Genomic DNA, 60,327 nt, shown 5'->3' with positions numbered 1-60,327 from the left:
ATCAGTGATTTATGTATTCAATGATCATGTCAGGCTCAGGTCACGTCTCTCTAGAAATGTGTCTTGTTTTGACTTTCCTGCTGTGTTCATCTGCAACTCAGAGATACTTCTGTAGCATGATGCTGTCTTTTAATTCAATGAGAAAGGGTGTTATTAAAAAGGAATGACTCTGGATACTTTTTCAATCCACTGCAAATGTAGTTGTGCAGCAACAAAGGCAGAAAAGTGTGATCAGTCAATAACATGATCAATATAAGGTTAAAATTCTTAAAACTGTCAGTTATGCAAATGTCTGAGAAAGGAAATGCACTTACTGAGTCTTCAAAGAGAGACTTTGCAACCCATTGCATGCACAATATATTTCAAGTTGTGGTCAAAGTTGTGCATAAAAAATGTATTTTACTGTGGAACCCACTGAATGCCTGTTGGTAAAATACCACTTAAATTCAGGTAAAGCTATCCATTTAAAATACAGGTGCTGGTCATAAAATTAGAATATCATCAAAAAGTTAATTTATTTCACCAATTCCATTCAAAAAGTGAAAGTTGTATAATGTATACGTTCAGTCCACACAGACTGACACATTTCAAGTGTTTATTTCTTTCAACTTTGATGATTATAACTGACAACTAATGAAAACCACAAATTCAGTATCTCAGAAAATTAGAATATTTAAGACCAATACATCCTGGACAACTGTCAAGTATGAACATGAAAAGTATGAGCATGTACAGCACTCAGTACTTAGTTGGGCTCCTTAATTACTGCAGCAATGCAGCGTGGCATGGATCTGATCAGTCTGTGGCACTGCTCAGTTGTCATGAGAGCCCAGGTTGCTCTGATAGTGGCCTTAAGCTCTTCTGCATTGTTGGGTCTTGCATATCGCATCCTCCTCTTTACAATAACCCCACAGATTTTCTGTGGGGTTAAGGTCAGGCGAGTGTGCTGGCTAATTAAGAACAGGGATACCATGGTCCCTAAATCAGATACTGGTAGCTGCACTGTGTGCAGGTGCCAAGTCCTGTTGGAAAATAAAATCTGCATCTCCATGAAGTTGATCAGCAGCAGGAAGCATGATGTGCTCTAACACTTCCTGGTATATGTCTGTGTTGACCTTGGACCTCAGAAAACACAGTGGAGCAACACCAGCAGATGACATGGCACCCCAAACCATCACAGCCTGTGGAAACTATGGAAGCAATGTGGATTCTGTGCCTCTCATCTCTTCCTCCAGAATCTGGGACTCTGATTTTCATCAGAGAACATGACTTTGGACCGCTCAGCAGCAGTCCCGTCCTTTTTGTCTTCAGCCCAGGCGAAACGCTTTGACGCTGTCTGTTGTTCAGGAGTGGCTTGACACGAGGAATGGGACAGTTGAAACCATGTCTTCATACGTCTGTGGGTAGTGGTTCTTGAAGCACTGACCCAGCTGCTGCCCACTCTTTGTGAATCTCCCCCACATTTTTGAATGGGTTTTTTTCACAATCCTCTCCAGGGTGCTGTTATCCCTATTGCTTGTACACTTTTTTCTACCACATCTTTTCTTTCCCTTCACCTCTCTATTAATGTGCTTGGAGCTCTGTGAACAGCCAGCCTCTTTTGCCATCTGTGTGCAAGGTGCCAATTGCCGTCATTTGGACTACAGTCAGGTCAGCAGTCTTCCCCATGATTGTGTAGGCTATAGAACTAGACTGAGAGACAATTTAAAGGCCTTTGCAAGTGTTTTGAGTTAATTAGCTGATTCAACATTAAACCTTTTCACAATATTCTAATTTTATGAGATACTGAATTTGGGGTTTTCATTAGTTGTCAGTTATAATCATCAAAATACAAAGAAATAAACACTTGAAATTAGGGATGCACCGATACCGATACTGGTATCGGGTATCGGGGCCGATACTGTAAAATGTGCGTGTACTCATACTCGTAAAAGTTAACCGATACCATGAACCGACTACTAACTTATTTCATAAATCAGAGGGTGGCTTGTCATTTTTGTTGTAGTTTTTTAGATTGGCCACTAGGGGGACATCCCCTAGAGACAGTGCCAATAGTTCAGTGATATTCTGTTAAATTACAATGTGGAGACTCTGCAATAATTTAACAGAAGTGCTTATTTTTCACTTGAAATTTTTTTGTGGTCATTTTTATTAAGATATTATTTATTATCGGCAGAGAATAAAATAAAACCTGTCTTCCAATTCATTGCATTTGTGTGTGTGTGTGTGTGTGGTAGAAGTATCGGTTTTTGTACTCTGTATCGGCAAGTACTCAGATCCAAGTATCGGTATCGTATCGGTTTGAAAAAATTGGTATTGTTGCATCCCTACTTGAAATATGTCGGCCTGTGTGGACCAAATGTATACATTATACAACTTTCACTTTTTGAATGGAATTGGTGAAATAAATCAACTTTTTGATGATATTCTAATTTTACGACCAGCCCCTGTAGAAAGCTGGTGTTTCAAAATCAGCATTTTTCCTAAAAGACAAACATGCAAAATTTAAATATGAAAATAATACTGACGTCATTGCAGATGACTTGATTTGTAAATGCAACATTTTGGGAAACAGACAATTCCACCATGCAAGACAAAGGAAACATCTTAGCTGCACTGTTTCAACGCCAAATCCTGCATTTTATTTTGTAATAATAAAAAAAAGATTCACAGTATCTCTCCCAAAACAGTTAACTGCAAGTTTTTTAATTTTAAGAAAGCATGTCTGCAATAGAAATCAAACACACTGATTCCAAATGTTTCATGTATTTGAACAAAAAGAAACATGAGTCACAACAAACAGATCACAATACTTTCCAGACTTTAAATACATTTAGAGATCATCGTTTAAATAAATTCTCCAAAAAATATCTCTTGTCCATGTCACATATTTACACTGATCTTAGCTTCTAGTGATTGTATATCCATGTTACTAATTCAGGACTTTAGTATTCTTGCTTCCATGAATTGCTTTTGCACACCTGAAAACTTTTCCCCATTAACATGTGAAAGATTGACCTCATGCTTAAATAAGCAGCCTCACGGCTCTTTAAGTTAGGCAATTTCAATTTTACATATTGGTGTCAATACGTAACAAACACAACTGTCACAGTAACAGATTATGACTTTGTAGGTCTCTTGTGAGTTTTATCACAAAGACAGCATTTGTCTTATAAATCCTGCTTCTAATTGACACCATGAGTGAGACACTGGTCTGTGCATGTTTACTTTTCCTGATGTAGCACAGAGATCATCCTTTCTCAGTGCTCGTGTGCAATGAGTGGGGCAGGATATTTGTATTTGCTGAATAAAATACAGACAACACAAAGACATGACAACAGCAGAGAACTCAAAGGTGGTTACGCTGCCAATTCATCAAATATCTTAATGCAACCTGGTTCTACCAGACACACGATGTCTGGATCTAGCCATGATTAACAGTTATTGTGACTTATGCTGGAATGACAGGATGTTGTCACTAGAACAGATCGATTAAACCAGTAATATGAATATCACATTTGAAACAAGCATCAACACGGACTTTCAACACAGCGCTTCCCACTCCACGCTCAATAACTACATATGGCACAGAAACGGAGAGCCCACTTTTTAAGTGACAGAGTTTCGAGCGTTAACCTCGGTTGCAAAACTCTATATGCTGGGTATATTGTTGTGTCATAATAAAGTCAAAATATGTCTGCATAGTCTATTGTTGTACTAAATGTAATGCCATTTTAAAAAGATATTCTTGCTGCTTTTGTCACAGCATCCAGTAGAAGCTTGAAACCTTTCAATTTATTTTAAAATCAACCTCAATCTGGTTGGACAAGCAAACCAAAAACTAGCTGGTATGAAAGTTTGTTTAATTGTTTGGAATAATTCACAACTTGTTTTCATGTTTGTATAGTAGTATTCTACACTGTGCTGTTAGATATAACACAGAATCCATATTTCCCAGCCACCTAAAGCTCCATATTTTTTCTTACTCCTTTCCTTCCAAAGCAGAAGGACACTCTCAAAGAGCCATCGATGTGAGGAATACAGCTGAGACATGCCTGTTGTAAGTAGTGATTCAGAAATGTAAATGCAGTGCCTTTTGGATTCAGGCTCAGGTGTTGTGCAGTAAAACAAATCAGGGAGCGCACTGGAGAATTTGTTGTTTGCTTTTTTAACAATTATAATTAGCATTCATAACATTTTTGAAATCATTATTCTAATTTTGAAATCATAATCATGATCATTGAAGCACTTTGTTTTAAACAAGGTTTAATGATAAACAAAATGACAATCAATACACTGAGTATACCCATGGAGAATATCATCATGCACATTTACAGAAAGAAAATAAAGAGTAAAAATCCTAAGTGCAGGAAGAATGTTTTCTGCAGTCAAATGAGGTTTCTCTTTTCTACAAAACCACAAAAAACTAAATGAAAAAACAAACTTGAGGTGGATCCATTTCCATTCTTGGGCAACTTTTCTTATTGTAAAAAGGTTGAATAATGTTTTAATGCACTGAGAACTAGGTGAAGAAAATGCCCTGTGAACAAGTTCACAACTGGTTTCTGTACCTTTCCTTTCAGATGAGGATGATTGCATAGTCTCTTAAGAGATTTGTCATCTCTCCTATTCTTGTGTTATTGCTTCACACACTGTCAAACTTGTGTTTTAAATAGTCTTTCATAACCTTTGCAAGTGGTAGATCCTCCAAGAATTTCAAGCTTTGAAGGCCAATACAGTGACGGATTTTTATTCGACACAAATCTTGTAGAGTCCGAGGTTGTCCTGAAAGAAGAAGAGAAACAATGACTACACATGAAGGAGCTCGTTGACGCCTAGTAACAGGACAAAAACAGAGCAAACTCTGAGCAAAATGATTAGCAAGAGTAGATGTCTCGTTATTTAATAATCAATACAGTGACAGTGCTCACATGCCTCCATTAGTGCAACACTTCAAGTTTTAATTCTACTTTATCTCACATCATATCACAGCAGTGTTTGCATCCTACTGCACTCCAAACATAAAATGTGAAACAATGAAATTGAGAGGAACGTTAGATAATCAATCAGGGTGAAGGTGCACATAACATAATATTAATAATATTATCAAATTTTCTTTTTCTGGAAATCACTACCCTCTGCAAAAAAAATACCCATCACACACACGGTCAAAACAGCCGACTGAGATTCAAACAAAGGGTTAGAATAGGGAAGAAAGGTCATTCAAATAACTCTGAATATGGCATGGTTTTTCAGATATGCTGGAATCTGCCACACAACCATCTCTCAGAATGGCCTAAAAAAGAGAAGCTAGCAGTTCTCGGTGTGAAAATAGCTTGTTGGTGTTGGATAGGGCTGTGCGATATGACCAAACTTGAATGCACATAAAAACAGCTGCTTGTTTAAGTGAAAATACATTGATGGGTTTTGTTTTGTTTTTGCACTAATAAAGTTGTGGAGTTGTAAAGTATTTTGTTTCGTGTCAGTTATATCGTTATCGCAAATTTTCAAATGTATAACATGATAGGGCTGTGCGATATGACCAAAATCTCATACCCCGATATAATTCATCTATCGTCCGATAACGATATAAATCACAAAAATGTAACATTTTCTGTAAATTCTGTGAATCTCGGGCAGCTCGACTTGCGTGAAGTGTTTCCAGCTGCGCGTCGTGTAGCTGGAGTCGAGTGTTTTAACCGATGCATGAAACGATACATTTTTAGACGTAAGTTGTAACGGCGCCGTTTTCTTTGAGTATTTATTACACGGCGTGCTGCGGGGAAAAACCTGTTCTAACGTTTGAGTCTAAGGTTTATTTTTTAGCACCTGGCGTCTTTTTTACTTCTCATCTGTAAATAATCTGCTCTTTCACGTGATTCAGTTTATTTTGAAAAGTCTCAACAAGATCTTGAGCTTTATTGTGAAAGGTTTATGTGGAAAATAAACAAGTGGACACGCAATGGTTTTACTGTTGTTGTTGCTAACGACAACGCATAAAAACAGGCGCTTATCCGTCCGTAGTGTGGTTATATTAAATATAAGAGAAAGAGAGAACTTTAAGAAATTAATATAGCCACTACAGTGACCATCAAAACCATGAAAAATATTGCTGTAAACAGTTTATTTTGCGACACCACGAAACAAACGATAGCGTAAAATGAAACGATAGACGTTTTTATATCGTCATCCGATATATATCGTTATATCAAACAGCCCTAGTGTTGAATGTTTTTAAATATTAAATAACCTCAAATTGGTTCTTTCACCACATCCTCTGTAATGTGGTGGAACAGAAGAATTGCATCATGGATTTGCAGATGGCAAGTCTGCAGAAACTGTGTAATGCTATTGTGTCAGTATGGTGAAACAATGACTGAGGAATGTTTTGGGAACCTTGTTGAATCGATGCTACAAAAACAGTTCTGAATAAAAAAACGTGGTCCAGACTTGACAATTACTGATTCCTGATCATGCTTCGGTAAGAAACATAGCTATGTTTGTGGTATGATGTGCATGTAGCGTGCTGTTATGTTGTAAATTGTCTGGATACGCTTGGGAAGAAAAAATATTTTATTGCACAAAATGGCACTGATCACATCAGCTGATGGGGAAACATTGTTGGTTTTCCTGGAAAATTACCATAAAATTATGCCCTACCCACTTAAAATTAATGAAACTGTTCTGAATATCACTTATTTGTTACTTAAAAACTTTTAAGTACAATTTGTGTCTCCTTTCCTGTAACCCCCTTGTACGTATGTAAAAAGGGAAAAGCAGAGACTGTAAAAAGTTGCTGAAATATACGGACCCCAAACACACAATCCCAGAGCCCAAAACGATCAAGACTAGAGCCATAAAAAGGAGATAAATCAGAGATTAAATGCACGTGCCATGAGCCAGTTGATTAATGTATATACAACACTGATGAGACATTTTCACTACAGTACTATAGTCATTTTGGGCCTTCAGAAAAAACAACAGAGTAACAAAATCTGCATATCTAGTCCTGTAAAACATGCTGACATGTTTTGCTGTCGAGTAGGTTTTCAATCTTTTTTTCCTTTAAAAACAAACAAACAAACAAACAAACAAACAACTCAAAACTCTGGCAGTTCACCACTTACTTACTTTTGTACCATTGTAAGCTGTTCATTGGACCTGAATGAGTTAAATTGCAATAACTGGAAAAATTGGGGTGTTCTAAAACTTTTGACTGGTAGTCTAAGTTTGCATAGCTAACTTCAGGATGGTGGTGCATGAGATAACCCATTGTTTGTTTATTAATTCATTTAATGATATAAAGAAATATTTTGGTATCCCAAATATTGATACTGAATGCTATATCTATATTTGTTGCACAAAATAAAACAGAATATTGCAATACTATGTTGTAGCAATTTTCTTTCCTTCACCCCTAATTTTCTTTCATAGTTAAGAATATTTACTTTTTCCTCCTTTATGCAACAAACACAACATTCGCATATTCTTCACAATGCCACAGGACTTATATGACAAAGAGTGTGTTACTCACTTGTGACCTTCTGCAGGAAATCCAGACAAGGCCGGCTAATCCCTGACATGCTAACAGACACGGCCACCGGAGTCTGGCCCTCGTAATTCCTAGTATTGGTATCTGCTCCATAGGTGTAGAGCATCTGGGCACACAACACATCATCCCTTAGAGCTGACAAATGTAAGGGAGTTTGGCCATCTTCAAGGCGTCCAAGATTAGTGTCCGCTCCCCTCTGCAGGAACATGCGGCAGTATGAGTGATTGCCTTTGATGACAGCATAGCGTAGCAGGAAGCCATTTTGAATGTCAATGTTGGCGCTGTGGTCAAGGAGGATCCGTACACAGCTGGAGCGCTCGCGGATTATGGCGAGTTGTAGTGGCGTGGTTCCTTTGTCGCTCAGAGGGTCTACCTCGGCCTTGAACTCGAGCAGGAGCCGCACGAATGAGTCTCGACCATAGTGGGCAGCCACATGCAGCGGCGTCCAGCCATCGTTACTTTTTGCATTTATGATGTCACTTCGAAACTCTGACTCCAGCATCAGTCGGGCAATGCGCGCTCTGCCATGCATAGCTGCATAGTGAAGTGCGGTGAAGCCACCGATAAAGTCCTTCACTGTGGGGTCAGCTGTACAGACGAGTGACAAGAAAAGACGAGTTAAATGCAGCAGACATTTCATATTATATGATTTATGATAAGATAGTATAGTCCAAGAATAATCTGCTAGAAAGAACTTTTCATCAATTCGTATTTACGGTGCATTCCTGCTAGACTATTATACTTTAAGTGGACATGAATAATGTATAAAAGCTTAATTGACACTAAAGCCCTGCTCTCAAAAACTGACAGATTTAACAGTCTGTGAAGTTGGATTTAGAAAATAAGTGTTCAAAGTTTTTAGAACATGTTTAGTACCATCTTGTATCAGTACAGAACGGGACATTACAGTTTAATAGGTTTACATTAGTGTATGTTAGCTAACTAGTAGCTGAACCAAAACCTCACTGCCCAAAAAACTGATTCTGTCATAGCGCGGTGGTGGCAATGGGAAATCTTTCAAAGATAATGGCAGACGGCCAAACAGTCAACTTTTAAAAGTAACAACAGGGTTTTACCTAACTTATTTATGTAGCAACTTAAATGTTTAGTTATGGGCAAATTGAAGCTTCGTAAAACACTGAAACATTTGAAGCATTTGTGCTGGAATTGTACTGGTTTTGAAACAATATCAAACCCATCTCCACAGTGACCCCTGCTGGCCAATTTGGATATTGCCACATCTTAATGAATATTCAGTCAAACAGTCATGCAGCACAATTCCTAACAAAGCTACTTATTATACCAGACTGTCGTTAATGGTGATCAACAGACATTTTGGAGAATCCCAAACAAGCAAGAAAAATATTGAGCCTGTTAAACACGACAAGTTACGACTGTAATGAATGGTGTGCTTCAGCAAAATCCTCCCTCTGTTAACATTTGTGTTGCTCAGAACAAATCAGTTTATAAAATAAAACATACTGATGAGTTTGCATCATCACGTTTGTTCTGCACAATGTCAAGCAAAGCTAGAAGCTGGCATGTTTAAGGTTTTATTTTTAATTAATTTAAAAATATATAATTAAATGGAGAAAATAAATGTTTTCCTTCTTTATAAAAAGGTAAGATTTATTTTCACAGGCTAATTCTGACCAATTATAACAGTCCACTTTCTGCACGAGTTAGGACAGAGTGACCAACTGCTGCAGATCATGTGTGATGTCTTTGAGGGAGAACTGGTGAGATTGAGGTTCTCCACCCCTGATGATGCACCAGGACAAATTCAGCAGTGTAAGAGGAAGAGGAAGAAGAGCTCGCCGGTGCCAGATGAGAGATGGAGAGAACAGGAGAGAATATAAAGGCTGTTCTCTCTTTGTAAAGGACCGCTAGAAAGGTTTAACCCTTTAACCCTAACAGGTTAGGGCTACACCGGTGACAAGTTTTTGCAACGTTTCTTTAAACTACTGCAACTCTTGAATGATTTGGGCAATCTAAAAAAATGGCAACCGCTCATGAAAGCAGCAACTCTGCGCTTTTCAGTGATATTAAGTCATTACATTAATCCAAAGCACTGCATCACAGCAGCCCCAGGAATGCAAAGGTTGAGAGAGTGAGCGTGTGCAATGGAGTTGTGCAGAAAACTGACGTTTTGTTGGACATTTTTCTAATTATTTTATAAATGTGGTTTCTTTTTCAACATTTTCTGCCATGTTTTTTCCAATCGTTTTATTTTTTAAGTTCTATATATGACCCATCACCCATTACAAAATATGCACTGCCCAGCCAACTTCTAACATTTGAAAAAGCATGGTTGCTAGGCAACCCAACCCATTTAACAGCCTTGCACTTCTGGCCTTTAAAGCACCTGGCCTATGCAGACCAGGTAGTTTTTTGAAGGATGCAGGCCCTGAATTGGGGCACACCTTGAGACTCACGGCTGCTATGTTATCTTAAATCAGTCATCTGATTTGGATGCGCTAGCCCGTCATCTCCAGAGTGTATGTCCATGGTTTCTCTGATTCTAACAGAAAATGCACGATAATAATCATATTCTGGGGCGACAAAATGGTATCTGGATAAATCTTAAGCCATATGAATAATATCCCAAAACGTGGATTCTGTTCATCTGGACAAAGCTTTTCAGTGGGAGGTAACGAGCATAATCAGCTAGAGTCAGTAATTATGCAAATGTTCTGTTTGTGTTTAAGGAGCTGGGAAACCTGCAGTCATCTGACACTGAAGAAGTCATGGGGTGAGTGAAAAAACTTCTCCCATTGAGAACGATAAGTCCAGGTGAAAAGAATGAACTTTTGGGATTTCCTTACCTGGAATATTGAGGACACATTAAAACATTTTTTAAGTGTTTAAGGGATATTTATCTGAATGCTATAGAAGTTACTTCTTTTCAAATTTCACCTAACATAGCTGAATAAATGCCCACTTTTTAGTAACACAATGCCCTGTAGCATTAACAGCAAAAACATTTTCAGGTGGTGGGGTTGGGGGTCTGACCTCCATGCTCCAGAAAAACTCGAACACATCTCTCTTTTCCCTTGGCTGCCGAGAAGTGAAGCAGTGTCCAGCCATTGGCATCGCGGATCTTTGGCGAGTATCCTTGCTCCAGCATTCTCCTAACAGTGTATACATCCCCTGCTGCCACTGCAGCCTGGATCTGCAGCTCTTCATGAAGCTCAGGGTTCCTTCTGCAGTGGTGGTTCAACATCCTGTCACATTTCGGAATGGTAATTTTCATCTGTACCTAAGCTCTGTTTAAAATAAATAAATAAAAATCAGTAAATATATTCAGATGGTACATTAAGCATGACTGAAATTAAGTTCAGACTTACGGCCGTGGCTTTTAATCTGAAAAGACAACACTAAAATTGAAAAAGTAGTAACGCATAACTTGATGATAGAAGTGGCCTTAGAGCCTGTGTCAGTTTAAGGGTCGTTTTCAATAAATTGCATGATCAAAATTTATTTTGGTCTCACTCCCATTTCTTCTTGTTGCATGCTGAAGCTCCACTTGGAACCCTGTTAATATCCAACCATGAAAAATATGATTTATTGCCATTTTTCAAGTATGTGAGTGAAGTTGCCCCCCCCCCTTCTTCAAATCCAACAAAAGTGGTGTCAAATGTTTGCGCTACGTTTGTGCTGCAAAAATGTTTGTTTGTGCCGCATCATTTATAAGATAGTAGCGGCACAAACGTAGTGCAATCGTTTGACACCAATTTTTTTTTTTATTTGCGTAATGTGGGGGGGGTGGTTGACATTTTGACCTTTACATTTTTATTAATATCTTTAAAATGGTAGCGGCACAAACAAAAACATTTTGCAGCACAAATGTAGCACAATCGTTTGACACCACTTTTGTTGGATTTGAAGAAGGTGGGGGGGGCAACTTCACTCACATTTTTCAAGTGGTCTTAAACGTTTGGGTCTGTATCTGACCTGTCTGAGGATATTTTAATGGTTAAAATAAATTTGTGCAAAACCCAACTCATTCATACATTACAGTACAGTGTCTGCCTACCGCCTCAGTGCAACAAAGATCTACAATTTAAGCAGTTCATTGTAGATCTGACAGACTTGAATGGACATAAATGGCTGACAAAACACACAAATCAAGCACACACAGGTGGTGAAAAAAAAAAAATCAAAATCAAAACGTTAAGGCATTTTAAGCATAAGAATAGGAATCAAAATAATACTGAAATGGTGTACTAATGATGTTCAGGAGTTTTTAAGGGTTAACATTAATAATGAGTTTCCTCAAATATTGAGGAAACTCATTATTTGATCGAGGGCTGAGCGATGAGGAAAATCTAATATCTATATCTCACGATATGTTTAAATAACCTCCAGAATCAAATGTTTTTCTCAACCACATGAGTGCGGAAGGAAAAACTCCCTTTTAACAGGAAGAAACCTCCGACAGAACCAGGCTCAGGGAGGGGCGGGGCCATCTGCTGTGATTGGTTGGGGAGATAGAAGGAAGACAGGATAAAGACATGCTGTGGAATTAATATTAATAATAATGGATTAATAACAAGTATGACTCAAAGCAGAGAGGTCTGTTAACACATGAAGAAGAAATACTCAAAGCATCATGGGATTTGTTAAGTGTGGATAGTTAAAAGCAATAGCAAGTTGTGCCTTGTTCTCAGAAGGACAGCAAGTGGACAGGGATAGGTGAGATGAGGCAATGGAAGGAGGAGGAAGGCAAAGAGTGATTCAGAGGCAGAGCCGAGTTTATTTCCCACAGCTTTTGTGATCTGTTGCCTTATAGCGCTGTCACCAATCTTTGCATTTCATTATTATCTCACAACACTGGTTTAATCAGCTACCAGACTTTTTAATGTCTACAGTGTCAGATGAACACAGCCCCGCCCTCCAGCACCAGCAGCAGCTCAACAGCAACATTGTATCCATCAGGTAAGAAAGAGGCTACCTTTGCTTTGCCTTGTCCCCACCTGATAACAGTGATATAAAATGATGTGAATCCATATTAGATTTTTGAAGAATGTGGGTTGTTGTTATTCACGCTGGTTCCATGTGCCCCTTTTTAACTTTCAGTACCCCCCCTTCAAAAATCTCTGCACAGCTCTGCCTGAAAGAACAACGCCGTGGTCCCAGAGTCTGCCGAAAGGCGACAGACCGAGCAGGAGGTGTATTCTTGCCTCGACACCCACCTTTGTTCTAGTGTTTGTGTTGCATATTAATTACGTCACAGGACACTTGGACGCGTTGCTATGACAATGAAAACGCACATTAGGTGGTACTCGATTATAATGGAAAACCAGTTAATCCAACTCGAGTCGTGGCGAATCAAACCGAGCAGGTACTAATGGGAAAGGAGCCTATCTGATCTTGAGCTGCTTTTCTGCTTCTCAATACTTTCCCCATCGCTCTGGTTAAAGTTAATCTTTGTTTTAGGAGTCTAAAAATTGTTTTTTCAGAACTACAGCTTCTTTCCAGCTGATTCTGACAAAGTTTAATGTGATCTTCTTGTTCTTGAATGTAACTAGTAGTCTGCAAATTGTTCTGTATTAACACTGATGGTGTGTATTGATACAGTGCACATTGATGGGGTCTCCAAATTATAGATGTCAACACTGATGCACCTGTAGAGTGTTTTTGGTGAAATATTGTGAACAATGTTGTTACAGAAATAACTTTGGCACATTAGTTGTCTGCTGTGGTCTTTCAGTGTTGCAGAGCTGGCTAGTGCACGAATTGTTTTTAGGAATGTACCACATTGTTAATCTGGCCACTGCCAAATGTCTTACCATCTCTCTCTGGTTTATTGTGGGGTTTTTCCAGCCTAGTGATGGTGTACCTTGTATTCACTGCCATCTGTCTGAGACTTCTATTCAAAAATGCAAAACTACAAATACAAAATCAGCTCTATGAGCCAACTTCAGGCATCTGCTTCATTTGCGATGACATAGCAAGGAAACAAGCCTCATCTGGCAATGAAACTGCTTTGGAGTCAACTGTCCAGTTAATTTTGAGCATCTAAAAACAGGGTGTAAGCCGCTTCTTACTGTACTGCAGCTAGGACAGGCTCTAGCCCCTCCATCACCCTAAATTTCTCAGCAGTTAATCCAAACTCTGAAAAAACACTGACTTAAAGCTCAAAGTCTGCACTTGAACACATCTGACTTAAAATCCAGACTGGTGGAGTATAGATGGTGAATGGACGGGTTCTTAAATGGCGCTTTTCTACTCTGAGCACTCAAAATGTGTTACAAAACTTGCCTCATTCACTCATCCACACAAGCATGCTATACTGTTTCTATCTAACATTCACACGCACTCACTGACGGATGCATCTTGCCCAAGGATATCTGGCACGCAGACTGGAGAGACGAGGATTGAACTACCAACCTTCTGATTAGCAGGTGCTCTACCACCTGAGCTACACCAAAACTTCAAAAGACCATCAAATCAATTTTTTATTAAATTATTAACAAGTCATTATTGCTGTTGTGAGTTGTGATAAAAACAATCATTGAATTCAGTTTAAAAATTTGGTTGATCTCAGAATTGCACAAATAATTTATAAAGCAACAAACAAATCTTTACTCCACGACATTCAGAACGTAGGGGTAAAAACTATAATTTATTCATTTTTCTTTAATTCAGTCTTACTGAATAAAAAGAAGTCAGCAAGACTAAGGAGCTGATCGTGGACTTCACCACAAAGCAGGCGAGGAATTACAAACCCCTCATCATCAGTGGCACGCCAGTGGAGAGAGTGGACAGTTTCCGATACCTGGGTGTCCACATCACTCAGGACCTGTCGTGGTCCTGTCACATCAACACCCTGGTTAAGAAAGCCCGTCAGCGTCTCTTCTTCCTCAGAAGACTTAGAGACTTCCATCTGCCACTGAAGGTGCTCAAGAACTTTTACTGCTGCACCATCGAGAGCGTCCTAACGGCAAACATCTGCACCTGGTTTGGGAACAGCACCAAGCAGGACAGACGAGATCTGCAAAGACTGGTGTGCTCAGCCGAACGCATCATTCAATCAGAGCTCCCTGACCTGCTGTCCATCTACACCAAGCGGTGCAAGTCCAAAGCTAGGAAGATTATGATGGACCTCTCCCATCCCAACAATGGACTCTTCTCACTGTTGAGGTCTGGGAAGCGCTTCCGCTCCCTTAAGGCCAAAACAGAGAGAATGAGGAGGAGCTTCTTCCCCCAGGCTATTCAGGCCCTGAACCAGGTGTAGGACTGGACTCTCCCACACGCACCACCACACACTTCCTATAATTCCTATAATTTATAATCTTTATAATCTCTTTCTGCTATTTGCACATTTTTTACTGTAAATTTCTAAGTTAATTTGTAAATTTTTGTAGTAACCTGTAAATTGTAAATACTGTAAAACCTTTTTCTGTCATTTAATGGTCGGGCATTGTACAGCTACAAGCATTTCACCCCCATATCATACTGTGTATGGTTGTGTGTGTGTGACAAATAAAATTTGAATTTGAAAGCAGAAAACTTGGAATTTAAATAATATAGAGGCAAAACTATAAAAGTTGCATATATTCCCCCCAAAAATGTAATTATAAATTAAGTTATCTGAAAATGTACATGTTTGACGTATGTTCAGGCACAACAGTGGAATTTCAGTCACTTTTTTGCTTCAGCTAACAAAGGCTTAACCATTACTTGATAAAGAGGTCTAGCAAGTTTTTTTGGTTTCCTTGTTGGGAGAAATTATGTTGATGTTAAAAAAAGAAACAAAAGCTAATGTTTTAGATATTAAAATGTACCTTTTGACCAGCTGAAGAGAGAGGCTTCTTTTAGTCATATCAGAGCTGCTTTGCAGATGTACTGGTGCACACTGTGAAGAGCTGAGAATCCGTTTCCCTGTGGCACACAAACACAGTCATCAAAAAAAGATTAGAGGCAATAATGAGTATTGTGAACACTAACGGGCATAGTCAATTGATTATGGATACACACCATTTATTGTTGAAAACCACAACAGCCAAACAATAGTAATAACCAGAGAGTTAAATACAAAAAAATAATGATATGCATATACACTACCCAAAGGTAAACTTGCTAATTTCACTATTTTTAGCCAACCTGGGAAAACTTTGCAAATGAATGAAAACGTAACTATCTGTCATTACCTTAAACCTTAAAAGTTTGGCTCGTTAGTTTAACTCGTTTATGATAAACAATAGACAACACTGTGGCTTTATTTGCTAACATGACCAATAATACAAAGCACGCACAAGTATACAGATATAACTTACAAACGCTCGGCGGTGAAGATAGCTCATTTCCACCACCCCAGAAAGTGTAACGAAAGTGGATCCTTTTAGAATAACCCACGGTTTACGGCTGTACGTTTCTTTAGAAGGTTAGCTGAAGCTAGTTAGCCAGAAAGCTAACAAACTCATTCGCTCGTTTCTAATTTTATTTGGCTTCATTTGACTTTTTACACTATTATAATTGGGTAGAAATAAACCCCCAAACACAGCGTGTGTGGATATTAAAAGGAATTCTACGCCTTTATTGACAAAACAGCAGCTCTATAAAACAAAGACTTACTTGTCAGACGCTGAACCGACGTGTAACTGAGCCAATCAGCTTTCAGGTATACGGAACGATTGAAGTTGTCAAAGCTGCATTATTGCGTTACTTTCAGCACAAATACAACACTAAACAAAGAAGCTAGTGTCAAACTTTTATCCATATCTTTGTAGGCAATGACAAGAATAATCTAACTGTTCAACACTAAGACTTAATCAAAGAGTGGCTGCGAAGAGCTTCACCAGCGTGACTCCATCAGCAAAAACAATAACACTTCCGCCTGCAGACTTTCACAATATAAGTATCATTTCCACAGCCCCAAGCACGGCAAGAACTACCATTTGCAAAGCAGACGTATGAAACTGTATTTTAGGATGCGATTAATTTAAAATAAATCAGAAAGGCAAGGAAACGTGCATATATGATGATGCTATTCTGATTAATCAATTTGCAGATTAATGATCATAAAACTAACCTCGCGGCCCATTGTTAGTCAGTGGAGCTGGTCTCCATCATTATTCTGCAGTCAGCTGAGATTAAAGGAGTGGTTTGGATGAAGAAACCTTTCTCCTACAGAAAACGTCCAGTTTGACAGAATGAACTTTCTGAAACTAGACACATTATATAAATCCATGGTCATTGTAGTAAATAAATGACTAGTATTATATTCACTATTATATAGTTCCCACAATGTAAAAACAACAACAACAATATAAAGTTATATTTTCATTTATTAGACTTTTTTGTTTTATTTTGGTAATGCTTTACGTATTTTGTAGGGCTACTTCCGTGTATATCACATGGGAGATCCACGCGGAAGTAGCAGCGCAATGGAGGGCAATATGAGTTGTAAAGACGACCTGTCCACAATGACAGGGCTTTTTAACTGTTTGACGGGAGCGTACAGATGCTTTCTTGCGGGATCGTGTCCCCCCCAAAATGCTGCCGATGTAGCGAGCGTAATATACTCCGGCTTTTGTGGACCTGTCCACGGGAAAGGCAGAGAAGGTTCCCCCTCAGAGTACTGCGGTGAAAACAGTGCGGAGCTGACTTGCATGTGCATGTCTTTCCTCGAGAGGGTTTCTTCCAACCTGACGTCTCAGCGGCTGCATCCAGACGTTAGGTTTTATTATGCGGAGGTCCTAAAAGTATTGCTTGAAGACATGGATCTCATCACGCACCTTGTAAGTGCTACCACTGCTCAGGGGAGTAAAGACGTAAAGTTATCTTAATAATTGATTTAATTACCTTTTCCATAGGTAAACCGGTTCCAAGCCGAGGACCACATTATCTCACATCTGGCTGCAAAGACAGCATCAAACTGTGTTTTTTACCTTATCTGCAAATCTGTAAGTAGTCATCAGCAACGTTTTTTTGTTTCCGTCTCTGAGATGACTGAAGCGCTTTAGCCTACCTACTGTAAATCACATACTATTAAAATATGCAACACTGTTCATTGTGCATAATGTTAAGAATGGTGAAAAAAGCAAAGTTTAAAGTAACGTAAAAGGAGACACCAGAAGGTTCTAGGGTAAGGGTAAAACGTCAGCAACTGGTAGGTTGTAAGACTAAGACCAGACTGGCCAACCTGGACTTACAAGAAAGCCTATGACTCAAAACCTCACACATGGAACCTGGAGTTCATAGAGCTACACAAGATGAGCAGAACCCTAATAGTAAGAAAAGAGAGGAAAGGTAGTTACTGCAATCCTCTAAGGTCTATCAGAAGGCAACACACTGAAAATAGTCAATTGGGAACCATGAAAAGGCTACTGGGAAAGCTTCAACAACCCAGCGAGTAAGGCAGGTCCTGAGAAGTAGGTGAATGGGAAGAACAAGATCAAGGCAATCGCCACCTAGACCCAAAGGAGGAGATCAAATCCACTGACATCAAGACAACGAAGCTTCTTACTTACGCATGTAGGATTTCACCCCAAATCTAGCCTCTGAGACTACGCTGAGCGGAGGGAAGGAGACCAAGTGCTAGTGAGTGTCAGAAACACTATCCAGGGTGAAACAACAGAGAGCCACATCATTTATTGTGGCCATCAGGAAGATGTATAGTACCATATCACCCCAATGGAGCACTTTGCTCTCAGATTGCAGATTTACTTGTGGTTACTGGGATATTTAAAAGCAGAACCTTCAGGTATCAGGCACCTTGTCTGTGGACCCAGCTTCCAGCTTGGATTTGGGAGACAGAGACTCTTTCTGCTTTTAAGATTAGGCTTAAGACTTTCCTTTTTCTGAAAGCTTACAGCCGTGGCTGAATCGTGTGACCTTGAATCCACACTTAGTAGGACTTAGCAGTAGACTTAGGCTGCTGGGGTCCTCTCAAGACGCACTGAGCGTTTCTCCTTCTCTTACCTTTTTTACTCACCATCAACGGCTCTCTTTCACAGCAGCTTTTATCTGGTCCCCGCCCCGACTGGTCATGGCAGATGGCTGCCGCGACCTGGTTCTGACGGGTTGGACAACAGTGGAAAGGAACTCCCTTTTAAAATGAAGGTTGAAAGGGAGTTTTTCCTCCCCACTGTTGCCAAGTCCTTACTCATAGGAGGTTATCTGTTAGGGTTTCTCTGTAAAGTTTCAGTGTCTGTACCTTTCAGTATTGAGCACCTTGAAGCGACTGTTGTTGTGATTTGACAGTTTAAAATTGAATTTAAGTGCTTGTATGCTTAAATTTCCTAGGGATTTATCAGTCCTGCCTGGCAGAGGAAATGTGAACAAGCATTTCAGAACCCGTGGCCTGGTGCTGAATTAGATGCCTGTTTGTGGTCACTGACTGAAGTCTCCAAAAAACTTCTTAAAGGAGCTCATCGAGGTAAACGGTGTTAGTAATTTTAATTTTCAAGGAGTCCAGAATCCACGATATCTAGGCTATAATGGTAACAAAAATACAGAAGATTGTAGAAACTGCAGCCAGAACATTTTAAGATTTTGAACATTTAAATGAGTTTGTTATTGAAATCATTTGTTCTGTAGCTAGGCTAACTCCTTGGGGTAGAAAAGAGCCACCTATGATGCTCACAGGATGATGGTTGATTTTGCCTTTTTTCTTCTTCCATTAGAGCTCACGACACTTCTGGTAGGTTTCGACCTCACTCTAAGTGTTCTATGTTCAAAGCTGCTCCCTGAAGAGACGAAACACATGTCACAGCATTCAGTGGACTTTACCAGAAGCACACACTGGGGAACATCATTATGTCTACTGCTAGACCTGCTTGAGCTGCTGACTTCTTCTAGTTTGGTATGTGGAGCTGGCGTCCGTTTGAAGAGTCAGAGAATAACCCACCTTCACTCGTTGGCCCTCCTAAACATCTGCTGCTCCTCAGAGTATTATGTTAAAAAGAGAGTGCTGCTTCTTCTAAAGAGAGCAATCCTTCAGAAGGCGGGAGAGGACTGGATTTCAGGGGATGTGGCGTCAGGGAGGACATGTGGAAACTGGAGCTCTGATATGAGCATTCTAGCTCGGACTGTGTTAAAAGCAGCTTCTGACAATTGGTTACTGAGCATTCAAATGCAGTCTGGCGCTTTCTTTGGAGGAACCAGGCTCATTCTGGGAGATCAAATTCAGAACTGGGATTGCACGATGCTGAGAGCTGTCAGCCTGATTATTCTCAAGTCCATAGAGCTTTGCATCCAAACAGCTGCAGGATCAGGTGAGAATTAAAAAGAAATACCAGTAAATATACACTTGAGACTGTGTGCAGCATGGTTGGTGATCTATCATTTTTGCATGAGTACAATTAAAGATGTTGCTGAACTTTAAACCAATTAAATTAAAAACATCATTTGAAGCTAGGGATGCACCAATACCGATACTGGTATCGGGTATCGGGGCCGATACTGTAAAATGTGAGTGTACTCATACTCGTAAAAGTTAACCGATACCATGAACCGATACCAACTTATTTCATTAATCAGAGGGTGGCTTGTCATTTCTGTTGTAGTTTTTTAGATTGGCCACTAGGGGGACATCCCACACTAAACAGGCACAGGGTTAGGCGAGTGAGACTGGCAGCTCCAGATAAAAAAGAGAAACTGGAGGCTGCTGTAGCTAGGCTAAACAAAATGTCAGCAGTGTGGAACAGCCAACTTTAACTCAGGTTTTGGAAAAGCGATGAAAAATGTCAAGAGAAAATCCACGGGCAGTTAAAATAACAGAGGCTCTGACTCATTTTATCGCTCTGGATGACCAGCCAATGCCGGTCGTGGAAAACATAGGATAGCACCGTCTTCTCAGCATACTCGAGCTGCGATATGAAATTCCCAACCGCCCACACATCAGGGAGATAATGGTGCCAAAACTTTCTAAAGAGGTAAAGACAAGCAGTGTGTGTGCGATGTCAGTGCTTGGTTTAACGGCACAGTGGACTGATGATCCACGGGCAGATGAGGAGTTAGTTCGTCAATGCCAAATACTTTTGTTATTTTGTTTGTTTGTTTACAATATGGACACTCTGCAATAATTTAAAAGTTTATTTTATTCTCAAACCTAATTTGTATTTATTTTATTCCAAACAGAAGTGTTTATTTATTATTCTGAAAGCTCGAGACAGTGCCAATAGTTCAGTGATATTTTGTTAAATTACAATGTGGAGACTCTGCAATAATTTAACAGAAGTGCTTATTTTTCACTTGAAATTTTTTTGTGGTCATTTTTATTAAGATTTTATTTTTTATCGGCAGAGAAAAAAATAAAACCTGTCTTCCAATTCATTGTATTTGTGTGTGTGTGTGTGTGTGTGTGTGGTAGAAGTATCGGTTTTTGTACTCTGTATCGGCAAGTACTCAGATCCAAGTATCGGTATCGTATCGGTTTGAAAAAATTGGTATCGTTGCATCCCTATTTGAAGCTCTTTGATAACCGTGATAGTACTGGGTTTTTTTCCTCACCCAGAAATCTCAGCAGCACATTCAGTGGAAAAACAATGAAAAAATGTTGAATGTTTTCACTCCCCCTGACCAGTCAAATCAAAGACAAATCTGGATGACAGATGCTTTGAAAATGACATTTATTTTTAAAAGCATTTGATATTTCAAATGTTGTGTAGCCAATGATTGTAAAAAAGATTGTCAAAAGAGAGTTTTCAGGAAACACTGTTAAATGTTCAGTTTCTATGCCAGAACGAGATCCAGAGTGTGATTAACGTGGTGGGTGGGTCCTTTTACATTTGGAGAGACGCTGTTTAATAACAGATTAAATGCAGAGTTGAAGCTGCATCTACATGGATGTTTAAGTCATCCACAATAATTATTTTATCTGAACTGAGTGTGAGAAATTAGAGAGAAGCTGGAAGTGCCAGGTGGACAATAGATACCAATAAATAAAATGTTTTTTGTCCCGTCTCTCTGCCATCACCCCCACCTGGTTATGCGGCAGATGGCTGCTCCTCCCTGACGGAGTTTCTGACGGAGGTTTCGTCCTTTTAAAAAGAGTTTCGTTTTTCCATTCCACCGTCGCCAAATGTTTACTCAAAGCAGGCTGTTTGATTGCTGCAGTTTTCTTTGTATTATTGTAGGGTCTTTACCTTTGATTGCTTTCTCTAAACAGGCCAGGTTTACCCAGAACGTTTACCAATTATCTTAAAAGCCTTTATATCCTTTCTGCTTTGACTTAGGCGTATGATTATCTTCTTAACACAGAAGTGAAGACTGCAACAGAGGTTCATGCACACCTGCAGAGTCTGTGGGGCTTCCTGAGGCAGTACAGTTTCAAACAGAGAGAGCTCACTCATCTCTGCTGCTGGATCAGCATGCTGTTTGGAGAACAGGACGATGACATGATGGAGGCAGCTAAAGCTCTGCTCTGCATATTTCTTCATTACAGGTAAAACAGATTTAGGTATAATATAAAAACTGTAATGGTAAAGAGGTCCTGATGTTATTTTACCATCTTTAAAGATACTTAAAACTTCTACACATGTAAAAGTATTCAGATTTAAAATATATATGTGTGTGTTTCTGTCACTGTTTACTGATACTTCACTGTCTTTAACTTTACCAGTAGAGACAAATTCAAATAAGCTGTTAGTGTTTACGTGATCTGTTCTGATTCGATTTTTCTCTCATTTTTAGACGGATTTCTGGGATGGATGAATTTGCAGTGCTGGAGTCGGCCTGTGCATCTGGCTTTAACCCTCACTGTCACTTTGTGCTTCTGCTTCAGAGCATGTCCTTTGACTACAGCGTCCTCCTAGACTTTCTGATCTCAGCTGAAACCTGCTTTCTGGAGTACTTTGTGCAGTACTTGAAATGCCTCCGAGATGATTGGCAGGGCTTCGCTGCAGCATGTGGACGTATCACTATGTCAGACTGTTGTCTTTCACAGCAGAAGAAGTTAGGCGCCGATAGGTCAACATTGAAATGTAAAGGAGAGTCAGATGAAGCAGAATCTGGTTCCTGTGTTATTCCACCAGCTGGAAGGCTAGGTGTGGCTTCAGAGCGTCGCCTTGTAGAGTATGATACTTCTGATGAGTCTGATTCTGAGAATACAGTGGAATCTGTCTGTGCCTTGAATGGGAAACAATATAAGTCAGCAGCTTTACTGAGTCCAAGACCGGAAGGATTATTACAGCCAGTGTTGCAGCCAGCCGCAAACATGGCATCTCTGTCAGGGCAGCTTCCTGGTGAAATATCAGTCAGAGCAGTCCATTGTTTGTCACAGCTTAGAGAGGTGGTAACGAGGCTGCACACAAAGAAGCTCTTCCCATATAACCCTTCGTCACTCTTAAAGCTCCTAGCGCAAGTAGAGAGCTGTTCAGAGTAAATCATAAGGATCACTAGTTTCAATGATTTTGTTTGTTTGCTGATGTGGTGTGCACTTCCAGTTCCTGCTGTTGCACATATAAAAATATTATTGTCAATATTATAAATATTCATCCCTTTATCTGTATTTACATTTTGTGTTTCACTACCTGTCATAATTTTATGTGAAGCAATTGTTTTATATTTCTAAGTACAAACTGTTTCATTGACAGTGTTAAATTTAGTGCTCAGTCTTTAAAAAAATATTGCCATGTCTTACCATTATCATGTCATTAAGTAACAAAGTGTCAAATTGTTTCTGAAGCTATACCATAGGGTGGCAGCAGAGGACTTTTAAGTGCATCTCAGAAGGCAATTTTAATGTCACACTGGGGTGGATGTACCTCAGGAGGTTTTGGTCCCTGGCTGATCCAGTTTGTTTGAAAGTGTGATGGACCTCGCAGTGAAGGAAACTTAGGCACAGGTTAAAGTCCAAAAAAACCATAATTGGTTAAATCCTGCAAAAAGAATCAAGATCTTGGGCCCATAAAAGAGGTCAAAATAACAGAACTCTCCTCAAAGTTGACAACACGACTGATAACTCAAACAAACTGATCTCACTTAACGAGACAAAGGGGAAACTTAAATAGTGGCTGATCAGCCCACAAAAACAGGAGAAGGGGTAAAACACACAAAACCTAACTAAACCTAACATAATGAACTCCAATTCCCCCCCATGGTCCCGACTATGGCATGAACCAATTAGCAGTCTTCCTTTAAAGCTGGCTCCGCCCCTTTTCCATCTCTTGGCTCCTTAATCAAGGGACTGGAACAGCTGCAACTAACTCAGAAAACAAAAGATTAATCACACATAACAGTGTAAACTAAAATGTGCACACTTGTTTTAGAATGCACTGTTATGTGAATTAACTCTAAACAAAAACCAGTTATTTATTGTCCTGTAAATTAATTCCTATATTTAAAGAAAGACAAATGTGAATGCAGTGTTACTTATAAGCCTCTACACTAACATGGTGGGTATTACCACTGTGTGGCTGTAAGTGCAGCCATCACAGAAAGATACCAAAGTTGTTCACAGATGCATCCATCAGGGTCTAAATGTTGGATACAGAATGATCTGACTCATGAATTATCCCAGCTTTTATAAAGTGCTTTATAGTCCATTTACCATTCACTCCCAGAGCTGCTGTCTATTCTTTTTTTATTGTAGAGCAGTTTTGCTCTACGATTATGGCTGTCGAAGAGAACCTAAATGCATCTTTAACTCTTATATGATTCTGGGCACATTTTGTGCCCTTCCAAGATTTAATTTTTGTGCTATTTTGGCTGTGCTGAATGAATAAAACCCCATATTTGCTAGTAGATATAATTTTTTATTTTCATTTTAGAATTGTTGTCTCAGCCATGCAAAAGCCGCCACAGTTTATCTTCCGGCCAAAACATGTCCCATTTAAACAAGTAAAAATACAATTTTTGATCCCAAATCAACTAAGGAATTCCTTTATGCTAAGATTTCATTTTTGACAACTTGCCTTTAATGTTTTGTTTTTATATTTGTCCAACCAAATGGGTGTCTTGCTAATGAAATGATGAACGTGTCCTGCTCATGATGTTAGATAATTTTGTGTGTGCAAGTCTTTATTTCTTAGAAGGCCACACTGTGTGTTATAAACTAATTCAATAAGAATTACTGATAGGTGACCTTTCAGAGCTTCAAAGATATCTCAGCAGCAAGAACCAAAGCTCGGGTAATTTATGCAACTGCACTGCAGCCATGGTTAGAAGTATGAGCAGTACTGCAGGAGCACTCTGCAAGAAGATGGCAAGACTTTACAGCATAGAGGAGCCTCTGGAAAAGACACATCATACTCCTCCGGGCTACATGGAGAAGGCCTCGGACGTAGAAACAGACCAGCTGGAGTCCAACTCTGACTCATCTGAAGGTGAGAGTGAAAAAGATGGTTGAAGCAGTCACCGGATGGACTCCTTATCCCCATATTTTGGTCTTCAACAAAGACTGCAATGCTCTACTACCTCCCAGTAGCCAAAGGTTTGCACTGCTGCTGATGGATGAAATCCTGCAGCAAATTGTGGCCATGCTAAAACCTTGAATGGGAAACACTTAGTGGCTTATGTAGGGATGCTCATTTTTGACGGTGTTTACAGGGCAAAACTCTTCTTCTTTAAAAGGGTAAAATCCAAAAACTATAATATTTGATATTTATATTTCAGGCTGAAGTAGTTTTAAAAGACCATTGGTCATTGGTTTTCAAGATGGCAGCTTGAAGTGAGGTTGTACTAGGGAGTGCTGGTACACCAGTTCGCTGATTCTACACCCATAACTTTATAAATGCAATTTATTACAAGTTACTACAGTGACATTTATTATCTGTAAGACTGGGCTGAGCATTAGCAGCTAATTTTTGGGACAGTCTGACAACATGCCGTGAAGGAAAGTTGTAATACCCAACACTGTGGGGGACCCCAACTTGCAGAGCGGAGAGGCAAATGAGGGAACTAGTATGGGAACTGATGCAGAGTTGAATATTGGAACACATCCATTAGTTTGTGAGGTGATTCAGGAAGTAACTGTGAACCTCTGTGAAGTCATTGAAGATAAACTCGAGCCGGGTCTCCCTGCTATTTACAAGCACAAGGGAAACAACTGGAGGACCATGAGAAGCACAGAAAGGAAGCGGACGCCCGGATCTTGGCTATGGCGGATGTCACGACGGTGACTCTGGGCAAGCTCCAATCATTGAAGAAGTGGGTAGAGGAGCTAGCACAGCATGCTGATGACTTGGAAAATACAGGGTGGGCCGTTTATATGGATACACCGTAATAAAATGGGAATGGTTGGTGATATTAAAGTCCTGTTTGTGGCACATTAGTATATGTGAGGGGGCAAATTCCTCAATCGTGGCTCAAGAGTTGGGAGTTCGCCTTGTAATCTGAAGATTGCCGGTTCGAGCCCCAGCTTGGACAGTCTCGTTCGTTGTGTCCTTGGGCAAGACACTTCACCTGTTGCCTACTGGTGGTGGTCAGAGGACCCGGTGGCGCCAATGTCCGGCAGCCTCGCCTCAGTCAGTGCGCCCCAGGGTGGCTGTGGCTACAATGTAGCTGCCATCACCAGTGTGTGAATGTGAGAGTGAATGGGTGGATGACTGGTTGTGTAAAGCGCTTTGGGGTCCTTAGGAACTAGAAAAGCGCTATACAAATACAGGCTATTTACCATTTACCAAGATGGGTGGTGACCATGGTGGACATTTAGAAGTCGGCCATCTTGGATACAACTTTTGTTTTTTCAATAGGAAGAGGGTCATGTGACACATCAAACTTATTGGTAATGTCACAAGAAAAACAATGGTGTGCTTGGTTTCAGCGTAACTTTATTCTTTCATGAGTTATTTACAAGTTTCTGACCACTTATAAAATGTGTTCAATGTGCTGCCCATTGTGTTGGATTGTCAATGCAACCCTCTTCTCCTACTCTTCACACACTGATAACACCGCAGGAGAAATGCCAGCACAGGCATCCAGTATCCGTAGTTTCAGGTGCTGCACATCTCGTATCTTCACACCATAGACAATTGCCTTCAGATGACCCCAAAGATAAAAGTCTAAGGGGGTCAGATTGGGAGACCTTGGGGGCCATTCAACTGGCCCACGACGACCAATCCACTTTCCAGGAAACTGTTCATCTAGGAATGCTCGGACCTGGCACCCATAATGTGGTGGTGCACCATCTTGCTGGAAAAACTCAGGGAACGTGCCAGCTTCAGTGCACAAAGAGGGAAACACATCATCATGTAGCAATTTCAAATATCCAGTGGCCTTGAGGTTTCCATTGATGAAGAATGGACCCACTATCGTTGTGCCCCATATACCACACCAAACCATCACTTTTGTTGTTCCAACAGTCTTGGAGGGATCCATCCAATGTGGGTTAGTGTCAGACCAATAGCGGTGGTTCTTCACCATTCACATAAAAGTTTGCCTCATCACTGAACAAAATCTTCTGCGTGAACTGAGGGTCCTGTTCCAGTTTTTGTTTTCGTTGAGAAGCTGCAGTAGCTGGAGTTTGTAAGGGTGCCATTTGTGAGTAGCTAATATCCGCCGAAGGGATGTTCGAGTAATGCCACTCTCCAGTGACATGCGGCGAGTGCTACGCTGTGGGTTCTTGCTGAATGAAGCTAGGACAGCCACTGATGTTTCTTCATTAGTGACAGTTTTCTTGCGTCCACATTTTGGTAAATCCAACACTGAACCAGTTTCACGAAACTTAGCAAGCAGTTTGCTAACTGTAGCATGGGAGATGGGTGGTCTCGTAGGGTGTCTTGCATTGAAATCTGCTGCAATGACCCGGTTACTGCGTTCACCAGATATCAACACAATTTCGATCCGCTCCTCACGTGTTAACCTCTTCGACATGTCAATGGCTGTGAACAAAGAGAAACTTGTAAATAACTAATGAAAGAATAAAGTTACGTTGAAACCAAGAACACCATTGTTTTTCTTGTGACATTACCAATAAGTTTGATGTGTCACATGGCCCTCTTCCTATTGAAAAAACAAAAGTTGTATCCAAGATGGCCGACTTCTAAATGACCACCATGGTCACCACCCATCTTGAGGAGTTTGCCCCTTCACATTTACTAATGTCCCACAAACAGGACTTTAATATCACCAACCATTCCCATGTTATTACGGTTTATCCATATAAATGGCCCGCCCTGTAGAAAAACCTGACTATATAATATTTTTACAGCAGTTTTTAGGATGGTGGCATTTTGTATCCTTAGGGTAAAAAGAGACTCAGTTTTTTAAGAGTCATCTGAATGATAAAAAAAATTTTTTTTTAGCTTGCCACCACATTTTCCGTTGTTATCCTAAATGTTTATGTAGGAAAACAAAAAATGAGATCATATGAGATGGCTACAAATGACTACAAATGAATAAAAAGCAAATAATATCCTCAGGAAATGAGCTGTGGGTTCATGGCCTGGGGATATTATCTTCTGTATATGTAAATTGGAATAAAGTCAATTGAATTCAGTTTTATTTATATAGCGCCAAATCTCAGCAACAATTGCCTCAAAAACCAGTGATGTCTCTTTAGCTGAAAACCAGAACTTATGGTTACAAAACACCTCTTTGTTTAAGTTTTAATATACCATCCTCAGGCTTCAGTGGAAGTCTTGTACAAGACTAACTTGCTCTGTTAATATGTCTGTATGTGTGTACTGACGTCCCTAACAGAACATGACCATATGGGTGTTTTTGCACAGACTTAATGTTTAAAGGTGTTTGTTTCATTGTATTTGGTCCTAATAGGAACTTTTAGGTACCTTTTCATTTTTATGTTATGTTAATGATTAATTTAGAGTCTCATCAAAGCTCTCTATTGGTTTTAGCTTAGTAGAGAGTCCCGGTGCTATTTGTTCCGTCTGTACACACACACACCCTAAAGTTTAAAAATAAAACATAGGTAAACTTGAGCAAATACTCTTTCTTTCTTTAGTCTTTCTTTTTAAAGAAATATGTCTATTATATACAGTATCTGGGATATTTTTACATTTTCCAGTTTCTATTCCTGGAGGGTTTGTTCTGTCAGAGAACTTGTCTTTTGTATTTTATCAGGAGCACAGTACAAACAATGTTATTAGATCCTTTGAGGGCAGAGAGAAGAAAAAAAAAAGCCTGTGTGTTGTGGCAATCCACTGGCCTACCTCCACTTCCTGAAAGCCCTTCCCAGATAATTGTCGCTGGGTGGGTGTGATCCTAAAGAATATCAAACAAAGACAAGAGTGGCTGATTGCTTGTCATATGGTGGGGGTGGTAAGGTGTGTGAGTGTGTTTGGGGGTGGGGTGGGGGCAACGTAGGACTTTCCCATCTGTGTTCATATTCCACAGCAAACACAAGCAGTCAGCTGATGTGGAAAAGTTCCCTTACCTGTTCTATCTGGCTGTGAAAAGGTAAGCTTTTGTTTTACTGTGACCTTGAAATGTGACTAGCAAGCAAATTGCGTGTCTTCCTTTGAATATGAGTGATATTTCCAAGTTTTTGCTAGATAACTATTGTGTTTAAACTAGAACTGTGGGCAGGAGGAGATATCCAGGCTTTTCTGCAGTTAGTGATGTGGTTTGTAACAAATAGATTCTCTGTTCTCAGCAAGATCACAGTAAATCTGCGTTATGTGGTTTGCCTCCTTGAAATAAAAAAAAAAAATAGCGGTAAGCTGTTTAAGAAGCTATATTTGTCTACGGTCACTTAAAGGATCTGTATAGCACATCACATTTATAAAACCAGCATCTATGAAGGAGGGTAATGGCTATGACTGTGAAATGATACTTTGACTAGAGGCAAATTTCCTTTAATGTCACTTGAAACACTAAACAAACAGCTAACAGACCAAGCCTGAGCTACAGGGTGAACAAAGTCAGGTGATTTAAAAGTTTCATTTAGTTTTACTTTGACATTATTTTACTCTTTTTACTTTTCTGCACATTTAATACATATTCTTACATTTTCTGTTAGTGCTGTGTTTATTAAAGATAAACTTTATAAATTTGTTAAAGTATTCAAAACGACTCCACGTTGATGACAAAACAGCAAATTTAGAGATCTGTGTTTGTAGCATGCAGGGTGAACATGTCATGCACACCGAATCAATTCTCAGTAGATTTCAGCTGAAGTATTTATAGAGGAAGTAACAACCGTAATGAAAACGATTGTCCCCTTATTGACTGGGGGTTATATTGCGAAGCCTCCTTAACAGTGTGCTAATATGGCTACAGGGAACTGTTGTAAAGATAAATGTGATGCAAGTAAATCTACAGTAGGTTTGTGTGCATTGACACAGTCAACAACGTATTCTTTGTGAAAGGTTGATCTTCATAGGAGTATCCTGCCAAGGAAGGTCAATAGCTTTATTTGCTTTACCTGAGAAACCCAGTAGGATATAACAGGTATGATGTTAGTTATCAACTCTCTCTGCTAAGCTGGGCTTTCTGCTGAAAGGTTTTGTGCAGGCTAACATTAAAAGAGGGTTGTGTTGCACAAAGTTTCAGCATCAGAACAAGCTGGCACTGAAGCTTTCTTAAAATGATCCCTGTGAATGATCCCAACCCTAAACGGAGACGTTATGAAACACTGTTGAATGAAATGAAACCGTTTGGTGATGGCTTGAAATCAACTATTCAGCTTCTACAGTAGAGACGAGTAGATTACACAGTCCTTTCAGAATCTTTGAAATTTACACTATTCTATTATGTGATTATCATCACTTTATTTGGACTTTATTAAAAAAGTGCTTTCAAATGTAATTATATGTTGCCAAGTGAGGCACTCCTTGCCTGTTTCAGCACTCTTTCTTTCTGTATTTACAGAGGCCTTGTTGAAAAAGTGTGGGAGTGATCTCAGGGAAAGGATCAATAAGTCAATATTTGCTTTCTGAACAGATCTGTATGTAGACTTTAGTAACTGTAACACTTTACCATACTGCTGCCCATGTTAGGTAAAGGAAAGTGTGTGTGTGTGTGTGCGTGTGTGTGTATATATATATATATATATATATATATATATAGTACTGCATGACTACTAATATCATGACCTTTGCCTCTCTTTTGTCTGTATAACCTTTTGGTCCCTTAGGGAGGAGGGATGTTTGACACACTGCATGAATGCTTCTGGTCAGAGAGTCTGTGGTTGCCTGTGGGCCTAACATGGGCTGACCTGGAAGACAAAGAGGGCCGGGTCTATGCCAAAGCCTCCCATCTTTATGTGACTCTCCCCTATGCCTTAGCCTTTTTACTCATCAGATACCTGTTTGAAAGGTAAGCTCCAAATTGTGCACCTAAACCACCTAACCTTATTCCAGTAGAGGAGTGGGTGGTGGTCGGTTAACACTTCACTTACTTGCTTTTCATTAGTCGTTCATCGTGAACCATCAACAGTGGTTGCTGGGAGTAAGCACAATTGTAACCAGTCTTCCTGGTTGTGACAGGTGATACTGTGGCTGGATATAGTTATTGTTCTGATTGGGCAGTTGCTACTATAGTTCATTTTGTGTTGGAAACATTCAGCTTTAACCTGGAGTGTGGCTCTGATAGATTTGATCCCAGCACAACCATCCAGTACAATCGCTACTGCACACACACATAAAACAAAAAGAACAAAACAAACAAAGTGCAGCCATGGCTACAGCCCAGTATACCTGTTCTCCTTAAAATGTCATTTTCCATCATGTGCTGAATTTCATTTTGCTCATGTTTATGGTACTTCAGATGGATAGCAACACCACTTGCAGTTTCTGCTGGAATCAAGCAGACAGTCTATCTGAAAGCTGAGGAAAATTCTATCTTGGAATTCTACTATACTACTCGGTGTCGAAATCCTGCTCAGGTAAACCACGTCACACACCTGTAGTCCTGACAATCAAAATGTTAATGTTGTTTACCTTTGGTATTGTTAGGTCTGAAAAAATAGAAACATCTTGACAAAAAAAATCTTGACATTATGTAGTATGTCAGCGGTCCCCAACCCCCGGGCCTCGGACCGGTACCGGTCCGTGAGTCGTTTGGTACCGGGCCGCGAGAGTTGAGGCTCAGGTGTGAAATGTATAGTTTTCAGGGTTTTTATCGGTTTTCAGCGTTATTTTGTTATCGTTTTTATCGTTTACTCGGTTTTCCTGGGTCTTTTCACGTGTGTTATGAATAAATCTTCTTTTTTTCGGTACCGGTACTAGTTTTATTTTGTTGTATTTATCCACGACACCTTAAAGGCCGGTCCATGAAAATATTGTCGGGCATAAACTGGTCCGTGGCGCAAAAAAGGTTGGAGACCGCTGTAGTATGTCATTTATTACACAGAGTTTAGCAATTCCCATTTTGTTATGTTCCACAATTTGTCTGTTTAACATGTTTAACATTATTCTGTGTATTCATAGTTTTACTGCACTGTACTGATAATGTCTGTTTCTTTCATTTAATAATCTACTGTGAAGGCCGGCTTTTTCCTCGGTTCAGAGTCATTGCTGCTTTCATCTTTCAAAGAATCAGTAGCATCTGTGAACTATGACCTAAAAATGACAACAGTCAAATGTTTGTGGCACATCAGCCGGTCGTGTACCCCTCGGCACATTGCACCATGTCTGTCGTATTTGGGTTGAAGACACGAGTGCATGATTGTATCTGTTTTTACCGCCATTTTTATGATATTCCAGCACAGTAGCTCAGAGACATATAGATATAGAGAGGGAGACGTTGGAAGAGTTTGAAAACCTGAATTTGTGAAAGAAATGGATTAATGTAAAATAAGAAGAGAAGCCCTTCAAAACAGTTAGGTAGAAACTCTGTATCAAAAGCACCATCTTAACATCAGCCTTGTTTGTTTGTTTTCTCTGCACACCTCACTCCAAATCTTAAAAGCTAATTTTATCCAGGGATTATCAGGGTCCTCAGATACAACTTTAATTTGCCATCCATGGCTCGTTCTTCTATGTCTTCTCTGTCAAAAGCTTGTCAAAAAGGATGTACCCTGGCTCTCGCCCTAGGACAGCTCCAGCCCCCCGCGACCCTCCAAGGATAAGTGGTAGAGAAGTGATGGATGGTGTGACGTGGAGAGTCCTTCTAATACTGTCTTGGGTCTACCTCTGATGGATAAACCCAGTTTGGTCAAGATTAATACATTTGGGTATAATATTATCAAGTCGTTTGGCTAGTATGTAAATATTTTATCATCAAGGTTTAATACTGACATTGGTCAATAATGGCTACGGTTCAGTTTATATTTTCAATCCTTTGGAATGACAGAAATGGTCACTTCTTCCTATGAAGGGGGAACCTCCCCTTGTTTAAGGACCCAGTTATAAACTGCCTTCAGTCTAGGAGTTAATTCCTCCCCATAGGCCTTATACAATTCACCAATGATCAGTGATCGTTAGCTATGTCCCAAATCCTAGGCCGCATCCTTCAGAGGAACTGGCCTCCGTGGTCTACATGGGCCGGCTCCTTTGAAGACCGAGAAGGCCAGAAGTGCGAGGCTGTGAAATGGGACGGGTCTAGCCTTCAGATTTGCATCACCAGTTTAATAAACTCAGCCGTCTGCTCCACGCTCGCTAATATATAACAGGACATTGGAGTAAATTCTTGACCATCTCCCACTTCTGTTTAATCAGTTTTCTGTTTGACGTTTATTCAGCTGTGTGAAAACTATAACTTTAATCTCAGCCAAACCGATTTACTCTGGAACAAATAAAACACTGCGAAAAAGCCAAACAATAACATTTTTAAGTTATCTAAGTGACTTATATATCATGTTTAACCCCAGTAGTGAAAGACAGCGGGAAGTCTGAAAAGGATGTGCCGGTAGTCCAGTGTTCTCACTGGCTCTAGTGAGCCTTGAACCCCCGGCTAGCTATCGAGCTGGTAACAGACGTCTCTGAAAATGTCGGAGCGCTTTTGCAGATATGTGGTGTCTTGATAAACTGAGCAGATATTTGAAGTTTACACGGCTACATTCTCGCCTGAAAATATCTTAGAAATGTATTTTGTGACCCAGAAAGAGTAAAAACAGTAATATTAAAACTAAGTAGCTGCCACCATTGTTGGAAAGTGGAATTGGCTGGGCCGTGCTATGAATTCTGGGATAGATTGGGCCACGAAGCATACACCCACCATTCCTTCAAATTCAGGGAAATGAAGGACGCATTTGGAGCAGCCTTTGAATTGGGACAGCCTTCGTTGCGTGGCTGTGATGTAATCAGCCCTCAAACGCGGCCTCCGAAGGATGCAGCCTATGAATTGGGACGTACCGTTATTTAGGTCAGGCTGGGAGTACAGATCTTTATAGTATGTTTCAAAACTCTGCTGTATTTCAATAATATCATTATGTATAATGACAGTTTTAGGGTGTTTTATTTTATGGATGGTACTATCCACTTGGTGCTTTCTTAGCTTAAAAGCTAACCACTTTATTTATTTTAATAATTTTGATTAAGGAAAATAAACTTTTTCCTTAAACTTCTTCCTTGAGATCTAATTGTAATTCTCCAAGTTTCTCTTTTTTCTGCTTTTTAATTAGGGAAGTGTAGGCAGTAATTTGGCCCCATGGACGGTGTCACATCCCCCCTTGTCATTTTCCTAAAAGTATGCGTCAGTTCTGCCAATGTCGCAAGTTTTAACTTTATGTTGGTCCTTACTTAATGTGAAAAAATAATCAGTTCTCGAGTGTGTAGAGTGGGGAGCCGAGAAGGATTAGCATCTCTCCAGATGTCAATAATACATATTATAATAATACAATATATTTGGTTACAAATAAACATAACAATACCGCTTCTCCAAACAGTGTTGTTCAGAACCACAGTTAACAAGATAACAATCAAACAGATAATAAGAAAATAAAACAGGATTTTCAGGTCCTGATGTAATAAGTCTTTAAGGGGGTCAGCCACACACTTCGGAGTGGGGCCCCAGATTAGAACAATTCTTCCACACTGCACATGAACCACTACTCCTTGCATCTCAATAAGACAAGGCAATAGTTCTAAATATTACACATTTCTCTTGTCTCATAACTCAGAAAGCGTGCAGTAATGGACCGAGTAGTGGGAGCGCTTTTCTCTTCATTCCCAACTTTATCCTTCGGTGATTTGTCACTTGAGTTTGGATTGTAGTTTTAATAGCTCCGTAACAGCATCCTCCATTGTTTGAATCTGCTCCTCCATGTCCAAAATATGATTCTCAGCTTCCTTGAGTCTTGCGCTGGTTTTGCACACTTTGGCCTTAACTTCTTCAAGCTGTTGCACATTTTCTTTTCTGATTCCCTAATTTCCATAAGTATCGCCTTAAATTGATAAGTTAATATTGACGTTCTCCTCCATTTCATTCTTTTTTGCTAGCATTAGCCCCAGCACTAGCCAAAATGTCGCCATCTTCGTTAGCTTCACTTTCTTCAGTATCGATTGCAGTCATAGTTATCACCCTTCTCTTGGTTTTCACCTTGCCGTGTTTGTCATTCACCATAGCCCCATCCTAGTTAGTCACTTTTAGCTTTTTATCTTGTTAGTATTTCGAGTTTCAGCGGCTTTTTGACCAAAAAGAGCCAGAAGCAGTAGTTCTACGTAGCTACCTCCATTGTGCGACCTGGAAGTCCCTTCTCCAGCACATTTAACACTATATAATCCCCACTACTGAGAGACTAGTTGTTGCAGATGGGGCTGGACTCCTGGTATCCTCGATAGAAACCTCACACAGTTTGTGAGGCTGGGAGACTGCACCTCAGAGACCGTGGTCAGCAGCATTGGTGACCTAAAAATGCTCTCTCAGTGCTCTCCTGTCCTTTTTGCCCTGTACATGGCTGACTTCAGCTACAACTCTGCAACATGTCACATGGAGAGGTTTTCTAATAACACAGCTATAGTTGGGTATATCATGGATGGACAGTAGGGAGAGTATAGGAGCTTGATTGGACTTTGTAAACTGACGTAAGGTAGACTTCCGCAGGGCTAGGCGTTCTGCACTACCTGTATCAATTGGAATTTGTCAGTACCTACAGGTACCTGGGGCTCTGTCTGGATACCTCACTGGACTGGTTAGTGAACATAGATATACTCTACAAAAAAGGGCTGGCTGAGCTTCCTGAGGAAATTGGGGTTGTTTACCATCTGCAGCAAATTCTTGTTTATATTTTACCAGTCAGTCATCACCAGTGTTCTCTTCTGTGCGCTGGTGTCCTGGTGAGGCAGCATCCAAAAGAGAAAGAGAGATGCCAACAGACAAGAAAGCTGGCTCTTTACATTGGTGGCAGGGAAAAGGACCCTGAACAAGCTGCTGTCCATCATGGACAATGATCAACACTTAATCTTCAACAAGCAGAGAAGCTTGTTCATTGGCAGACTCTTGTCACTCTACAGACATGCTAAGGAAGTCCTTTGTTCCAAGGACTATACATCTATGAAACACAGCAGTCAGGCGCAGGGGTAAGGTGGACTAATGGGCCCCTTCACAACCTCGCCCATACACACTCAAGGACTGTTCATTTTTGCTGGTCGTACAATTCTGGTGGTTAGACTGTCATTGCACTACAGTTATTTACTTATTTCACTTATTTTGGGATAGTTCATCACTGCTCCACAGCTATTTACTTTTAGTTAGGAGGCTAGGCTACCATTTGTACAGCTCTTGTACAAATGCTTGTCTTTTTTTTTTTGTAACTTGGTGTAGCCAGTTTGCTTTCTGTTAGTGTATTTGGTACAGTCGTCCCTCATTTATTGCAGGAGTTACGTTCTAAAAATAATCCGCGATAGGTAAAATCTGCAAAGTAGCCAACTTTATTTTTTACAGCTATTATAGATGTTTCAAGGCTGTAAACCCCTCACTACACACTTTATACACTTTTCTCAGACAGGCATGAACATTTTCACACTTTTCTCTCTTGTTTAAACTCTCAAAGTTCAAACCTTAGTAGAAATATAAGTCCAGTATTATAGAATGAAACCAAAGGCACCCACAGGGGCCTCTGACAGTGCAAAATCCAGCCACGGCACGAGATTGATTGACAATTGTCTACAGCCGATCAGGACGCAGAACACAATGCAAAACAGTGAGACCGTGAAAGGTGAACTGCGTTATAGCGAGGGACCACTGAATATGTGTTTGTGTTCAATAAAGTATCCATCTACCTACCAACCACCCCTCCCTCTTGATGCATGTTTTTGATGCAATCTCATGTTCCTGTAGAGAGTGGGAACATGAGACCAGACTGGATCTGAGCCATAGACTTTCTTGCTGCAGTGTGTACCACTCCACCACTGTGCCACCTTCATTATAACAAATGTACAAATATAACATATTTGTTTTAAACTGTACTGGTTTGAGTCAGCGGGCATGCACATTTTCCATAAGTGATGTACATTATTAACAGATATCCAAATCACGACAAATCGATACATTTCTGGAGTTCTGCTGACTGCAAGCTACTGTTTCTCGCAGTGAAAGTCAAGGATGTCTCAAAGCTTGTGGATATTTCTGCACTGCTCTAATTACCTTCAACAGCCTGAAGTGTGACTCCACACTTTCCAGAGTTTGCTTGCAAATGTGCCTGAGAGATTCCTGCAGTTTTGACAAAACTACATTATTTATGTATCTGAAACGAGCGGGCTACAGATATACATTTAAGCACATACACGATACACATATGTAAACAAACCTGCATGTGTTTTTGTGTCTGTCTGCATGTGTATTTAATACCAGGTTGACATTGATGGGTTGTCTAAGAAAAGCAGTCTGTCCACGAGACAAGTGGAGCGCTGGTTTAGAAGAAGACGCAGACAGGACCGCCCTGGAGTTCTGAAGAAATTCACAGAGGCCAGGTTACTACGCTTTGCTTTTGTGAGTGTGTGTATTTGTGATTATTCTGATATTAACAGCAACTTTATTGTGTCCCAACAGCTGGCGATTTGTTTTCTACCTGTATGCATTCATTGGAGGAATGGTAGCACTGCATGATGTAAGTAACATAACCATCTCAACATTTTTCCAACTCAAGGCAGTGATGGTTAAATGATTAAGTCTCTTTACTCATTAGGCTTTTGTCTGAACAGCTCTTTATAACTTAACATTTCACCACTCTTCTTTATTTTGCATTACCTGTACAAATATAATACCTTTTTTTTCTGCAGAAAGAATGGCTTTATGATACTAGGGAAGTATGGACAGGTTTTCCCAAGCAGGTTTGTTGCATACTCTCCCACATGCCATAATCATCAATCAATCATCAAGAGCAAAAACACAGAAAACCACAAAACCACTGAGGAAACATACGGAAAACACAGGCAAGGGCAATAAAAAAAAAGTTAAAAAAAAACTCTGAAAAAAAGAACTCAGAATTCTAACAATTATCCATCATCCAATTGGATCCATGGATGGATCCAATTATCCAATTGGATCCATCATCCAATTGGATCCATGGATGGATCCAATTGGAAAATTGAATCCATCCATGGATGATTGGAAAATTGAATCCATCCATGGATGATTGGATAATTGGATCCATCATCCAATTGGATGATGGATCTAATTGGATGATTGGATCCATCCATGGATCCAATTGGATGATGGATCCAATTATCCAATCATCCATCCCACACTACTTATAGATGTCCGTCTAATATCCGGTTAGGTCCATAGATTTTTGGGCATCACACAATTTTTGTAATTTCTCTTCTGTACACCACTACAGATGTGAAGTTCAGCAGACATTCAGACAAAGCAGACGATACATTTATTTAAAGAAGCTAAAATTTATTTATTTATACATTTATTGCAACCAGTACGAACTGAAAAAACAGGGCTATACTTTAATGTGTGAAAGGATTGTAAACCTGGCATGTTTCTTGCCATGTGGGACCTTAATTACTAGTACTCAGATTTACTTTTCTTTCAGTGTTTAACAGAAGCATCAACCTGTACTAGCATTGACGTGGAAAGCTGCAAATTTAAAGAATAGATTCCTCAGCAGTTTATTTTTAGCTATAAGGTCTAGGGGGAAAAAACAGAACCTTATGGGACAAACCTTTTGTCTGCATAACTGATTATAATTTTGTCTCTTTGTCTCCCTGTCTGCAGACCATGCTAGAGTCTCAGTACTGGTATTATATCTTGGAAATGAGTTTCTATGGCTGTCTTCTCTTCAGTGTTGCTTTTGATGTCAAGAGGAAGGTAAGTAGTGGTTCTTAGAGACCACAAACTTCAATTCAGTTCCTTCATCTGCTTTCTTTTTTTCTTTACATAATATGTAATGTATAATTTTAACCATTTCTAAATATGTGAAAGAGTATTAGTGTTCTTAAAAAAGGTAATATTATTTTTTCGAAACTTCAGGCTAATATTAATATTTGAATCTCAACAATACAATACTCAACAAATGCAATTATACATACTGCTCAAGAAAATAAATGAAGACTTTGAAAACACAGCAGACTCATATAGACTGGGTAATGTGTTGGAAAGGATGCTATATTGTTGAAATTGTAATTAAAATGATCAGCCTACAGACACCTGAATTCAAAAGCAGAGAATCAAATTGAAAAAGCGGCAGTGGCAGGCTAGTCCATTTCCCAACATTTCATTGCAGCAACTCAAAGTGGTACTCAGTGTTCCTGCGTCTCTGGATCTTTGAGTTTGTTGTGGACTCGTGATTCTTTCTGCTGCATCTAAGAGATGACTTAAGTGCTAACTCTGTATAGTTTAGTTTTCTCTATTGGTCTGCATTTATTTCTAGTTCCTGGTTTTTGTTATTCCTGATCTCATCCATGTGTCTTGCCATCAGCGTCTCCTTTGTAGTCAATCTTTTCTTGGTGTCACAAGTTCAGATGTGTCACTTTCTGTTTCACTTTTAGTTTCCTGTTTTATTCTGATAGTCTCTTGTCTTGTCTGCCTTACGCTCAGTTGTATTGTTACAGTTTTATATATTACATTTCTCTCTCTGCAGTGGGGCTATGATTTGAAGTGCATGTGGTGAGAACTACTAGGAAAAGTTTTTGTGTGTCTGTGTGTGGGGCTAAGCACAAGCAAAGTCCAAATGTCCACAAATTGAAATCAGTGTATAAAGATGTGGTTTTTATGCAGTGCAGGGATGAGGGCAGCATTAAGCTACAAGAGGTCTTTTCAATATAGATATTTCTAGTGTGATAAATGATCATTGTTATATAATGTATTACATATACTCAGGAAGCAGCTGCTCAGCTACATGACTGAATTATAAATATCTGAAGGGGGTGGGAGTACATAAGTGTTATTTCTTGCCGCTCCTCTTCAAACACCTGTTTCACTAGAAGACAGACCTAACCAGAAGACCTCACCCATACCTGGGTATCACTCAGCTGCATGAGGTGCAACCTGGCAGTGTTGGATAGACTGAAACATAATGCCTCAAAGGTGTTTGATTGGACTTAGGTCAGGCAAGCATGGGAGCCAGTCAGTGGTATCAATTCCTCGATCCTTCTGGCACTGTCTGCATACTCTCACCATTTGAGGCCAGGCATTGTCCTGCACAAGGAGGAACCCAGGGCCTACTGCACCATGACTGTAGTTCAGGAGGTATGGGAAGTTTGGAAGTTTGGTGGTTTGATCGATGGCTGCTCCAGTCTGCCAAGCCAAGTATACTTGGGCAAGATACTAACCCTAGGTTGCTCTCCGATTGTCAGGGTTCCTGGGTCGTTGACCCAGTGCTTTCAGTTTTGTTCATGTTCAGTTTATTTTGCCACTTCCATGTTCTCACTTCCTGCTTTTCCTGTGTCAGCTCGTCTCGTGTCATTAGCTCTCCGATGCATCCACATGAGTATGAATGTGTGTGAATGTTAGATAGAAAGCTCTTCAGTGGAGAAATAAAGCATAGAAAAAAGTGCTTGTATAAATAGGTGTCAATTGATAAATGAGGCAAGTTGCATGAAACATTTTGTGTGCTCAGACAGAGTAGTAAAGCGCTATATAAGAACTAGTCCATTTACCGTTTAGCCTGTAGAGCTCTGTTTGTCTCTCCATGGATATTCCTCCCCACACTATCGCTGATCCACCAGCAAACCAGTCATGCTGAACGATGTGACAGGTAGCTCAGGTAGTGTTCTCCACTCAGGTAGTGTTCTCCACTGCTTCTCCAGACCCATTCATGTCTGTCACATGAACCTGCTCTAATCTGTGAAAAACACTGGGCACCAGTGCAGGACCTTCCAATTCTTGTATTGTATGGTGAATATAATCGAGCACCATGGTGCTGGGCAGTGAGCACAGGGCCCTCAGGCCACACTCAGGAAGTTTGGTTCTGATTGTCTGGTCAGAGACACACACAAGTGGCCTGCTGGGGGTCATTTTGTTGGACTCTGGCAATGCTCTTCATGCTCCCTGCACAAAAGAGCAGATACTGGACCTCCTGATGGTTGAAGACCTTCTACGGCCCTGTCCAGGGCTCCTAGAGTAACAGCCTATCTCCTAGGATCTCCTCTCTTGAGACTTTGCTAGGAGATACAGCAAACCTTCTGCCAATGGTACATATTGATGAGCCATTCTGGATGAGTTGAAATATCTGTGCAACCTCTGTAGGGTCCAGGTATTGTGTCATGCTACCAGTAGTGATACTTATCCTAGCCAAAAGGAAGTAGCAGTGAAAAAACAATCCCAACAGATGTGGAGGGAAAAATGTCAGTAGCCTCCACTTGTAATACCATTGTTCACCCAATTTCCTTTGGGGTCAAACTTCAGGATCAAGTTTTATTGAATTGAATTGTTTTGGATGTTGTCTCATTGTTGAAGCTAAAACTGATTAACAACCCCATTTACTACCTTACTGACCAAATCAATATTCCAGATGTTTAACTGACATTCTAATGGAATTATTTGAATCGCTATCTGTACAAAAGGAACATACTTAGTACTAAGAAATGATAGTGAGGAAAATCTTACAGAAGAGAGTGGGCATACATGAAAGCTAAACAAACAATTAAACCTTACTTTCTGTGTCTTACTGTCTGCATTTTAAAGAGTTTACTTCAACTGAAAATTAAATGCTGGCCTTCATAGAAACAGCAGGCTTGGTGAGATATCCAGCCACACTGATGGACTGATATGATCTTGGCATTTTGGGTGCAGAGCTATTTTAACTGATCAGTCATAGCAGCATGGCAAAGAAAACAGTCCAAGCAGCTATTCAATCTAATTTTATTACCTTTAAGACTCGGTGCTCGGAGTTGTTTTATCAATGCTAGCTGTTGTAGAGAAAGATAAAACAAAACATGTTTAACCTATTGTGATCAGGCATGTGAAGAAGTTTCCCTTTCTTTCTAATACATGAAACCTCCAGACAGGGTTTTAATAGTTTTGCAATTTTCATTAGTTTTTATTTTTATTTAGTTTTGACTTAAAATTTTCACATTTATATCAGTTTAAATTAGTTTTTACCAATTGTTTGCTAGTTCAGTTTAGTTTTTTTTTTTTTTTTAATCCTTAGTTTCAGTTTAGTTTTGATTAGTTTCAGTTATAGTTTTAGTCGTGTTTGCAACAATTAAGTGTAACAAGATCCCAGTTTCATCATATCAGTCATGCTCTTCTGCTCATCCTTGGGTATGTTGCTATTCCAGCTACCATACTGCACCCTGGACAGGTCGCCTGTCTGTCGCAGGGCTAACACGCAGAGACAGACAACTCACATTCCCACCTATGGGTTCTTAAAAAAAAAAATAGGGCAGATGAACAACCATTGACACCAGGCAACTATAAAATGTATATCTTGGCCCCAATGAGACTATTAACTCTCGCAGCACCGGGTGTTCGTAATTTTGGTTCAAGTGAATTGCTAAACTTTTTGAAGACTCACACAGTTGTGTAGATATCCCAGTCTCAATAAACACATTCATCAACGCTTCCTCTCGCTTGTGATGTTCCTGCGAATTGACCAACCAGCAGCCATCGGCTCGCTGTTGGAAGCACTGCATTAATGTTTTTTGTGGAGTTGTCTCGGGATGCATCACGCTGCCTTGCCTGGGTTGGCTTCTGTTTTCTGGGGATGAGGGTTGGGTGTGCTCCCTTACCTTCTCAAGGTAAGCTAGGTTAGCCTTCTTGTGTGAGCTTTTCAAAAGCACTTTAAGGTTTGTGGGATTTTTTTCCCTTTAGAAATGTCCCTCATAACTTGTGTCTTTCCACTACAAGACACTTGCTTTATCCAAAACACAGTCATATTCAAAGTAATCCCAAATTGGATTCAACTAACGTACTGCCACCTGCTGGCATAATGAGACACAGCAAGAAAAAAACCTGTAAACTACACTTCATTTTCACCCTAGCCCAGGGGTCAGCAACCTTTAACTTCCAAAGAGCCATTTGGACCCGGTTTCCACGCAAAAGAAAACTCTGGGAGCCGCAAATACTTTTTGAAATCTAAAATGAAGATAACACTGCATATATTGTTTTTTACCTTTATGCTTTGTGTGACCAACTAAGGTGTGTTGCTTATGAAATCCTTGAAGTGCTATAGATAAAATAACATTTTATTTATGTAATTAACACATTTTGAACTCTTAAAGAAATATAACCAAAGGAACTAAAATGATCCAGCAAACAAAAACTGTTGTGAGCCACCCTTATATCGCCTTTGTGCTTTTGGAGCCCTGACCTGACTTTTAAAAAGTAATTGAAAAAAAGCTCTATGCTGCTAAAAAAAAAAAAAAAAAAAATAGATATTTGCAAAATTCTGCCTAAATATGTATTTTACCTGGTTGATGTGTGTGGCGGGGTGTGGTCTGAGGTGCCGCTGGGAGGCGGACGCACCTGAGCGGCACCTGCAATCACGCCTCGCCACCTTAAAGTCTGTGCTATCTATGCTGTTGTTGGTGTGTGTCGGGCTGTGAGCTGCAAAGCTACAGCCGGCTGTGTGCGTACAGCAACCGTGTGTGAAAAGTGGTCAATAAAGAGATGCTGAAAAGCGTGTTCATGCAAACATCGTCGGGTCTGCCGTGATATGTTTACAATAAGACTTCTGCTCCCGAAACTCTGCGCACAGCGTCTGCAAATCGGGGCTGTACGAAGTCACTTTCATCTTTACAGTAAGCTGTCATCTGTGAGGCGTGAGCGTGTTTGTTTTTAACATAGTTCACGGTGGAGCTGCTGACATAATGTGGATCCGAAGATCCATAACTGGCCTACCTGGGTTTGAAAGTCTCGATAAATGCACGGCGTTTCAGCGGGTATACCAGCTTCCACGAGTGTGACGCTTATTTTGAGTGATGAAAAAATAATAAGATATCATTTTATTTTTATATTTCAAAATCACAATAATCTTCCAATTTAGAACTACAAGTTAAAAAAGAACTAACATAAATAAAATACACTTCAGCTAAATACTAATTTATTTTCCCAAACCACGCGGAGCCGCAGTATAAGGACTAAAGAGCCGCAGGTTGCCGACCCCTGTGCTAGACTATTGTATGACACGCACACATCAATGAAAACTAAACACATTTTCGCTATAAATTTAGTTAATTTTAGTTAGTTTTGTGAACACTCATTACAGTTTTAGTTAGTTTTCATTTTTTTGCAAAATCTTGTTTTTATTTTTATTTCCGATAACGAAAATGATTCGTTCTAGTTTTCGTTAGTTTTCGTTAACGACATTAACCTCGCCTCCTGATAATTAGATTCTGTTGGAGTGTACAAAGATAACTATTAGAATGCAGGAAATGGAAAAAAGATTCTTCCTGTCTTTTATGGTATTTTTTTATATTTAATGGTATTATTATAATTGATGCATTCTGAAACTTGTTCCACTATTATGAAAAGTGTAAATAACGTTAGAAATGTTTATTTATTTATTTGAACTTGGCAGAGTCAGCGCTGTTTTCTGCGTCAGGACTTTCTGTATTTCTCTCTCTTTGCTTTATGTCCTTCTGTCATTTAACAACATGTACCTTTGTTAATATGAAAACATGATTTGTGATGAAACAGTACTCTCTGATTGGAGTTTTCTTTGTGTGTTTTTGTGTGTTTCTTATCTCCATCAGGACTTTAAGGAGCAAATCATCCACCACTTGGCCACTCTGGTCCTCTTATCCTTTTCCTGGTGTGCCAACTACATCCGTGTAGGAACACTGGTTATGCTTATCCATGATGCTTCCGATGTTTTCCTAGAGGTCAGTCTCGGCCACACGTTTGTCTGTTTTTTCTAACATGTGGGGATTGCAAATGTCATTAGTTAGAAGGTATAGATTAACCTTTAGTAACTGGACACTGCTTACAGTTCAAAATAAATCCACCTGGTATTGCAGATAAATGAAAATAGTTGTGACACAAAAGTTATCTTAACTCAAAAACGAGCAGCATGGGTAAAAATGAGACCTCACGTAAGCAGTAACGTATTCTGAACAATGACCACATGGTGATATTTTTCAAAAATACACTTTTTGAAGTTTTCTCTTGTGAATTGTCAGAAAACAGATAAAACATGCAAAGTGTTTTCTATTAAATTTTGCAATACCTACTTTGGTCAACCACACAAAGATTGCATTTTTACAAAAAAAGTTTTAAAATGATTCCCATATTTATTTAACTTTTTTTTATTGTACTGGTACTGTGTTTTTAGAAAGCATAGAATAGAATGTTGATCATGAGTACATTTGTATAACATTTTTTCTTTTCTACTAAAATGAAACCTGTTTGTTTCCATTTTCTCTTGTGAATTGTCAGAAAACAGATAAAACATGCAAAGTACCTGTTTCTGTTACTTTGTGGTGTGCCACATATTAAAAAAAATAAAATATTTGAGATCTAGAATATGATGGAAGTGTTTCTACTTCACTCTCCACCAGTCGTGGGAGATGGCTGACCTGGTTCTGCCAGACGTTTCTTCCTGTTAAAAGGGAGTTTTTCCTTCGCTGTCACCGAGTGCCTTCTCATGCAGGTCAACTGATTGTTGGGACTTTGTCTCTAATATTGTAGGGTCTTTATCCTACATAAACCTGCTGTGTGTATATGTGTGTTGTTAATTAATGGTAAAACTCATTTTTCTTTTAGTCTGCCAAACTATTCAACTATGCCAAATGGGAGAAAACCTGCAAAACTCTCTTTGTTTTGTTTGCCATAGTGTTTATGGTAACACGACTGATCATCTTTCCGTTTTGGTAAGCCGATAAATAAGACTTAAGTTGTGTGTTTTTTTTCTTCAAATTAAGTCTAAAGTAACCAGTTTATTTGTCTTTGTTCATTCATACTCAAGCAGATTTCCTGTAAATGTATTATATTCAGTGTGTAACAGATTTTTAAATTTTTGATGTGCTTGTGTTTCAGGCTGATCCACTGTACTTGGGTTTACCCTGTTCTCTATTACCCTGCCTTCTTTGGTTACTACTTCTTCAACACAATGCTGGTGGTCCTGCTTTGTCTGCACATTTTCTGGGCCTACCTCATTCTACGCATGATCAGGAAATTTATGTTTGGCACAGTAAGTCTGCTGTGACAGTATTTATCCACGTCTCTCTTTACACCCCACACTCCTAAAGAACACCCACAGGATACTCAGAGGGCCATAAAATACATGTGGACTGGGTGGGCAACCTCGAATGTCCATAGATGATAAAGAACTGGCCCAATGTTCCCCAACCAGAATTAAAACATGTACCCTGCGTTCAAAGTTTGACTAATGAACGAACTCTGCGATGTTGCAGAGGCATGTCAACCAAGACAGCCCTACAACATCCAGAGCCTTCAAGAACTCAGGTAAAGGCCAGACCATCAAGTAGTTTTTAAGTGTCTTACTGACCTAGTTTCCCAGTGATGTAAGAAAGCTAATAAAACATGCAATTTCCACTGAAATACTCCAAACATACCACAAACATGGTTCAAAAGGTTAGTTAGTAACTCAAACCAACACACGCCCAGCAAAAATGGATCTTTTAAATAGCAGGTATGTGGTTCTTTGCATCCTATAAATGCAGATCACTCTTACGTGATAACTTTAAAATGCATCATTTCGTCCAAATATGTCACTACATTGTTGAAAAACCTGCATTGTGATGAGCAAAATGTTAATGTTCAGGCTTCAAAATGCTCAACAAAGCTTTGTGTTTTACATTGAAAGGAAGCCGAACTGCCACCCAGAGTTCTCTGCTGCAGCTCACATTTCAAATCTGCTTTCAAGTAGACATTTTGTCCTCTTTGGTGGCTTTTTTCTAAATACAGTCTCCTTTTCTGATCATCATGTTTTTCATTCTGTATTTTTACTGTAATCATTTCATTCAGCTAACCAAAGATGAAAGAAGTGACAATGACGAGGAAGACGGGGACGAAAGCAGCTCAACACAGGATGAAGTTGAACAACGGCACAAGCCTGGCGGGTCACTGGTGGCTGATAAGAAGTATGACAAGAACGGAGGGTCTAGATCCTTATCTCCACCAGAGAACATCTGCTGGTCAAAGACTGTGTGCTGACTCGTATTCACTCTCAGTACAGGAGAATAATCCTGAAATAGACTCAAATAAAGTCCAGCGAACCAAACATATCACATATACATGCATTAAGTAACAGCTCAACTGTTGCCCTCCACAGACAAGAAAGCTACACTTAACCATTGTTTTCAGATTTTGAAACTTAAAAAGCTCTGACTCATGTGAGCAAAACAGACTCTTACACAGAGCACCTCTGCAAAATCGTGCTGTAAATGTGTTTGAAGCTATTTTTAAACATAAAATCTGGAGAATATCAGAAGAATCAAGTTCCACAATTTTACCTTTCTTACATGCAGAATACATTAGGAATAGCCGAATAAAAACCAGTTTAGGATAGTGTTAAGACAGCATATCGAATGCAGGAGGCATAACAAAAACAGAAATCAGGGAAGAAGCAGGGAGCTGAAAAATTGAAGCTTCAGAGCTGTATTTATGTCTGAGAACAACTTCAATATGAACACATGACCAGGTTTAGATGTTTTTCAGATTTAAGTTCATTACTTTCCCTTCTTAAATGTATCTATTACAATCCAGTTTTCTATTAAATTTTGCAATACCTACTTTGGTCAACCACACAAAGATTTTTACAATAAAGGTTTTAAAATGATTCCCATATTTATTTAACTTTAATTTAACTGTGTTTTTAGAAAGAATAGAATGTTGATAATGAGTACATTTGTATAACATTTTTTCTTTTCTACTAAAATGAAACCTGTTTGTTTCCAAAGTGAAAAAACAACAAACAAACAAACCACTCCCACTAACACTTGGAATAATGGTTAAACTTGGGTTGATAACTGCAGTAACTGTCACTGACCAAATAATCTTCGACAACTGTCAACTTCGAATCCTAGCATGTTAGGTATTCATTCGAAACACAGAGAAATCCCACAGTCACCTGATTATGGTCATAACAACATTTCAGTGTGAGTTTACAGGATGAGCTGTAGGGAAAAGTAGCATCCTTGTTGCCTCTAAGATGTCGTGGTCTTCCTGGAAACACAAGCAGCAAGTTCACTCTGAAAGAGGCAAGTTGGAGAAAAGCAGATGAGTTTTGAAGCATGTGTGCATTAGTAACTCAGGGGAACTGAAATAGTTTGTGTAGGGACTCATTTTTTACTTCTTTAATTTTATTTGTTGTCTGTCTTTTTTTTAATCATCTGGTTCTTATTCAGCGTGACAGTAAGACAACAACGCCACCATGAGGCCAGAGAGAAGCATCGTGCTACTTGTTGCTGTTTCTCCAGTGACTAAAAAAATAAAGTGTTATAGGTTTTAGACAGCAAAATGAAAAAGCTTTTTTTTTTTAATTTATATGGTCAAAACCCAGTTATGAGGAATTGTCATTGTCACTAGGGATGCACCGATACCACTTTTTTGGAAACGAGTACGAGTACTTGCATTTCAGTACTCGCTGATACCGATACCGAGTGCTTAATAAAAACATGATTTAAATTTACAGGTAACAGCTTTAGTCCTATAATTTAACAAAAAAAACCCAAACAAACAAGGGACTGGTTTGGAATTAAGAACATTTATTTAAAATGAAAAGCATGTTGTATGCAACATATTACAGAATAAATAATTATAAAAAACAAAATTTAATTTTAAATTTGTTCGTCTGTTTCTCTGTTTAGAAGTCTCACTAGCACAGTCACAGCTGGGATGACATCAGAGGCTAGTGCGTCGTAGCTGCTCACTTTTTTAGTTAGTTCCTCAAAGGGGGCGAGGATGGCAACAGTCGTCTCCATAAGAGCCCATCGGTGAGCGGTGAGATAGTCAGGGAGTTCGTGCTCGGACACGCCCAGCACTCGCTTTTGCTCGATGAGGGACTGGAGCATGTAATACGTGCTGTTCCAGCGCGTCTGTACGTCCTGCTGCAGTCTCTTCATTGGCTGGTTGAGCTGTCCCTGAATGTCCTCGAGGCGGGAGTAGGCTAAGGCCGAATGTTTAAAATGCCCAACTATTTTCCGTCCCACTGCTATAGCATCAGCTATGCTCCTCTGTGCTAGTAAGCGTGGGTAAATAAGCGTGGGTAAATAAGCGTGGGTAAACTCTTTGTACTCGTTGTCTGTTGGGATTTTGGTGCTTGATTAAATTACTTGTGTTAAATGCGCTACCTTTAGAGCCTCTGGACAATTTCGCTGAGCACAATTTGCAGTCCGCCTTTGTTTTCGTGTCTTGTTCAGTTTGAAATAGTTCCACACGGATGACATGTCTCGCCTCCCCTTCTCCCCGCTCTGAGCTGCAGCCGGGGCCTGGGGGCGGGCACTCGGCGCCTGGGGGCAGGCACTCGGCGCCTGTGATTAACCCCTTACATGCCGCTCAAACATAGACAGGTCTCAGACCGTGGTATCGGTCCCCGGTATCGGGGGACTTTTAACGAGTACGAGTACTTTAGAAAATGTGGTATCGAGGCCGATACCCGATACCAGTATCGGTGCATCCCTAATTGTCACAGTTGTCACAATTTCACCCGAAACCAGAATTTGTCCATAAACTGTTCGTTTTCTTTTCTTAAAGGAAGTTCATCTTTTAAAAGATGGAATTCACTTCAGCAGTTGAAATTACAAGTCACATTGAGCTGGACCTTGATGTGAACCAGCAGTCTGCTCCACAAAAAGCATGACCCTTAAAGTGGGCAATACAGTTTTATACTACAACAAAAACAAGTATTAATGCGACTCTTCTTCCGGCATTTCCCGCCTGGATCTTCTCCTGTACTTCATTCTCCTCTTCCTCTGCCCATCAAGTTTGTTTTGTGCTGTAACTTAAACCCTAATAATCATATCGCTGTCACATCTGTACCCTGGACTGTTTTTGGACATTTGTTGACTACACCATTCATAGTGTTCTGTATTGATCAAGAGAGCATCAGCAAACTTGTTAAATTAAATTTCTGGACATTGAAGATTACCTGGCTGATCAGCTGCAGATCAGTGTTACTGTATCATATCAGGAGCCAGTTAGCTTTCCAAATGCAAAAGAAAAACAATCTGATAAAGATTACTCTTACATTATCCACATTGTGTAAGAGAATTATTATTATCATTGTCACTGTTTTTCATTTCAAAACTATTTAATTCTATATATTCTATATAATTCTAGGACACATTTCATTTACCTGATCTCACACATATACAGTGTTTTTACCTAACTTTCTCACACGTGCAGTAATACTTGCAAAGCAATGGGGTAAATAAGGGTTTTAAGCATCCTTGGGCGAGAAAATCGATTGCAGGAGCCGGGGATCATTTCTGCAACCTGTGGCTCAGTTGACCCACTCAGGTGGCACAACTGCCCCCATGAGTTTTTGAAAAAAATATTACTTGATTTGAAAAATCTTATTCAGAATGAAAATAAAATGATGAGTTTCTGCCTTTAAATTGCTCTGACTCCAACTCTGAGTTCATCTAACAGAAAATCATACTAGACTTTGCCCTTTTTGGGGGTGGAGGGTGTTAAAAAAACTTCCTGCTCTATTTGTTTTGTCAAATCTGGATGATCTCCAATTTCCTGCTTTCAAATTCAGATAAAACTGGGTTATTGTAGCTTTCAGTTTGGATTTGTGAGACTGACACTATCTCTGCTTTTACAGTTTTCCCCATTGTTTGACAGGCCATTGTACTGTCTGTGTAACACAAAACAAAAAAAGGCTTACAGTAAGTCCTTATGATGACTGGAGAAGAAATGGTCATAGTGTTTTACATTAAGCACATCAGTGCTGAACTGGTGATGGGTTGTGTGTGTCATTTGAAAACAAAATGCCATTTTGAGAAGAAATTACATTCTCCAAAAGTTGATTCTGTTCATCTGGACGTAGCGTTTTCTGGGAGAAACGTTTCGTCATCATCAGGTGACGTCTTCAGTCTCAGCTGACTGCAGGTTTCAACCTTATAAACAGTACATTTGCATAATGACTGAAACCAGCACCACTGAAGGAACAATGGGCTGGGAGGTCAGTTCCTTAATCATAATTATGCAAATTCTCATGACCATTGATCAACAACCACTGATCAATAACCATGAGTACCATTCACAGAGAGTTGGGGAATGGCTGCAATCACAGCATTGTAAGATGGTGAAAGATGTACCCTTAGGCCCCCTCCTCGATTCAGAGATGGTCTTTCCCTTTTCACGTAAATGGCCTCCTTGACTCCGCCCTCAAACCAGCGTTCCTCCCTGTCCAGGATGTTACATCCTCATCCTTGAAAGAGTGTCCACTGCCCTGTAGGTGTGAATAGACTGCTGAGTCCTGGCCTGATGAGGTAGCTCTTCTGTGTTGTAGCCAGAGGTTGTTTGGTTTCCTCGATGTATAAATCCTGGCAATCCTCCTGCACTTAACAGCGTACACTATGTTACTCTGTTTGTGTCGGTGGACCCGATCCTTGAGGTGGACCAAGTTTTGGTGCAGCGTGTTTTGGGGTTTAAAAGCCACAGAGACCTGGTGTTTAGAAAAAATGTGTCTCAACTGCTCCGATACTCCTGACACATATGGGATCACTACAGGTTTTCTCTTGGGCAGCGGTTGTTCTTCTCTCCTGGATCGGCTGGAGCTTTCTTTAGGAGCCTTTCCAGCTTTGACAAAAGTCCAGCTGGGATAACCACATTTACTCAGGGCCTTCTTGATGTTCTTCTGCCTCCCTGGCTGCTGTGTCAGTGGGGATGGTGTTCGCTCTGTGTTGTAGCGTCCTGATGACGCCCAGTTCGTGCTCCAGTGGATGATGAGAGTCAAACCTTAGATACTGATCCGTATGCGTAGGTTTACTGTACACATCAGCTTTTAGATGTCCCCCATTACTGATGGAAATCTCACAGTCTAAGAAGGCTAACCTGCCACTTTTCATATCCTCCCTGGTGAATTTGATGGTTCGGTCCACACAGTTAATGTGATCCGTTAATTGTGGTACGTCCTGAGATTTGATTTTCACCCAGGTGTCATCTACATACCTGAACCAATTACTTGGTGGTGTTCCAGGGTAGGATAGCAAAGCCCTCTTTTCCACTTCTTCCATGTACAAATTGGCCACGATGGGTGAAACTGGGGAGCCCATGGCACACCCATGTTTCTGCCTGTAGAACTGACCCTTGTATGTGAAGTAGGTGGAATGAAGACACAGTTCAAATACACTTGGTCGATGCCGAGAGTGGTCCTGTTGCTGAGGTTGGGGACATCCTGTAATCTCTTACGGACTACCTCCAACGCTTCTGTGACTGGGATGCAAGTGAAGAGAGATGTAACATCGTACGAGACCATGGTTTCATCTGCCTCCATAATGACATCTCTCACCTTCCCAACAAAATCCAGGGTGTTCTGGATGTTGTGCTCAGAGCTGCCTACCAACGGGTTGAGGATCGAAGCCAGAAACTTGGAGATGTTATAGGTGACAGAGTTGATCATACAGATAATCGCTCTTGAAGGTGCACTCTGTTTGTGTATCTTTGGTGAACCATACAGACTTGGTGTAGACTCCCCTGGGTACAGCCTGTGGTATGAGGTCCGGTCAACAGCCTTGTCTTGTTCTAACTGCTTCAGACAGTCTATCACCCTCTTCCTGTAACCACTTCCTGGGTCTCGTTTCAGGGGCTCATAAGTATTTTCTCATGATAGTCTTTTTGGTTTAGCAATACTGTGCACCTACCCTTGTCTGCCGGAAGGATGATAATGTTGTTGTCATTACTAAGTGATGTGAGTGCCTTCCTCTCCTCCATGGTGATGTTGGATGCTGGGGGCTTCGCATTGCTGAGACAGGCTAAAACTTTGGTCCGTAGTTGCTCTGCTTCCACTTCTGCAATATTGTTGTTACGAATTGCTGTTTCTGTGGCTGTGATCAGCTCCACTAGCGGGGTTTGTCTCGGTGTGACAGCAAAATTCAACCCTTTAGCAAGGAAGTTTTTCTCTGTTTGGGTGAGCTGTCTGTCAGACAAATTCTTCACCCACTTGTCCACATCCTCGGTGTTGCATCCTTCTCTCTTCTGGCCGCTTGGGACTCTCTCCGTATTTTTGCTGTGGTTTCCGACCAACTTCTTTTGTTGCCTGGTCTTAGACTTCTTGTAAGAAGAAATTACATTGTTTTGAATGTAGAGTTTCATTTTGCAGGAGGGTTTTGCCCATTGCGTGTGTGTTTTTTTGATTTGTGTGTAGAGTTCTGACAATATGAGGCATGCTTTCAAAAAATGTGTGTAAACAATTGGGAAAAACTGTAAAAGCTGATTAAAGGCTCAATTACAGAAAAGGATTAGGGCCACTTTTCTTTTCTTTTCCAGAATTCTGAGAAAAAAGTCTGAATTCTGACTTTTTCCCAGAATTATTTTTTCTCAGAGTTCTTGGAAAAGAAGAAAAAAAAGACATGCCCACTTTTTTTCTTTTGCCCCTAATCTTTTTCCGTACTCAAAAGCTCAATGTTTGCTGATGTTTTAAATGCTGTCTGTAGCGTATCTGCAAGCACTTAGAACTGAAAGAGTAGGTTGAAGGAAGATTCTCTCTATTAAAATACATTGTAAAATGAGCTATCCAATTGAGTCCCAACAAACTGTTGGGTTCATTTTCCTTATGAGAGGAGACTAATAAACTCAAAAGCTTTCAGAGTTTGTTAAGTGGTTGATGTTTTGATGTTAAGTTAGTTTTACATGGTACAATGGAACTCTCCTTTAACAGAGTTTTTATAACATGGTGGATGTTATTATTATTATTGTTATTATTTGTAGTAGACTCCAAAAATGTACAGACAGCTAATGCTTAGAATAGAGTTAATATTACTCACCCCCCCCCCCCCCCTTTTTTTTTTTTTAAATTTCCAAAAAGGTGGGTGTCGATCCACAGGTGAGGAGGGTGGGGACCTACACATGACAACCGACAAAGAGAGAGACCGCTTTGGGCACACCTAGCTAAACAGCACACTATTTATTTTAGGGAACCATTGCACTGGAGAACGTGCTGTGTATTGTGGAGGTAATGAGACAGTACAGCATGCTATACTACACTGTCGAGAGGCATGAGGAAAAAAGAAGACAACTGGTTCAAAGCCTAAATAGAATTAAACTGAAACTAGATTTAACTGAGTTTCTTGGAAATAACTCAAGAAATAAAAGTTATCACACAATACTTAAGACAAACACATTTGTATGATTGGATCTAATCCTTATGTGACATCCACACTCCACTCTAGTTGGTGGCAGTAATAAAGCAATTCGTTGTTTGTTAAATGCCAATAAGCACCAAGAAGAAAAAAATGTAATAAAGTACGAATTCAGCCTTTATCACTCTCCTCCGCCATTGCCGCCTTTCAGTTTTGGACGAAATGCATTCTGGGATATTTGACTGCATCAAGTCTACACCAATCAGCACCGATACGTGCTCGATAGAATGGGAGAACACATAGCGAGAGCACATCCGGGAATTTTGAGCGTACTTGGCTACTTGACTGGAACAGTCTGCGACTGATGACGTATCACAAGTCCACGAGAAGGCAAGTACAAACGGCCCTAGTCTATAGTGGCTACGTCATCAGAAGTATGCGCGCGCACCCTTATACGTCGTCACTGTTTAACTGTAAGTATAAAAAAAACGCAGTGACGATTCCAACACGCGTGGGGGCAGCAACGTGGCAAAAACGAGGACGAAGTACGTTTAAAATACAAAAGAAGAAACATGTTCGGTAGTGGTGTCCGCTACAGCTTTACTGGAATGTTTACGGATCTTTTACGGGTCAGGGTCGTCCTGATTTGACTTCGTTTACTCGTCACAGTGCCAGTCTTGTGTTGATAAGCCTGTTAGTGTTTAATGTTGGGACAGCTGCATGAAGCAGAATAGATGTCGAAATCCCTTCTGTTACTCAACTCGGTACCGAAGAGTTTGCCAGTAGACGTGCTCAAACTTAACGTAAATCATCTCTTTTCATTTAGCTTGATTAAATGTTAGAATGGCCGCATTGCGAGCAGCAAAGCAAGCCCTGAGGAAAGACGTAAAGCGACGGGTTGCCACGGTGACGGACGACGAGAAACGGCGGCAGTCTCTTGTCGTTTCACAGAAGGTAAGGAAATGTTCATGGAAGTCAGTATATGTGTCGCAGATGTTGCATCCCCAGATTCTAACATTTCTGCGATTATTACAAAGAGTTCGCCGAAAATGAAGATTGCCATTTTTACATATATGCAAATACATGTGTATACAGATGTGGCAAAAGCACAGACATGCTGTACTTAAGTAGAAGTAAAGATGCTAGTGTTAAAAAATTATTCCAGCAAAAGCTGAAGTACTTATTCAGCGTCTTTACTGAAGTAAAAGTGAAAAGGTCCAAGCTCTGAAATGTACAAAAGTAAGAAAGTTTAAAAAGGACACTTCTACCAACTACTTTCAGCACTGGAAGCTAGACCTTCTCATATATTACTGTAAAACAAAAATAATATGTTATAAGAAAATAGAACGGTTATGTAAATCTAAATTCTAATGTACTTATTTTGAAACTGTTATTTATGACACAAGCAATAAGGGAATAGAGACAAATAGTTGGGGGTGACTTTGCTTCCACACCTAAACAGAAAAATGACAACAGTCAGGGGTTAAAGTGAGATTTAGCAGGTGGAGTAACACAAAGATCTGTTTTAGTGGCTCAGTGTGGGGAAAATGCTAACAGCTCACAATCATTTCTAATGTCAGCTACAGTCGAGTTTCTTAGTGGACAGGCTGTGATCCACTGACCTGCCGCTACACACGGATCGAGTATCTGTTTAAAAATTATGGCCTTCCATGTAATTTTAATTGGTACACTTGATAAATTGGTAGTTTATCAAAGCTGTAAAACAAAAATAAAGCTGGACCTTTATCTAACAATACACTGTGCAACAACCAAACACAAAATGCAGTTTCTAATAAAGGTGTTTATTATTAAGGGGGGGGGATCCAAACTTACATGGACCTGTGTGAAAAACTGATGCATTATCCAGAAATGGCATAGAATAAATAAATAATAATATTAATATTAATAATAATAATAAATAAATAGAACATGGAACCTGACATGGAGGTCTGCTCCGGGGCCTCCTCCAAATGGGAGATACCCGGCAGACCTCACCCAAAAGGCATCCTTGTCAGATACACGAACCACCTAAACTGTCTCCTTTCGATGTGAGGGAGTGGCGGCTCTAGTCTGAGCCCCTCCTGGATGGCTGAACTCTGGCTCCAGCTTTTACGCTCAGCTCGCTCTTGACAACAATTGACCAGTATATCGTCTGCATCACTGTAGCCGGGGCCCCAAGCATCCGTCAATCATCCTCTCCCCCCACTTTGTGAATTAGACCCCGATATACTTAAACTCATCCAGTCGGGGAACTAACTTGTCCCAAAAGTGGCCACTACACACTTTTCCTGCTCAGACTTGGGAGATGCTGTTTCTCATTCTAGCTTCTTCACACTCAGCTGCAAACCACTCCAGTGTGAACTGGAGGCCACTACCTGACAGAACCACATCATCTGCAAAAAGCAGAGATGAGATTTTGACACACCAGCCTTGCATCACTTGGCTACACCTAGAAATTCTGTCTATAAAATTATGTACAGAATCAGTGACAAAGTGCAGCCTAGGCGGAGTCCAACACCCACTGGAACAAGTCCGACTTATTGCTGCCAGTGTAAACAAAGCTCTTGCAATGGTTGTATAAGGACTGAATTTTGCTCATAGTAATGGACAACACACCCAAGGTGAAATCCCATTCTGCAACTCTGTTAGTGCAGCGGTCTCCAACCTTTTTTGCGCCACGGACCGGTTTATGCCCGACAATATTTTCATGGACCGGCCTTTAAGGTGTCGCGGATAAATACAACAAAATAAAACTAGTACCGGTACCGAAAAAAGAAAATTTATTCATAACACACGTGAAAAGGCCCAGGAAAACAGAGTTAACGATAAAAACGATAACAAAATAACGCTGAAAACCGATAAAAACCCTGAAAACTATACATTTCACACCTGAGCCTCAACTCTCGCGGCCCGGTACCAAACGACTCACAGACCGGTACCGGTCCGAGGCCCGGGGGTTGGGCACCGCTGCTGTAGGCCATTTATCTGCGTTCACACTTTTGTTTTTACTACATAATTCCATATGTGTTCATTCATTGTTTTGATGACTTTAGTGAGAATCTACAATGTAAATAGTCCTAAAATTAAAGAAAAAAGTGTCTAAACTTTTTACTGGCAGTGTATCTTAGACTAAAGATATTTCTTTTCAAATTGACACAAAAACCTTCTAAAGATTACTGCTATAGGAGTGAAATAAATAAGTAAAATTAAATGATATAAATGATAGTAGCAAGTCCTTATTTGCAAGTCGCAAAGAGTGGCCCAACAAGTTAAGTTGGTCAAAAATAATACGTTGAATTAACTCAAATGTAAGAAAATGTTAGATATCATTGTTTTAAAAAATTAAATTAAATTAAATTAAATTAAAAATTTAATTACTTTGAGCATTAAGATTTACAGTGTATTTTCAATTAAATTAATTAAATTTATTTACTCAATGGAAGATTAAGGATTCAGAACTTTGATTTTCTCTTCATCTGCATTTTCTTTCAGTTGTTCAGTCACCCCAAGTACATGTCCTCTCAGCGGATTGCTGTGTTTCTGAGTATGAAGGATGAATTAAATACTCAGGAAATCATCAAGGACATGTTTACGTGTGGTAAAAGCTGCTTCATTCCTAGATATGAGAGCACTAGCAGTCATATGGACATGCTGAAGGTCAACAGTCTGCAGGACATAGAGACGCTGCCTCTGACCTCCTGGAATATCCGACAACCTGCTGAGGATGATAACAGCAGAGAGGAAGCCTTGGCTTCAGGTTAGCATGCACACACACAAGACACTTTTATTAATAAGAGCAATAGGGGCAGACACACCTTAATACTAACCGATTGTTACACTGAATGTGGTTGGTCTAAAATTCAACTTTCAACTCAAATTCTCTGTTACACTTGATGTAACCATGAACACCACAGCCACTGCACACCAGTTCAAGACAGTGCTTTACTTTGAATTCACCACAGTATTGCAAGCTAACCTGTTTATCCTGCTCTAAACCACAGAGTATACATGGTTTGAGTTGCGCAGTTTATTTTGCAGGGCATTTCAGAACATTATATTAAGATCTAATATCTGATTTTTAAAAATCAGGACATTTCATAGACCCATTGGAAATCAACAACCCTTTTAGAATGTTTTATGCAAAACTATACATTACTGAAATAGAAACAGGAAATGGAAATGGGAAAACTAAAATAATTTCTTTGCTTTTATAGAAAAGGGAGATGCGCACCACTTGTAACAAGTGATTACCAAGGAAGAAACAGAAACAGCCATAAACAGGATGAAAACAGGGAAAAAGTTGCACCAACTGATGTATATAAAACAATTAAAACTAAATTGCTTACCCCGTTCCTAGAGGCGTTGGCCTTCAAAGGTTGTCCTTTACCTCCTTCACTATTTACTTTAGCAATTCAACCCTTTGCGATTACAATTCGATGCACAACTGCGATGCAATAAAATAAAAAAATATTAAAAGAATAAATAAAAAGAGGGACTAAAACAAGAAGACAATAAAAACAACCAAAACAACAATGTCTGTTAAAACAAAACATGTTTGGGTCAGTGTGTGCTAAAAGCCTACATTTGTCTTCAGTAATGATTCAAAAAGTTAACCAAACGCAAAAGGGAGTTTTTTCTTAGAAAAATAAATATGAATTACAGTAATCCAGATGTGATGAAATGAATGCATGAATACCAATCTACAGTTCAGTGTGTGATACAATAGGACTTAATTTGGCAGCGTTTCTTAAGCGATAGAAGCAAAACTGAACCAGAGACTTGACATAAACATCCAACATAAGACCGGAATCAAGGGTTACCCCAAGTTTCCCGATAGACGATTTAGCAAATGTTGAATGGGGACCAAGAGCTTTTATTATCTCAGGCATAAATCTGTCAGGGGAACATACAAGGACTTCAGGTTTTCCTTCCTACATTTTTGAGTTAGGATGTATATCTACAGACACAATGAGAACGTTAACAGTAATTATACCGTCTACTTGCACAATCCAGGAGGTCTGGACCTGATCCTGATGCCAGGGCTGGGCTTTGACCGTGCCAGGAACCGACTGGGACGAGGGAAGGGTTTCTATGATAACTACCTGGAGCGTTGCAAAAAACACCCCAAAGGCAAGCCCTACACAATTGCCTTGGCCTTCAAAGAGCAGCTTTGTGAAAAAGTACCTGTTGATAACCATGATGTGCCCATAGATGAAGTACTGTATGAGGATGAAAAATAGCTAGTTGTCACTAGGGCTGGTCTATGAACTCAGGAAGTCCACTAACCCTTTAAACACGGCCTTTCCATTCAACACCAGGTTTTGTAATCGTTAGAGTGGATGAAAGTCGAAGGATGTCGTAATTAATGCCGTTATTATCAGTGTTATCACTGCAGTCTGTGGTTGTCCTGATATGAGACAAGCCAAGGTAATATGCTCAAGGCTACAGTCAAGAAGTAATGTATCATTTATGAGATGTTCTTCATTCAGCAGCTCTCTCCAGTGGACTTAATTTCCAGCCAGTTTTCCAAGATATTTATGAATGTGATCAGATGTGGAATGCTCATCTTCAGTTCAGGTTGAACTGAAGTTCACAGTGGACCGACTTTGTCAAATGAAGTCACCAGGCTGTTTATCTAGTCATAAAAAGGTATTATGTAATACTGTCTAAAATTAAATATTAATTTCCAGAGCATAATAAATTGAAAGCAGCAGCAAATAAAGATGTTAGAAAATGTTTTCATGTTGCCTTCTTATCAACCAGTATTTTATATGATGTGTATTAGCTTGGTTATCTGGTCACTGTCTCCACACAGGCTCACTGAGACAACCACAGTAGTGGGTGTCAGCCAGCAGTTCTGAGGGAAAAGTTCACAAAACATATTTTCAACTAATTCTTAACATAAAAAGGTCCAATCAATTAATGTAAGCATCATCACACTGTGTATTTTCTTAACAAAAATCACTGAAATTAATGTAACTAAATAATTTGTCATTGTCCTCCATGCTCAGTTGTAATGATATTATTGCTCACACCAACTACTGTTGTTAACTGGATGGAAGCTTTATCAGTGAGGAAGCAGATGCAAGTTACTTGAGAAAAAGTATGAATTGTATTTACATTTTTTTTTAGAATTATTAACTATTCTTACCTGTTTACATATCTTCAAAAACATGAGCAAATGTAACTTAAATCGCTAGATTAGATAGAGCTCACATTTTGTTGCTTTGTATTTGTAAACAGACCTTAACAAGTACAAACTAATCTTTTTTGCACACACACACATTCTAGATGCACAAACATAACATTTTCAGATGTTTACAAGGTTACAAAACTCAGTTCATAACTACGCAGTCTGATGTACAAGTACAAAAT

At 39.8% G+C, this 60,327-nt stretch overlaps 4 protein-coding genes across 7 annotated transcripts; 3 read left to right on the top strand and 1 right to left on the bottom strand.

Moving 5' to 3' along the window:
* Positions 1-2,656: 2,656 nt before the first annotated feature.
* On the bottom strand, positions 2,657-16,373 carry asb7 (ankyrin repeat and SOCS box containing 7). The gene is made up of 5 exons (XM_006804176.2): positions 16,133-16,373; positions 15,343-15,439; positions 10,565-10,818; positions 7,535-8,140; positions 2,657-4,785 (listed from the first exon to the last, which is right to left on the bottom strand). The coding sequence occupies exons 3-5, from the start codon at positions 10,803-10,805 to the stop codon at positions 4,646-4,648; spliced, it is 987 nt and encodes a 328-aa protein (XP_006804239.1). The 5' UTR covers positions 10,806-10,818; positions 15,343-15,439; positions 16,133-16,373; the 3' UTR covers positions 2,657-4,645.
* A 541-nt stretch (positions 16,374-16,914) lies between these two features.
* lins1 (lines homolog 1) lies at positions 16,915-22,886 on the top strand. The gene is made up of 6 exons (XM_087843641.1): positions 16,915-17,298; positions 17,374-17,463; positions 18,806-18,938; positions 19,186-19,776; positions 21,764-21,947; positions 22,196-22,886. The coding sequence occupies exons 1-6, from the start codon at positions 16,915-16,917 to the stop codon at positions 22,884-22,886; spliced, it is 2,073 nt and encodes a 690-aa protein (XP_087699767.1).
* A 5,906-nt stretch (positions 22,887-28,792) lies between these two features.
* cers3a (ceramide synthase 3a) lies at positions 28,793-48,114 on the top strand. 2 transcript variants are annotated; one of them, XM_087845226.1, is made up of 11 exons: positions 28,793-28,861; positions 30,540-30,721; positions 31,172-31,289; positions 37,139-37,257; positions 37,337-37,394; positions 37,567-37,617; positions 38,513-38,605; positions 44,434-44,562; positions 45,443-45,549; positions 45,716-45,869; positions 46,667-48,114. In XM_087845226.1, exons 2-11 carry the CDS (start codon positions 30,549-30,551, stop codon positions 46,853-46,855), a joined length of 1,191 nt encoding a protein of 396 aa, XP_087701352.1. In that variant the 5' UTR covers positions 28,793-28,861; positions 30,540-30,548; the 3' UTR covers positions 46,856-48,114. The 2 variants fall into 2 exon arrangements, with proteins under 2 accessions (XP_087701352.1, XP_087701360.1); XM_087845234.1 differs by lacking the exon at positions 28,793-28,861 and adding an exon at positions 30,327-30,350.
* Positions 48,115-54,405: 6,291 nt separating this feature from the next.
* Positions 54,406-59,688, top strand: mthfs (5,10-methenyltetrahydrofolate synthetase (5-formyltetrahydrofolate cyclo-ligase)). 3 transcript variants are annotated; one of them, XM_087843021.1, is made up of 4 exons: positions 54,406-54,425; positions 54,779-54,906; positions 57,445-57,709; positions 58,966-59,688. In XM_087843021.1, exons 2-4 carry the CDS (start codon positions 54,796-54,798, stop codon positions 59,190-59,192), a joined length of 603 nt encoding a protein of 200 aa, XP_087699147.1. In that variant the 5' UTR covers positions 54,406-54,425; positions 54,779-54,795; the 3' UTR covers positions 59,193-59,688. The 3 variants fall into 3 exon arrangements, with proteins under 3 accessions (XP_087699147.1, XP_087699146.1, XP_087699143.1); XM_087843020.1 differs by lacking the exon at positions 54,406-54,425 and adding an exon at positions 54,428-54,497; XM_087843017.1 differs by lacking the exon at positions 54,406-54,425 and adding an exon at positions 54,455-54,581.
* Positions 59,689-60,327: the final 639 nt, after the last annotated feature.

Source organism: Neolamprologus brichardi, chromosome 1 (genome assembly GCF_056152115.1).
Source record: "Neolamprologus brichardi isolate AB-2024 chromosome 1, ASM5615211v1, whole genome shotgun sequence".
NCBI lineage: Eukaryota > Metazoa > Chordata > Actinopteri > Cichliformes > Cichlidae > Neolamprologus > Neolamprologus brichardi.
The sequence above is the reverse complement of the archived record's forward strand: the minus strand, read 5'-3'. Positions and strand labels throughout refer to the sequence as shown.

Bases quoted from the DNA above. Each gene is read 5' to 3' on its own strand.
- asb7 (XM_006804176.2), bottom strand. From the start codon at position 10,805: ATGAAAATTACCATTCCGAAATGTGACAGGATGTTGAACCACCACTGC. The intron at 8,141-10,564 runs GTCAGACCCCCA...TCGTCTGTACAG, and splicing joins AGTTTTTCTGGAGCATGGAG to CTGACCCCACAGTGAAGGAC. The intron at 4,786-7,534 runs GTGAGTAACACA...TTCTTCTTTCAG, and splicing joins TTTCCTGCAGAAGGTCACAA to GACAACCTCGGACTCTACAA.
- lins1 (XM_087843641.1), top strand. From the start codon at position 16,915: ATGGGAGATCCACGCGGAAGTAGCAGCGCAATGGAGGGCAATATGAGT. The intron at 17,299-17,373 runs GTAAGTGCTACC...CCTTTTCCATAG, and splicing joins TGGATCTCATCACGCACCTT to GTAAACCGGTTCCAAGCCGA. The intron at 17,464-18,805 runs GTAAGTAGTCAT...TAAATTTCCTAG, and splicing joins TTTACCTTATCTGCAAATCT to GGATTTATCAGTCCTGCCTG.
- cers3a (XM_087845226.1), top strand. From the start codon at position 30,549: ATGTTTGACACACTGCATGAATGCTTCTGGTCAGAGAGTCTGTGGTTG. The intron at 31,290-37,138 runs GTAAACCACGTC...ATTTAATACCAG, and splicing joins GGTGTCGAAATCCTGCTCAG to GTTGACATTGATGGGTTGTC. The intron at 37,395-37,566 runs GTAAGTAACATA...TTTTTTCTGCAG, and splicing joins GAATGGTAGCACTGCATGAT to AAAGAATGGCTTTATGATAC.
- mthfs (XM_087843021.1), top strand. From the start codon at position 54,796: ATGGCCGCATTGCGAGCAGCAAAGCAAGCCCTGAGGAAAGACGTAAAG. The intron at 54,907-57,444 runs GTAAGGAAATGT...ATTTTCTTTCAG, and splicing joins CTCTTGTCGTTTCACAGAAG to TTGTTCAGTCACCCCAAGTA. The intron at 57,710-58,965 runs GTTAGCATGCAC...TGCACAATCCAG, and splicing joins AGAGGAAGCCTTGGCTTCAG to GAGGTCTGGACCTGATCCTG.